This window comes from Ornithodoros turicata, chromosome 6 (genome assembly GCF_037126465.1).
Source record: "Ornithodoros turicata isolate Travis chromosome 6, ASM3712646v1, whole genome shotgun sequence".
NCBI lineage: Eukaryota > Metazoa > Arthropoda > Arachnida > Ixodida > Argasidae > Ornithodoros > Ornithodoros turicata.
The window spans coordinates 15,816,563-15,882,523 of NC_088206.1; the positions used below are offsets into that span (position 1 = coordinate 15,816,563).

Sequence of the window (65,961 nt, forward strand, 5' to 3'; positions counted from 1 at the left end):
CGATCCATCGAACGGATTTTTGTTCTGAAAACGGCTACGATATCAGGTGACCGAAAGGAACAGAGTGTTCTCATTGGGACAACTTCGTAGCTTTTATAATTAAAAAGTTAATTAATGAAAGTTAATTAAGACATTGCCTTTGGACTTTGCTAATGCCCTCCAAAGGAGTGCCCTTCAGCATATGCTATATTGTAATTGATTTCATCTCGGAAAAAGTGTCATACATATTTTCTTAAAATATGTTTGCAGTTAGCTGGGGCACCCTGTTTATATCCATCACCCCTAAGGCTGGTCCATTTTGTATGTAAAACTGCACCCATACTATTATTGTTATTATTATTAGTAGTAGTCGTTGTTGTATCATCAAGGGATATTCCAACGTCTAGACCTGTCCTCAAAGAAATGTTCGTTTGCGCTCAAATATATATTTGAATTGGTTGTCTTTGATAGGACTATGATTCCTTCAAACGATCATGTGTGCTATTGCTCGGCAAATAAAGTCGAACAAAAAAATATCCGCAGCGCCCGACAGTTTCACAGGCGTTGTCCTTCCGGTTTGGAACATTGTCCTTCATAACATAATGCAACCTTTTTATTTCAGTTCTCGACGACTCTAACCGTCAAGGTCATCGGCGACGACGGACAAATCGTATGCTTCACTACGGACGCAACCATATAACCTAATTTTAAAAATATGTACAAATGAGATATTTTAATAAATCGAGGCACGCACTTGAGTCGCATTATTCCCATATACGAAGCTTGTAGAAACCGGCTGTACCACATGGCATTTCGTCGAGACTCACCCCCCCCCCCCTTTTTTTTTTCTTTATCCCACCACATCACGAGGCACAGATGACAACATCGGTTGCCTCCTACCTAAAAGAGGGAGAGAAGATAAGGTCTCTTCGATTTGGCTGCACTCCTTGAACTATACACCTTTTTGTGGCAATTTTCATATATCCAAATTGCCACAAAAAGGCGTACGCCCACCTCTCTCTTCGAATCAGAAGCGATAATTTTATCATTCTTCGCAGTGGTTGGCTCATAGCGTGCTATGCGGTGAAGTTCTGTTTTTAGAGTGTAGTTCAGGCAGCGCAGCACTTCTGTATTCGTTTTGTCAGTACCGGTCGCGCCTTCTGCGCTCACGTATTCGTTTTATAGTGGTGCAGCACTACACTCTTAGAAATGAACTTCACCGCATAGCACGCCCTAAGCAACCATCATCTCGAATGATACCGTTATCTGCAGTGATTTGTTTAAAATGGGAGACGTACGCCTTTTTTGTGACAATTATGAACAGCATGCACAAAAAAAGGCGTAGGCCTCCTGTTTTCAACAAATCAGGGCAGATAACGATATCATTCTAGATTATGGTTGGCTAGGAGTGTGGCATGCGGTGAAGTTCATTTTTAAGAGTGTAGTTGTAAACGAGAATAGAATAAAATAGAATAGAAATAGAAAGAAAAAATAGAAAAGTAAGTCGCACTGGTGCGACCAGCTGTACCGGGACGCTAGGAATTCTGTACGAGTTCACGACTGGCCTGCACTTGTTGGATAGGAAGTGCAGTATCAGTGCATGCGGAGCAGCCGGCACGGGTACGCGTCCGCGGCATGGATGTTGGTACGCTGACGGTTCCTACAAGAGTGGACATGTGTGCGAGGCGGCGGTTCAGTGAAGTTGCATGGTGGCGATAAGGACCTGAGATAATGCGGTTATATTTTGAGACCTAAAACCGCATGGATAACTCGAATTCTCGCCCGCACGGGAAGCATTGTTATAACGTTTGTCTTCACTGCGTCGGTGAATGACGTAAGCTTTGGAGCGGCTGGGAGCATCTTTAAAATGAAAATAGACTCAGTTTGAGCAAAGGAAAGCAGGAAGAACTAGTGTTCGCAGTATCTGTCACAATGTCCTCGTGATAGCCCGGGACCCAACTACGATTTTCCCGTTCTCCTGCATGCACTTATTCCAATGAATAGTAAGGCTAATCAGGCAAAACACACAGATATAGTATACAAGAAAAGGAAAAGCAAGCATAAAGAACATGACAGTGGCTGCGGTGCGCACAGCGGACGACGAGCATGCTCCTGCCACTCGCTTCTTCGTTTTTTGTAGCGACCGTGCAGCGCTATGTGCTGAACCTGCACTTGCACTAAGTCGGCGGCACACGCGCTTTGCATTACATCGGCACACCCCTGAACTAGTGCCGGAGGTGTAGGCCAAATCGAAGAGACCTATAAATGCACGGCCGTGACCGACGCACGCAATTATGCGAATGCGCGCAACACGATATAAATACTTGTGTCAAATATTGATTAACCTGTACACGTATCTCACTGAGAATCGCGAGATGAGCCCGCTATAGCAGTTGTTCTCTCCTCTTCCTTGTTCAGTCCGATAACTGCACAAATAGAGGATCTCCATTTTTTTCTTTTACAAATCAATCAATCAAGGGGAGCTCAATTACGGACGTTGCGATGGTGGCAAGTATTGGGGAAGGTGGTACAAGATGAGACAGAAATTTGCAACTGAATGTGAAATTTTTATTTTTTCGTGTTTTTCAAAAGAACTAGCCACAGGCACGTTCTCAGGGGCCTAGAGCCTCTGACCTGTAAATGCAAAACGGACGTCGCCGGTCTAAAATAAGCGCAGAACAAGAAATTCAAAAAATGATAGTGTTTCATCTTGCCCCAACCCTCGTTGCCCCTCTTGAGTTAAACATAAAGCGAGGTTCACATTTCGGACTCTCCGAGCTGTGAACAAATGAATGCAATGTATCCCTATCGCCAGCCCGGCGAAAAAAGAAAAAAGAAAACAGAAAAGCTTTCGTTTTGGCAAGATCGACCATGATATCGGCGTGAGTGCTAGCAGAAATCAGCTCTACTCCAAAGATGTCACATTATGCAACTGGCCCATTATTTCATTTCCCATTAATTAATGTCTGTGCGAAAGCTGACGTGCCACACATGCTCCTTGACTGCCAGTTGTACGCAGATCACCGGTCGAGTCTCAGGCGCCGTCTCGCTCGCCTAGGCTACCGAGAGCTTCCCCTCACCCTGCTACTTTGCCCTATATACTGAGCATGCTGACGTCACGTCTGCGCTGACACGATTCCTTCGGGAATCTAAACTCTTGTGCACTCTCTGATACGTCTCATATGACTGTCTGCACAACGATTATTGAAGGAGATGTTTTATTTTTCTGTATTTTTTATAATTTTCTTTGTCTCTGCTGCTTTTATCTTTCTTTGCTTGCTTGCTTGCTTTTGGGAATGGCAAGCCTACATCGTGGCTAACCTTTCCCTGCTCTTTTTTTTCTTTTTTTTTTTGCATTAAACATATCCCCCTCCTCCCCCTGTGCGGTCATCACGTACCCTGCTGTTTGGAGTCAACACCTGTGAGAACTGTATGCATTATTAATCGCTATGCGTCAGTAAACCTGATACGTTTTGCGTTTCTCTGTTCTCGCCTGCGGTATTGTGGCCCTGGGGGGATGGTTCGGTCAAGTTTGGTGAGCCAACGGCTTCGGGATGCCCGTTAGGGCTGTTCAGAATACAACGCAAGCGAAGTGAGCGAACTGCAAACGCGTCACGGGTAATCTTGCACTGCTTATTATTCATACCGCCGACGTCATATCTGACGTCAATTATTTACAGTTGTAGTATAGTCCGTGCAACCGACATGGCGTCATGCTGAGGACGCAAGGGCCCATGGGAGTTTAGATATACCTGTTTAGATAAACCTTGGAACGAAGGATATCTATTTTCCCGTACGGCTGCGCATATGAGGCCGGACCAAGCATTTCTTCTTTTTTTTTTATTCCGTGTTAGCGCCGCGAAGCAACTGTGGCTATGAGCGGCGTACACATGGAGAGAGGACAGCTGGAAAGAGTGGGGGACAGGGGGGTTAGTGTGCGTCCTGGGCCGACTTCACGGAGAACTGGGCCGACATTCCTCTCGAAGGTCTTCGAAAAACCCAGGAAAAACCTTAGACGGCACAGTCGGTGGTAGGATTCGAACCCACCATCTCCCAATCTTCAGGATGACCTTGGCTACCACCAACGAGCAGGACGCCGGACAAGACATATCACCGCAGGGACTACGATACTTTACCTCAGTGGTGGGGTGGGAGGGATATAAGTTTGTTATAAAAAAAACAAGAAAAGGAAAGGATAGCCCGCGTTACGGCGACTTGCTATTCCCAGCAAAGACAAAAAGAAAGAAAAAGAGAAAGATAGCAAACGAGGCATTGGTTACAGCTCACCCAGAAGGCCACAGAACCGCAAAAACTGAACATGTGCCTTTGTCACCTCACTAGTTCTGTGCGGCCTAGCAGTGTGCAGCTATGTAAAAGTCCGGGATCCTGAAGCGAGCGATGCGTGACAGCAGGAGAAGACGCTGTTGGTGGCAACGGGTCCAGTGGAGCAGCAGGGGCGGAATGTCTCCTTCGACATGACAGGTGTGGCAGATGGGTGATGAAAGGTTGACTACTTTAAAGAGAGGCAGTGGAGTACGCGCCACATTCATTCGATGCTTGTAGAGCTAGGACTGTTCCTCCATGGGGTGGCGGCCTATACCAGAGTGTGGGTTCTCGTCGGGTCACTCGAGCGCAGAAAAGAGTTCCCCCTGATGCCATCCTGGAAAAAGGCCTGAGATCCATTCGTGCAGTATGGGCGAATGACTAGTCGACAGACAGACGGGGTAAGCAGGACGGAAGTGGCAGACCTGGCTACAGAATCGGCGAGTGCATTCCCCGAGGTACCGACGTGGCCCGGAATCCACTGGAACCACACACTGTGGCCTAGATGCTGCAGCATGGCGTGCAGGCAAAGGATCTTCGTGTAGATGTTGAAGAAGAACCGTGTCTGTTCGAAATACCGGCGGTTCTCGTCCTGAGACACTCCCTTCATACTTCCGTACCGGTTCGCTGGATTTCTACCCGTCCATGTGAGCTAGAATTAATATTAATAATTAGGGGCTTTACGTTTTTTCCCTTCTTTTTTAAATCTCAATTTTGTGTTAAGCACTTCTGCTCAAGCATGGCAACGGTCCTGCTGACGGTCTTCTTGTGCCGTATTCGGCCTTGTGTACGCAGCTGCAGAACAATTCGAATATACTGTCGAAACTCGTTGATATATGACCACGGCCGTTCCCGCAGAGTTTGTTCATAAAGCGAACTGTGATATTAACGAACACCACGTGTTACGAGTAGAAAATTAAAACATAATGAGGCATTTTAAAAAAGACTTTATTTTCTTTTTTTTTAAGTGTGATAAATACATTTGCTATGTGTAATTCTCAAACCGGCGCATATCAGTTTCTTCATTCCGGACATCCCGGAAGGATCCCTCCTCCACTCAGTAGGTCCCACACTGTCCTTCATAATGCCATCTACCCTTCGTCGGACCCTTACGCCTATCGTCCTTTGACTTCGTTTGAACGTCGCATTCACCCTATATTTTCGCCACAAGCTGGGTTGCAGTAACACAATGTGATGCCCTTGCTGTAATACTCCAAGTACCACACTTTAATCTTAGCCTAAAATGAACCCTCGTAATGCGTGCCTATTTCTCGGATTTTTTTTCTTTTCTTGTCAACTCAATTTAATATTCCAAGTACCGTCCAGCACATTCTCATCGGCTGTCAGCAGTAGTCCATCGAGCGACGCATCCTCCAGCGCCAAATTGAAGCCACTGGGACACCCTCACTTGCTCGTCCTCAACTGCTTGGGCCTCCGGCCAATCCTGCGCATCAGCTATGAGCTCTTCAAGCCCTTATCCCCTTCTTAGCAGCAACAGGGCTCCTGCGAAAATTCTGAACATTCATCATCATTCACCATCTTCCCCCCTCAAGCAAGGGGGAGATTGGATAGGGTGTCGCCTCAGCGGCGAAACATCCCACTACATCATAATTACTTATTTGTTGTTGTTGTTTCTTCATTCCGATGGTCAGCTCTGTTCATTTGTGCTTGTTTTCCGTTATGTTGAATGAATGCCGTATGACTGCAGCAGCTTACTCTGACTATATAACAAAGGACATGTCAGACAGGGCATCATGTGTTACCCCGAAAGCGGGCCTGCGTTTCGGCCGATATAGGTCAGGAAAAACGCCGGTTCGGTGACCAACGGTCCTAGTAAAGAGGGTAAATTACACGTGTTCACCCCTAGGTGTTCTGAAAGTACGGGTCATTGTCACATTAACCAGATGTCATATTAACGGAAAAGAGCTCCACGTAGAGGTCATCGGGACTTGGGAGGGAACTGTTCCCGAGGAAAACAGTCATACAGAGGAGATGCTGTGTTACCGAGTGTCATATTAACCAGGCTCGACTGTATTCCGTTTGAAGGAGACGCCGATTCAGTTCCGAAGTCGAACGCACAATCCCGTATCTGATTCATGAAGTCAAAATCGAATATGGAATTATTCGGTTCGACGGTATTCGAGAAGTTCGATTATTCGCCCAGACCATTTTGCGCTTGACATTTTGCAAACGCGCTTTTGAATTTAAATTTCAAGTTCGCAGTGAGCGCCCCGGTGTGTCGGATTATCTTACGTTTACATCATTTGCGTTAGCATTGAATTGTCAATGGCTCTATATCATTTGAGTAGATGAATAGTATTACAGCTCACCCTTACATCCAAATACGGAGATGCGTTTAAGAAAACCGGACTCAGCTGTAGAGGCGAAAGTTATTACTCAGCACGCCACGCAGTGTACCTTATATAAACAGGTGTATGACGAATCCCTGTCCGTTTTCGCGCCTATAAGAAAACCCCGACCGTTCCTTCAAGCTCTAGTATTGTGCCCACAGCACAACACCTCCGCAAGATGCGTTCCTTTCCCTTACTCCTGGTCCTTGTTGGACTCGCTTACGGCGGACATCCCAAACTCAAGGCGTGCGGTAAGCTTGATTATATCTTGAAGTTAGTGTCCGTGTAAAGGGGACTACCTGTATAGATATAGTTGTACTGCTTGATCACAATAGACACACTTCTTTGAAGTAGCCTGAGCACCTGTATGTTATAAATTTTACTTTTCTCTGCAGGAACGGAGTCAAAAGCAGAGATCGTATACGTGAACGTTGGCAACTGCGATTCTGACCCTTGCGAAATCGAGAGAGGGAACTCAACAAATTTTTCGATTGGTGTCATCCCACGTAAGTGACATTTGCATCACGGCAGGTTCTCAATGCACCGATAGTCACTCGCTGCACTGGGTCATCAAATAGAATGGCTCAGTGCTTTTTCCCAATGGTACTACTGCTCAGTACTTTATTAGCGCTTTCTAGTCTGAAATTACTTTGTCAGTTTTCGTCGTTTTCAGTTGCAATCCTTATAAAATGTTTGTTGCAGTTTACGTATGAAGAATAGTATTACTCATCAATTATTATTTCCTTATATATACGTATATATTTGACATATAAAAATATTCATCCTGAAGAATCCACGAAGTAAGCAGGGTCAAATGCAAACCATGCAGTGTATTGTAGGTACTACATTCTTTTTAGCGAAAAAAAAAAGGTGCCGCCATTTGCGCGCGAACTCTTGCACACCTAAAGCGAGTAATTCATGCTGTTACACTTTGGTGGACAAAACGCGCACGTTGCGAACTAACAAGAAGCTAGGGGTCGTCCGCTTGTAGTGCGCCGTGATCCAAGAGACAATGAAGTGCTGACTACAGCACGCTCACGCTTCTGGAGCCCGCGCTCCGAATAATAAAACATTCTCTCTGCTGCCGCACTGGCCAAACCGGTTGTCTCTTTCTCTGGCTCCGGTCGAGCTCCCACGCGCGTATCCCCCTTTCACGCGTACATTTTTCTCACTCACACACATTAATACGACGGTATTGACGGTCCTTTCTATGTGTTCCAGCATCGGAACATCAATTTCTCATGTAATCATGGTTCTTCTCCTTTCAGACGTCAACAGCGAGACGGTAACCTTGGATGCTAGAGTATCTCTCATTTGGGGCGTTACGATGAAGATCCCGGGATTGGAAACGAACCTATGCCGATTTATCAGCTGTCCTGTCGTAGCAGAGAGAAAATACGAAGTCTCTCAGTCCTTCACAATTAGCCAGCTTGTTCCCAGTGTAAGTTCTAAAAATTCACTTTCAGGAAGGGACGTTGACTCGTCCGTACGCATGCCCGCAGCCTTGCATTGCGAAGACAAGGCAAAGCTTGTTTTCATTTCCAATCTTCAGTAAGTGCTGGTTACAGTAATGAGCACGGCATTAATAATATTTAATGATTGGTTCTAGATTTAACCGTATGACTGCTAACCTGTCCCTTCCTTAACGGTTAAATATATCCACCACCCCTAAGGCTAACATCATGCATGCAACACGCTTAACACATCTTGCATGTAAACTGCTCGCCCATATTAATTCATTACTTGTTTCATCGAGGCATATTCCAACATCTGGACCAACCCTCAACGAAATGTTCGTTTGCGCTTAATAATAATTGAATTGGTTATCTTTTATAGGACAATGATTCCGTCAAGCGAGCATACGTGCCATTGGTCGGCAAATGAAGTCGAGAAAAATCAGCAGCGCACGAATTTTTCACGGTTGTGGTCCAGCATATAATAATGCAACATTTTTATTTCAGATGTCGACGACAGTAACCTTCAAGGTGATCGGCGACGTCGGAGAAATAGCATGCTACGCTATCGACATAAAGATCGTATAATATAATTTGAAAAATATGTACAAATGAAAGGTTTTAATAAGCCGAGGCACGCACTTGAGTCACGTTAATAAATATATAAAAATATAAACCATATACGAAGCTTTCATATATACATGTGTAAATGGGTATATTATACTTGAGTATGTACCCATATACAAAGCTTGTCACCTGTACAAACCGGGAAATGACAACATCGATTTCCGGCGACCTATAAGAGGGAAAGAAGAGAAACAAGAAAATGGCCGTGACAGGCATACGCAACTATGCGAATAAGCGAATGTGCGAATAAGCACAACACGATATAAATACCTGTACACGTATCTCATTCAGAATCGCTAGATGAACCCGCTAGCAGTTGTTCTGAATTGAGTTGAAGAAGAAGAAAAAATGGTGAGGGGCATCCATTACGAGACCCGGCAACTCCAGATCACTTAGAAAAACAGAATGGTCAGCAGTTGTTCTTTTTCCCTTATTCAGTGTGACAACTGCTCAAATACCACTACCGTGAGCTTACCTGGTTTGCTACCGCACCCAATCAACAGCGATAAGATTCTGAGTCACGCACGCTGGCTTCGGAAGGTACGTTACCTTGACGGTGATTTATACTCGCAAATAGAAAGTTTTAGCTGACCGTTACCGAGTACCCGCTCCGCTCAGCCGGCGAGCGAGCGAGCACGCAACTGCGCATGCGCGTGACATTTGGCCGTCAGCGGGTGAGCGGAGCGGAGCGAGATGTGAGACGGTCCGCATTACCGGGTGTCAAGATGGCTGCCGCCAGTGGCGAGCACCTGCCGCTGCCCTCGTCGTCTTTTGCTGCTGCTGAGGGCGATGCGTCTCAGCGTTTTCGGATCGGCGAGGATACTATAGGACACTCCGAAAGTCCACAAGTGAACCCCGGACAGACAGCTTCAAGCGCAAATTTATTGTTTACTAGAAGCTCGCACCAAAGTCGACCCAGTCTTGGCTATTAGAAAGCCGACCGATCTTTTTTTTTTTTAAATATTCAGGTTTATTATGAAAGCAACAGTCATGGAATTATTTTCAAATATAATGAAAACTGTAATACTAAACAGTACCGCCTTGCTTTCACTGGAAAAAGCTTAGCAAATAATTCGCATTGGTTCTACTACTTCCCGTGTACAAAGACAGAGAGCGCCGTTAGCGGTGCGGAACGGAAAACGGGATGATCGCTCTGCTAGAACCAATTTTCTCACCCCGCTCCGCTCGCGCTCAGCGGAGCATCGCAAGCGGAGCGGAACGTCAAAACGGTCAGCTAAACCTTTTAGTGCGTCGTGCGGTATCGTACGGTGTGAGGGGGTCGCGAAGCGGCCCACAAATTAAAAAACGAGAAACACCACGCCCTGCCCGCTATTCCGCGTTACTAGAAAGCCCATGGCAGAAGAAGTCCCGGAAGTTTCTCATAAATCACTTGCATGCGGGGTACGCGAGGCTTTCGATGCATCACACAGCCTCACTTTCACTTGTGCACAAGAGCCAATGTCCAACCTATGTCCACTCACTCGTACTAGTAGCCACAGCGTCTGCGTCTATCGCGGCATACATAGACGCATCGCCTTCGCGGTGCACTGCGCACGCGCAGTGACGTCTACTCGAATTAGATCGGACCCCAGAAACCTAAGAAAACCGTTTGGCGTGCGTTGTCGGTGATCGAAGCAGTTGTGCGAGCATGCGGTTGTGCAAGACGTTTTGGCCCAGGGAACTCGCTCTGAATGTAGTTCCAATGACGGTCGTGCTGGAGACCGGGAGGTGGTGAGTTCGAATCCCACCACCGGCAGTGCTGTCTGAGGTTTTCCCTGGGTTTTCCGAAGGCTTTCCAGACGGCACAGTCGGCACAGTTCCCCCTGAAATCGGTCTAGGACGCATACTAACCCCCCTGTACCCCACTCTTTCCTGCTGTCCTCTCTCCACCAGGCGCTCATAGCCACAGTTGCTTCGCGGCGCCACCACGAAATTAAAAAAAAAACATGTTCCAATGAAATGTCAGTGTATCGTTTTAACTGAAGTTCATGCGCTGAGATAAGAAGACGTATCTTATCGTGAAGAGGGCAACCGGCGCGGGAGAGGGGTTCGTCTATATTTTTTTATGGTCCGCGGGACGGCTAAGTCTGGGAACCACTGGCGTACGTAAATGATAGCGGCGAAAGCTAATCTTCAGTACGCAACGTGATAGCAGTGTGCCTTATATGAACACGTATGTAACGAATCCCTGTTCGTTTTCGCGCCTATAAAAAACCGCGACGCTTTCTCCAAGCTCTAGTGACGTGCCCAGAGCACAACGTAGCACAACACCTCCGCAAGATGCGTGCCTTAATCCTAGTCTTTGTTGGACTAGGTTACGGCAAACATCAACTAATCAAAGAGTGCGGTACGCTTGATTATATCTTGAAGTTAGTAGGGGACTACCTGCATGGGTATAGTAGTACTGCTTGATGACAATAGACACGCTTCTTTGAAGTAGCCTGAGTACTTGTACGCTATACATTTTACTTTTCTCTGCAGGAACGGAGTCAAAAGCAAACATCTCACATATGGATATTGACCCGTGCTATTCTGACCCTTGCGAACTCAAGAGAAGGGGATCAATGCATTTTTCGTTTGATTTCATCCCACGTAAGTGACCTTTGCATCGCAAAATTATCCTCGCTCAGGCACGCTCGTTAGCCTCTCGGCAGTTCGCTCGCGCGTCGGTCACGTGATCTTCCCAGTTTTTCGTCCAGCAACGTGGCAGGAAATATGTGCGTGGCTAGGCTATCGTGGCGCGCCTTCAAATGCGAGATCCGCGCTGTGATTCGTTTCCTTCACGCTGAAGGCCGTCGTGCAGCCGAAATCCACAGAAGCATGAGCAAGGTGTATACGGCCGGGATTTCGTGAGTGAGAGTGCGGAAATGGTGTCGACAGTTCAGAGAAGGGCGTGCTGTCATCGGGAGTTCTGCTTCGCCCGTCCTTACACTGCGACCTCTGCTCAGAAACTCACCCAGCAGTTCAACTGGGAGGTGTTCAACCACCCACCGTACAGCCCGGACCTGGCGTCGAGTGATCTCCACCTCTTCGTTCAAATGAAGCAGTGGCTAGGAGGTCAGCGGTTCAGCACCAACGAGGATCTGCAGACCGCCGTAACAAGATGGCTCAGTGGACTGGCGGCGGCCTTCTATCACCAGGGAGTAGGAAATTTGGTGCCACGCTACGACAAATGACTCAACTGCACTCTTAAAAATGAACTTCACCGCATAGTACGCTCATAGCCAACCATCATCTCGAATGATATCGTTATCTGCCCTGATTTGTTGAAAACGGGAGGCGTACGCCATTTTTGTGACGCTTATGCTGTTCATAATTGTCACAAAAAAGGCGTACGCTTCCAGTTTTCAACAAATCATGGCAGATAACGATATCATTCGAGATGATGGTTGGCTAGGAGCGTGCTATGCGGTGAAGTTCATTTTTAAGACTTTCAGACATATGTCGGCACAGTTCCCCTAGAAGTCGGCCCAGGACGCACATTCCCCCAGGGCGTCAGTCGTGACGTTGCCCACATACGTGAGGCCGACAACGGCAAGCCCTTTCAACATCACCACCACCACCACCACCATCATTTTTAAGAGTGTGGAATGGCGATTATGTTAAAAAGTAGCATAAAGGCCTTGAAATCTTTTGCGAATTGCCGCATTGTTTAATTTGCTCCAGGTTCCATTTCGCGGCTGATCGGACATGAAAAAAAAAAAAAAAACCTCGTATTAGTGTTTTCCGCTCTGAAATTACTTTGTCGGTTTGCATCGTCGTTCTGTTGTAATCCTTATAAAATGTTCATTGCAGTTTACAAATGAAGAATAGTATTACTCATCAATTATTATTTACGTTATATAAATAAATATACTTTATATATATATAAATTTGTTATATAAAAATTTTTATTGTTGTTATATTGATGGGGTGTTTCACCGCGGTGGTGCGGTACCCTACCCCATTGCACGTGCAACATTGTGTGAAGATGATGAAGGAAGGATGAAAATACCAGCAAGGATTAAAACGCAAACGATTCAGTGTACTATGGGACCTACACTGTTTTTAGCAAGAAAACAGAAAAAGTTACGCAAAGACCGCATTGCTGCGAAAACTCTGGATCTGGTGTTTTAAGTCTCAATACGAACTCCAACTGTGGAAAAAAAGTTCCGACGGGGCCACGTGACGGAGGGGGGAAAAACGATCCATGAGGAAAAAAGATACAACAGTGGATCTTTTTTTTTTTTTTTCCTGAAACCAACGCGGCGTATAGATGACGCAAATAGCATAACTGTGGTTGCTTGCGATCTGGTACCGTCCAGAGGCCTACGTTTGCTCTTCCACTCATGTTATGACAACAGTCGCTCAAGATAATGGGATGCAGACAGCTGTGACAAACTGTATGATGCTTACACTTTTCTGTTCGATTGGGCTATAGTGTATTTTTCACAAGGGCAGCATCTGTCGTGCACTCCTTACTCCGTCTCCTGCACTTGACGAATCCAAGACCGCTGGCGTCCCCTTGGGAAGTAAAGTCTGTAGTGCGGCTAACACCTTTTCGTTGTGTAATCACACTTCCTTTCCTTTCAGTCGTCGACAGCGAGACGGTAACCCTCGATGTTCGCTACCCACCTTGGTTCTTCTTTGTCCCGCGGGTCCCGGCCTTGGAGACGGACCTCTGCCAATTGATTAGCTGTCCTGTCGTAGCAGGAAAAACCTACCAACTCTCGGAGTACTTAACAATAAGCACGTGGGCTTTCCCCGTAAGTCCTAAATATTTACTTTCACGAGATAGACGTTGACTCGTCCGTGCGCATTCTTGCAGCCTTGCCTTGCATTGCGAAGAGAAGGCAAAGCTTGTTTTGATTGCGAATGATATCTCTTCAGTAAGTGCTGGTTACAGTAATGAGCACGAACATGCATAATGTTTAATGATTTGTTCTAGATTTAACCCTATGACTGCTAACTTGTCCCTTTTTTAACTGTTAAACATATCCACCACCCAGTAGGCTGGTCCGCGCACAGCGGTGACAGCTTGACTGTCTTGCACGTACCCGCATCCTGCCCTCACTTCGAACACCAACGCCAACAGTATTTCACCGCATTCTACAGATACCATGTCCCACACCACCCAGCCCTTCTACTGGGTGACACTCCTCTTGTGCCGTTTGATAATGTCATCCAATTTTTGACCAATGTGTGGATTACATAGTCAGATGTAGATGTTATGTACTGCTCCGCTTTTATCCAATATCACCGAACTCCTCATGTAAACATCTCATCCTGGATCACCTCATCGCTCACACTTGTAGATACTCACTTGTTATCGTCCGCCAAGCACGTTAGCCTGTTCACCCTCCTCTCTTTCTTATCCTGGTCCATCTCATCGCTCATACCTGTAGATAGCTTTTAACTGCCACACGCTCTCACATCATCTCTCCCATAAGCATCTCTCACACACTCACCGTAGTTTTGGCGCTCTATGGCCTTTGTTGCCTTTGTGCCATTAAAACGACAATCTCTCTCTCTCCCCGCCTTACATGTAAAACTGCCCCATTCTATTATTACTACTACTACTACTACTACTACTAGTAGTAGTAGTAGTAGTAGTATCATCAAGGCATATTCCAACGTCTAGACCGATTCTCAAAGAAATGTTCGTTTGCGCGTAATAATAATTGTATTGGTTGTCTATGACAGGACGATGATACCGTCGAGAGAGCATGTGTGCCTTTGCTCGGCAAATGCATAAAAAAAAATCGCAGGGCCCGAAATTTCCCCGGCCTCGGTTCTTCCGGTTCGGTCCATCATATAAAAATGCAACATCTTGATTTCAGGTGGAGACCACGCTAACCTACAGGGTCATCGGCGACGACAGAGAAATTGCATGCTTCACTGCGAATGTAAGGATCGTATAATATAACGTTAAAAGTGTATGCAAATGAAAGGTCCTAATAAATGGAGGCATGTACTTGAGTCACATTAATCCTGCATACAAAACTTGTCCCCGGTACAAACCGAGAGATGACAACATCGATTTCCTCCGACCTAAAAGAGACAAAGAAGAGAAATGCTCGGCCGTGACCGACACAGGCAACTATGCGAATGAGCGCAGCAACACGATATAAATACATGTATTAAATATTGATTAACCCGTACATGTATCTCACTGAGAATCGCGAGATGAGTCCGCTAGCAGTCATTCTCTATTTTTCCTTATGCAGTATGATAGCTACACAAATAGCAGACCTCAATTACAGACGCTGCGATGGTGGTAAGTATATATATAGATGTGCTCATTGCATAGCTTTAATGTTGCGCCATATTAGCGAGTGTTAGTGTATCGGAAGAACTCTATGATAAGGATTCGATAAAGGAAGTTATCAAATCGAAGCTTGACAATGTGGGGGTCACCCATATGTTTTCGGAACTGTTATCGTAAGCATCTTTACATGTACTGAAACTCACTATTTCTGACTGCTGTCTCTCTCAGCGTCGTCGTTTTAGGAGTTCAGCTATAGAGATGCACGAGCTTCGAAGTCACTCGTTTCTTCCCTCACACTCAGACTTGTACGCAACGCGTTACAAGTGATTGCGTTACCTGTAATCAATTACATTTTGAGTAATTTTTCGGGTAATCAATTATATTTTTGAACAAGTAATTTTTCAAGTAATCCGATTACAATTTTGAGTAATCAATTACTTTTGAAGTAAAGTCTGACTCCAAATAACAATGCTCTGTGACACATTTCCACTGCCTTTGTTGGACTATACTACTGTAGTAAGCGGGAAAAAATATTATCGCTACTTCTCACGCGCGAGTCTTTCGCGTTAGTTCTGCTGTCCCAATCATTCGGGAATAGGTCATTTCGAGTCGAGTAATTTTTAACGCTAATCAATTACTTTTGCTAGAAGAGTAACGTTAACGGTAATGAAATACTTTTTTAGAGTAACGGGCACAAGTCTGCTCACACCTTAATTGCTCCCGATATAGGAAGAAACCATTTCACGCCAGATCGAGAATCTGCATGTTCGACGACCTTTGGCATGAAACTTTGTGTTCACTTTCAAAAACTGACAGCGTGACAGGCGTTTACGATGTGTACTTATCCTTCATTTGACAAGTGGTTGACAAGTGGTTCGCCTAAGAGGAATTGCCGTTCTAGGAAACATAGCAGGCCTGCAAGGTGATTTATCCTTCCAACATATAGTAGTCGATTAGTGACAGGGCATGATAAGCAGCGTGGCCTAGTGGACAGAAACATCCACTCCTTATTTGGTGGTGACTCCAAAGTCGTGGTGTACACTGGGACTTGATGGGTTCGGATCCTACCACTGGCTGTGCTGTCTGAGGTTTTTTCCTGAGGTTTTCGGCAGACTTTCCCGACGGATGCCGTCCCAGTTCCCACAGAAGTCTGCCCTGGAGGCATGCTAACCACAAGAATGTAAAATTTCCGGAAAATTTGAGGCCGGAAAAATATTTCGTGTTGTTTCCTGAAAAGCAGAGGGGAAAACAAAATAACGAAGAGGCTGCTATACTACACCTGTAACTTGTTTATTGGCATGCATATACAGGGATTGTACGCATGTATATGATACGTGTATATACATTGAGCCGTCGTGTTGTGTTTACGTGTTTTCCGCCCATCGCTCAGGCTTGCCTATCATGGAGCTTATCCACCAGCTGGCTTCTATTTACACCACCTTGTGTACATACAGGGTGTTACCCAATAATAAATAATAATAATAGACCACCAGCCGCGGTGTACAGTGCTCCTAGTAGTATTGAGCATCGTAGTTGTGCACCGTTATAATGTAAAACGTACGAAGTCAAAGCAATCAAGATGGCGGTGGTGCATATATGGCTGTTGAGACGTTGCTCCCCATATGGTGACGTGTCGCTTTGGCAGTGACGTCTCCGTGTTATTTACCTTCAGTAAGCAGACGATATCTGTTGTCGTTTTCGCTCGCCAATTACGTCCTCGGCAATTTCGTTTCCCGTTTTCTTGTTCATTTCACGAACAAAACGCGACAGTTCCACGAAAGCGTAATGAAAACAACTTCGGAAGGCCTTTTCCATCCGGCTGGCAGCACTTGCACACTGTTCGCCTTTTCCCTGAAGATGGCAATTCGCATGAGCAGAAATACGTTCAAAAGCCGGCGAACCATTTTATAAAAGTGCCGAGAACATTGCGGTCAAATCGGAAGCGATGGCGACCTTTCGCCGCTGCTTATGTAAGTACTTTGTAGGCTGAATGTGAAACCGAAACTCGGGTGCCTCTCAATGTGCCGGCGCACGGAAAACGCCATTTGGAACTTTTGAGCGGCTAAAAAAAACTTTTGTGTGAGTATTTATTTTTTCTCGCTTTTATATCTCGAACCACCTCTGCCCCCCCCCCCTTTTTCCAGCTGCCCTCTCCCCACGTATGTACGCCGCTCATAGTTACAGTTGCTCCGCAGCGCTGACACGGAACCAAGAAAAAAAAATGTTGATCAAACTTTGTACAGGGTTCGCCAAGATAAACTTCGGGGTTTTTAACGGAGATAAAACAAATAGACACAGTTTTGAGGAAGCTAGAATAGATGTTAGATGACGTATTATGCCCCAAAATTCTATTTCGATACTGCCACATAGTCCGTTTCGCTGCGGATAAATCGTGAAAATTAAAAACGCCGCCGCCTATCATTTCCAATCGGCTATATATGCAGGTTGTGTTTCACCTCCTTCCGTCAGATGGCGAAACGGTCGAACGCGGCGCTGCAGACGATATCGGAACCAAGTGAACAGGTGGAACTGAATTCTGAGGACTACTGTGCGAAGTCGTCTGCAATGGCCGTTCGACCGTGTCGCCGTCTGACGGAAGGAGCTGAAACACAGGTATAGCCGATTGGAAATGTTATGCAGCGGCGCGGTTTTTAAATTTTCACGATTTATCCGCAGAGAAACGGACCCAGTGGCAATATCGACATAAAATTTTGGGGCATAATACGTCATCTAACATCTACTTTCGCTTCCAGACTCTCTTTCTAGTTGTTTTCTCTTCGTTACAAACCCCGAAGTTTATCTTGGCGAACCCTGTAGTATAGTATATCTATAGCCGTCCCGAAGCGAGCTTCCGCCTCGGGCATGATTACGCGAACTTATCGGAGCGAATTTTTGTATATCTTCTACATTTTTTCTTTCTTTTTTTTCGAACGGGTATTTCGTATATTTCAATATTACGCCGAGCATAGCCTGAACTCTGGTTCAACAGTGTTACTTTTCTAGCAAACGCTGAAAATTTCTACAAGTCGCAGTCTCACAACGCAACGCAGTGTGAAAGCGCATTTCGTTTAAAAGCTAGGATACTACGACACTGCTTCATTGCCCTCCTCCTCTAGCTTACTACCACCAACCCATGACAACCTTGTGTCTTTGCCCCGCGCCCAACAGGAAAGGGAGCAGAAATCTTGTCTGTCAAGATGGAACCATGCGACTCCAATCCGTGCAGCGTGCGACCAAGACAGACATCAAGGGTTCATTTCACGATGATTCCGCGTAAGTACACACAGATGAGTGACATTTGCTTTGACACCGTACTTGCGCTACGAAACGTTGTATCCAATTCTTCTAGGAGAATCCAGTCAGCACGTGACGCTTGACATTCAAATCCGAATTCTGGGAAGAGACGTCAAGGCTCCGGGCATCAAACCCAACGCCTGTGAACAGGTCCTGCCGTGCCCCATCGTGAGAGGAACGGCGTACAACGGCACGATTACCATCCCCATTCCATGGAGGGCGAGGCTCTTTGTAAGCAATGGGGCTTCCATGGTTTTCTATAGTTGCGTTGTTCCCGTGCCCCCTTTCTTTTTTTTTTTTTTTTTTTTTTTGTGAGCAATATTATCACAAGTCGTGCACCGATGGAAGTTGCTATGCAACGTATTGACAAGCGGCCGTTCAACCTCGCGAAGATCCTCGGACCGTTGTAGAACGCTGCTCACCAGATGCAAGGCCTTCGTCTTCTCGCGGAGTACTTGCGCTCCACTGGTCTGGTGACGGCTCTCTGAAAGTGAGCCTCTCTCTCATCATCATCCCCTCATCCGTTCCCAATGTGCAATAGGGCAGTGTAACGGCTCTGTCTGCCTGTCTGTCTGTCCGTCTGTCCGTCTGTGTATGACGAATGAGCACTCCTTTGTTTACTCTTCAGGATATTTAATATGACCAAGTAAACTTGTGAAGTACAAGTTCGATACAATTTACAATACTTATACAATACAATACTTATATCAGCTTCCCACCAGCCTCCGTGGCATAATGGTTAGGATGACTAGCTACTTCCAACGCCGAGACTGGGAGGTGACGCGAGTTCGGATACCCGCAACGACTGTGTTGTCTGAGGTTTTCTCCGGGTTTTCCGGATGACTTTGCAGACGAATGTTGGCAAGCAGTTCCCCCTAAAGTCGGCCAAGGACGCATACTAACCCCCTGTCCCCTATACTCCTTCCTGCTGCCATCTCTACATTTCGTTCACGTCTATAATAATAATTCGGGAGTTTACATCTGCACGCCGATGATAGCCACAGTTGCTTCGCGGCGCTGACACAGAATTTAAAATAAAAATTATCCGCTTCCCGTAACGCTGACGGCGTGGAGGATTGCCGGAATGACACCTTGTACTACAATAACGTTCCTCTTATTTCTCTCTTTACCGGCCTCGGTGGCTCAGTCGGTAGCGTGTTCGCCTTCTGATCCCGAGATCGCGGGTTCGAACCCGGCCGAGGACGCCAGCAACTTGGTGGCAGGGTACAAGTTGCTTAGGCACGCCGTCTTCCGCGAGGGACGTTAAATACGGGGTGCCGTGTGATGAGCTTTCATCGCACGTTAAAGAACCTTCAGGTGGGCAAAAGCAATCCACAGACCGACCACTGTGGCGTCGCTCATGATCTCAGTTGTCTCGCGACGTAAACACCCAATTATTAAAACAATTATTATTATTTCTCTCTTTCCTGTTAGGGATCAACGGTGGCTACACTGAGGCTAATCGGAGATAACAGCGAGGTTCTCTGCACAGAAGCTGACCTCAGGATACAAAGATAGCAACGAGGACATAAAATAAGAAATAAAGATGTCTTCCTGCAAACCTGGCAGCATGTATTTACATCGATGTCAATATTTGCTATTTTACTTTACTTCGGCCATATCAAAGCAGCGATCCCAATGGCGAACAACAGTTTCTCTCTCTCCCATTTTCTTTATTGTTTTGTTCTTGCATGTTGAGCATCAGGCGATACATTTTTTTATACTTTCACTCACTTTAGCTTTCAATATGTTCTGCATGGCTCCAGTGAAGACTGCTGGTTAGTCCACTGTTAGCTATAGTTATCATCTATGCATCTCATCCCTACAGCAAGTGATCCTGAAGAACGAGATGACACAGATTTTCAACTTCCGTCCGTAGCAAAGTAAATTGTGTAGGATGTGTTTCTTGTGCATTCATATAGGCTGTCTGTCTGTCTTTTCTTTCCCTCTATCTCTCTCTGATTGTGAAGCAAAAGAGCAAGCACCGATTAGCCTATCGAATGTCACAGAACCTAGGGGAGCTAAAGCACAACGAAAATGTCAGTACGATATGAGTAACAACGATACGAACTTATCCACCGCCTATAGGAGGGTCAAGGGCGTATTGTGCAGCCCGTCTGAAGAACATGCGTGTGACCCCTCTCAACACCTAAAGACAACAACAACATGTGTGTGTGGATGCAACAGAGCAGTCGTCGTGCATAAAATATGATGTCCCGTGCAAATAAAGCGCGAAGAAAGTTGTGCAGTTATGTCTGCCCTCGTACACGCTGGGTACACAGCGTTTCTCTAGCTAGTGTCTGATTCAAACTATATGAACAGTCAGGCGACACATTGTCCTAATCTCCGCTGATGACCTCTGCAAGTATATCCGCCAATGTCCTGCGTTGTAGAGGTCTATGAAGCCTCTGGCAACAAGTACCGGTTCCATGCTGATATGCCCAACTGAACAGGCATGTGTGTTCCGGAAAAAAATGGTCCCGGAAAAATGGGTCCCGGAAAAATATGGTCCCTGGTTGCGTTGGAGGAAATAATGGTCCCGCAGGATCCCGCGTGCACAATGATACAGGAGCGTCTATTGTGGCCGATAAAGCCGATGAAATCATAGCCGATCATAGCCGACGCCAGTTGGCTATACGAAAAATTGGTTATTATCCAATTGAAAAGTAAAAAAGAAACAGAAAGCAAAGAAAAACAGAAATTGCAGACTTTTCAAATATGGGCTGAACTGTTTGGTTCGTTAGAATCTCGTTGAGAAAGGGAGAGGTGTAGCTATGGCGGGCTAGTGTAGCATTCTGTGATAATAAGTCTCACTTTGGTAGACTGCGCGCGCCGCCTTTCCCGTTCTCTGTATTGCATCTTAATGTGTTTGATGTTCTTTTTGGGGTACGAAGTGCCTCATTTTGACAATGCTCCTTCGTTTTTCATCATTCCGTTGTTTGTAAGTCGCACAGACAGCAATGACACATTCTGCAAAAACTTGCTACGCAGATACAACTGTCACCTAAGCTGTGTCAATAACGTTGAGCGTAGGGTTTTGTAGCAGACGACGGTGCTACAGGCACATGTGTGTGAACTCATCACATCACCCCGGCTTACTTCGCAGGACAGTCGAGAAGAGCTGCCGTTCATATTTTTCGCCACAGAGATATAACCCCATTTCCGCCAGTCTGACCTACTCCGAGTTGCAAGACTTGTACAAAAAAAAAAACGCGCCCAAGTAATGATGAAGTAGAAGGGCGAGTTAATCTTCTGTACGCCACGTGGTACCAGCACGCCTTATCTAAACTGATGGCCTACACTGACTGATTGCAGAGATAACTTGATAAGTCAAGAAAATTGAATGACAGCAGTTAAAGAAGTGTGAAGCGCCGCGTACAACAGAGCTCCCAGTAGACCAATAATCTCCTTTTGCTTACTTTTATCGCCTAGTCTCTGGCGAATGCCTGACCGTGTTTGCGCCTATATATAACAACCCCAACCGGAGCCAGTAACGTGCCCGCAGCGCAACGTAGCCCAACAGCTCCGCAAGATGCGTTCTTTTGCCTTGCTCCTGGTCTTCGTCGGACTAGTTTACAGCAGACATCCACGAATCAGACAGTGCGGTAAGAGGGACAATTGCGTCTTGGAAGTAGCTCGACTATACTTTCTTTCTGTGAGGTACAAACTTTACGTTTCTCCGCAGGAATTGGAGTGTCGAAAGCGGAGTTCGTATATATCGATATTGACCCGTGCTACTCTGACCCTTGCGTGATCAAGAGGGGACGGCGAACACGTTTTTCGATTTCAGTCATCCCACGTAAGTGACGAGTGTATTGCAATTATATTCTCGATTTGCTAACTGTATCTCGCTGCACTTTATGATCAAGTAGAATCTTATAGTCTATAAAAACAACGTAACGTGGGTTCCTTCTATTGCACGTGACAGAACTAACTAATGGAGTAGAACAAAAAAGAACACTGATAGTCGCACTATTCGTGTTCTTTTTGTGTTATAGTCCGTTATTTCTGTCGCCTGCAACAGACATGTACCAACCTTTCTGTGTGATTCGCTCCCCGTGAGTAGTTTATTTTTTATTTTGTTCTTGTTCTTGTTGCTGTTGCTAGAGGATAGCAAGACGGCGTCCCAATACGACAGTATAGCTCAAAATGATGCGATGCCCTATACAGACGTCTGTGACGAACCATCGGATACATTTCTATTCGATTGTGCCCTATGGCGTACGGACGCTGCATGATATGGCAGCACCTGTCGTGTGCTGCACTTGTACTCTTTTACGCTGCTTCTTACCCCTTTTCACGAATCGGTGACATTGAGGTGAAGTGTAGCTATAAAGATCTTTCATTGTTCAGGTGTCAACAGTGAGACGATAGTCTTGGATGGTCGCTTCAAATTTCTGGGCCTTAACCTGTGGATCCCGGGCTTGGAAACGGACCTCTGCCGATTTATCAGCTGTCCTGTCGTAGCCGGAAGAACCTACGAAACGTCCCTGTATTTCTCAATAAGCAAGTGGGCTCCCCCCGTAAGTCACACCGATTCACTTTCAGGAATAAGGGACGTTGACCCGTTCGTGAACAGGCCTCCAGCCCTAGACGACAGGCGGACAGGCAAATCTTGTTTTGACACTTATGATACAATGACATAGATGATGCCTCATGTTATTATTATTTATGAACATTCCAACATCCATACCATGAGACAATTGATTTTCTGAGGCTGGAACACATAGAAAGGACAAATACATACAAAGCCTCAAGTGCCTAAGAAATGAATGATGAAAGGTGGATGTCACTGGGGGAAAAGGTTAGCCAGCTGTAGGACTCGAACCCACATCTTCTGGATTACCGGTCCAGGGCTCTACCAATTGAGCTAAGCTAACACACCTCCTCAACGACTTCCAAGGATGCGTCATCTGAAGGGACAAACTAACCACTCTCTCTCACTCATCCCCCTTTCACTCTTACATTCTTCTAACACGCTTCTCACACGCATGTCCTTTCTATATGTGTTCCAGCCTCAGAACATCAATTGTCTCATGTTCAACTGCTGCCGCTTGCGTCGATCCCGTCGTATGAATGCCTGTATGAGTGAGAAAAATGGAAGAGTGAAAGGGGGGATGAGAGAGAGAGTGGTTGGTTTGTTCCTTCAGATGACGCATCCTTGGAAGTCGTTGGGGAGGTGTGTTAGATGTGTTAGCTTAGCTAACACCGGTAATCCAGAAGAAGTGGGTTCGAGTCCTACAGCTGGCTAACCTTTTCAGTGACTACCATCTTTCATCTATACCAGCCGCATGGTGTGCAGCATTCATCAATGCTCAAAGAAACGTTTGGATGCGTTGGACATGGAATGAGTCTAGTCTTTGATTGGAGAAAGATTTCGTCAAACGAGCGTGTATGCCATTGTACCTCAACTGCAGTCGAGGTCATCCTAGAATCCGCAGCGCCCGAAATTTTCCCGTTAATGATTCCGTTGGTCAGAAGCATCTGTGGCAGAAACGCGACAAAATTTCCAGAACTCTCCAATAGCAGTATAGCTTGTTGCTTGGTTTCCAACCTCCGCTTCGACCACTTTTCGGGTCAACGCATTTATACGACTGTAATTCTATACTCAATATTACGCGCCACCTTTATAACGTGGGCGTCTTCAAATTTCAGATGCTGACGACTGTGACCTACAAGGTCATCGGCGAAGCCGGAGAGCTTGGATGCATAACTACGGATGTAAGGATTGTATAGTACAATTTTCGGAACATGTACAAAAAGTTTTTCATAAATTAAGACACGTGGCTGAGTGACATTTATCCCGTATACAACACGTGTACTCAGTGCCAACTGTACGTGCTACGAAGCAGAAATGGCAGCGATTTCGTCTGACCTAAAAGAGGGAAAGAAGGCAAAGGCACCGCCATCACGAGCTACTATACATCAATGGGTGCTGAACGATATAAATGCATGTGTCGAAGATTGGTCAACATGTATGCGTGGATCTCACTGGGAGTAGCAAGATGTACCGGCTAACAGCCCCTGTTGTTGGTCTTCCACTTTGGTGCCCCAATACAGCCGCTAACTTACTAATTAACCAACTAACTAACTAACTACGTCCATAACTAACTAACTACGTCGTGCTGCATGACGGCTCCTCGGATAGCAGACCTCGAATACAGATGTTGCGAATGTGGGAAGTACGATATCTGCGATGATTACATAGCTCCGTGCAATTTTGCCACAGTATTTTGTCACCACACGCCAGCGTCTCTCGCCGGCGCCACCGTCGTCTTCAAAGTTCCTCGTCCTCTAGCCGATGTCTAGCCGACTAGAAGCGAGACGAGTGAAAAAAAAAAAAAGAAGAAGAAGAAGAAACGGTATGAGCTTCGACGACATTTTTTTCTCTCCTCCCCTCACACCGTGCTCCCGGTGAAAAAAGAGAAAAGAAAAAAAAAAAACTCGCCTGATCGAAAACCCTTGGAATTAAACTTTCTTGAGGTGTGTGTGTGTGTGTTTATTTTTAAAAGCGGAACTTCAAATGTCAACACACGAAGACAGCGTGACAGACGGCCATAGTACACTAGTGGGAGCACGGATCTTTCATTTGACGAATGGTTGAGAAGTTCACATTGGAAAAATTGCGTTTCAGGTTATATAAAAAAAGAAAAGACTCGCAAGGCTGCTTTTTCTTCAAACATATTGTAATCGATTATTTTGTATTCCGTGTTTCCTTTTTTCTTGTTCAGGCATGTTCAGGTTTTCTTGGTCATCATTTTCATGAGAGTTTTGGCGCACTATAGCCTTAGTTGATTGCGCGCCATAAAACCTCAATCATCATCAGCATCATCATCTCTCTCTTCCGTCTCGGCAGGCAGACCGCCCTCTCTTTCCTTTTATGTTTCTCTATTTCGATAAACCGTACCCCCCCCCCCCGTGTTAGGGCATTGAAGCAACTGTGTGGCGATGAGCGGCATACAGGTGTGGACAGATGGAGAGAGGACAGTAGGAAGGAGTGGGGGACAGGGGGGTGTAATCGATCAGTCACACGATGACCAGTGGCCCGGCCGATTGGACAAAGCGTCCGTTCCTTGGTGGTGATTTCAAAGTAGGGTAGGGAAACGTTTACCGAACTTTCAGCTTGCTTCAAGTCAATGGTCAACAACTCCGAAGAGTAACACGTCACAGGTTCCTTGGGGTCATCGTGGACAGATCTCTGTCCTGGTCAGCCGAAGTTCAACGCATAAAGGAGAAAGCTGTATCCGTCGTTAATGTCATGCGCTACATCGCAGGCAGTCGATGGGGAGCGTCTCCGACGGCTATGCTCGGTCTGCATCATTCGCTAATTCGTCAGATGTTGGCGTACTCCCTGCCACTTCTACAAGGCCTGTGTCCCACCTCAGAATCTATCCTCGAGAGTGTGGTTGCCAGGAGCCTAAAAGTGTGCTTGGGGGTTCATCGGTCAGCTTCTAACCAGCTCACAGTTGCAGAAGCGAAGGAACCTCCGGTACCAGCTCTAAGAGTTCAGGAATCACTTCGTCACTTCATCCGACTGTCAACGCGGCATCGTCGGCACCACCTTGTTGAAGCAATTAATAAGAGAGATAATTCCACTGTTCACCAGGCCATTCTGCCATACCGAGGCATCTCACCATCATATAAACGCATTCCAGCATCGCCTTTGCCATGGTGGGGTGTTGTTCCTCTCAGAGTCAATACAGAAGTTCCAGGCCTTTCGTCTCCTTGCATGCAGCGACAGCTGAGCTTGGAACTGATCCAACGTCTGGATGATCGCACGGCGGTATATGCGGATGGCTCCACAATACCTGCAGGATCCGCCTGTGCCTTCGTTGTACCAGCGTCGAATACGACTATCGCATCGAACTTCATCGACAGCAACAGAGCTACACGCTCTTCTTCTAGCCATAGAGCATATCTCGTGCGTGCCTTCCCAGGGAAAATTGGTTATATTTTTGTGATTCTAAAGCCGCTTTACAGACCCTTATGACACCGGATATACACCACCTCTCAGCTCCTGTACTTAATGACATACTAGTAGCACACCAAAAACTGGCCATGACATGACCTGGCCACTGTGGGATCACCGGACATGATGCGGCCGATCACAACGCCGGGAAAGCAAATGGAAATAGTACATTCCGCAGTGTTTCTTCACGAAGGCGGACGCCAAGAGTGCCTTAAAGTCTCTGAGCCACAAGCTGTCAAAAGATCAATGGTTTTGTGGCGAGGCTGGATCTTCCGTTCTGCACTGGGTTGACCCCGAACTAGCCTTGGTCCTCCCAACATCCATGCCACGGCAGCTTACGTCATTGTTTCACAGGCTCCGGCTCAATGTACCATACAGTACAACAACAACAACAACAACAACAAATAAATCATGACTATGGCCTGGGGTGATTCACCGCTTGAGAGCAGTACACTACCCCATTACAGTGCAAGACTCATCTACAGGCTTGGGAAGGCGGACTCTCCTAATTGTCCAGTCTGTGGCTCTATCGAAGACGTCGAACATAGTTATGTGCCCAAGATACTCTGAGTGTCGTGACACACTTGTAGCCGCGTTAGGCCGGGTTGACAATCGACCCTTCGTAGTGCAGAAGCTGCTGGGCCCATGGCCAACGAGCACTCAACTGCCAGCTTTGCGAGCAGTTACACAGTTTTTAAGGGACACCAAGCTGTTAGACGGGCTATGACCCTGACTGTGGCGTTCGTAGCCGCTTCGCGACATCTCCAGTGGGTGTGGGTGGATGTGTCTGGCATTCCTTTCCTTAGGTGATCTGTGGTAGCCGGCCCTCGTGATGAGGGCTACAATCCCCATTTTTTTCTTTCAATCATCATCCTCATCATCATCATCAAAGTAGGGTTCGGATCCCGGGATTTCGGCATAATTTCATGTCGCGAAATTCCGGAATGACTACCGTGCGGCGATGGTTTCAGCGATGGTTACAGACCGCTGTCACAGATTGTTACAGACTGACATCCTATACAGTGGGTGGCGCATACTCCTAAAGAAATTGAAACAGTCATCGTCATCATCTACTACTTCTTGTTGCTCTTCCAAAAATTAGCCGTGTGATTCGTGAGCTCTCTAGTACTGTTTACGAGTGGGCACTTTTTCTTGGTGGGGGTTTTCCTCAGACGCTTTCAGACATATGTCGGCACAGTTCCCTTAGAAGTCGGCCCAGGACGCACATTCCCCCAGGGCGTGAGTCGTGACGTTGCCCACATACGTGAGGCCGACAACGGCAAGCCCTATCACCACCACCACCACCACCACCACTTTTTCTTCGATTCCTGTAATGCTAACGGGGTGGAATGCCGGAGGAATTCCGGAATTGGCGCTAGGTATTACAATAACACTGCTCTTACTCAAGGGTTGTCGGCTAGCTGGACGTATTACATAACTTCTCTCTTTCCTGGGATCGAGGGTGGCTACACTGAGGCTAACAGGGGATCAGCCAGACTCTCTGCACAGAAGCTGACCTCAGGATGCAAAGATAGCAACGAGGACAGGGAATATGCGAATAAAATTGCCTTCCTTCAAACCAGGCGGCAAATATGTATATCGATCTCAATATTGATCTTGTCCGAAATTCGAAGTTTCTTGGAGAAATAAAAAGTCTGAAAAATGAACGCCGCAAGGAAAGAAGTACAAGAGTGACTGAGACCACACGATATATAGAGCACGGATGTCTTGCTATACCCAGAGCTATTGAAGTACAAACAAGCGCATTTGCGCAAATTGTGAATGGTTCCCAGGCTCAAAATGAGTAGCAGCTGTGAAGAACAACACAACTGCTCTGTGCCAAACTAGCCCAGGGTCCGGGGTCAAGTAGAGTCACCAGGGTCGAGGACGCATAGAACAGATGGTACAAGTGTGTGCATCAGATCCCGATGGTACAAGTGTGTGCAGTGATCCCGAAGAACGAGATGGCATGGATTTTCAACTTTCGACCATCGCCAAGTATAAGTGTGTAGGATACGTTTCTTTTGCATTCATATAACCTGACTGTCTCTCTCTCTCACTGACTCTGAAGAGCAAAGACCGATTAGTTTATCAAACATCACAGAACCTAGACAAGCCGAAACACGGCCCTATAGGATATGTCAGTGTCATATCAGTAGCAGCGATAAGCACTTATCCGTAGTCTTGGAGAGTCTTGGAGTGTACCGTGCAGCCTTCCTGAAGAACACGTATGTAGAGCAGTAATAGAAGTGGTTTGTGCACAAAATACGACGTCCTGTGCACAATAAAGACGGTGCGCGAAGAAAGCGGTGTGCAGTTATGTCCACCCTCATGTACACTGGATACACAGCGTTTCTGTTGCTGGTGACTTCGATTCGAACTATATCAACAGCCCGGCCACACATTGTTCTAATCTTGGCTGATGATCTCGGTAAGTACTGCAACATCCTGCATGGTCAAGGGATATGAAGACCTTGACAACAATGATTCCACGCCGAAAGTTCAAGCTGAACAGGCACGTGATTGCTATACCCTATAGTAAAAGTTTCTGGTTTATAGTTACCATGGTTTCTGAAATATGTCGAATTGTTGGGTGTAACCGAAGGGACATGTTGAATAACGATAAAAAAGGCCACCAATAGACTTTGCTAACCTCCCTTTATCGTCTCATCATGAGAATAGCTTTGATGTACCTGTACGCGGGACCAGAAGCGTTGGACCTATGTGTAGACACAAAGTGCGATAGTCACGAATCGTGGCCAGTTAAGTGATAACATAAGAATTGCCGCACAGCTGTTACCATATACCAATAACCAATAAATAAATAAAATAACGAAGGACTATTCCATGCTCTAGGCTGGAACGACGTATCTTGGCACAATCCTGAGATGAAGACACCCAACCTGGAAGCCTTAGCGAATGAGGGTGTTTTCTTGGATCAGAACTACGTGCAGCCTGTTTGCACACCGTATGTCCTTCCAAACCACGTACACAAATACATGTATAGTAAAGACTATCGTTATATGTCTGACTCTGCAGGACGAGAACAGCGCTGATGACAGGAATGTACCCATACCACCTTGGCCGCCAGGTGTGTCTGTCCACGCACTACCAAATTCCCCATTGAGGAAACATTTATGATTGAAGATTACAAGATTGTGATTTCAGAACCACATCCTGGAGCCCCTTGAACCGACTGGAGTGGCTTTAGGAGTACCCTTCCTTCCTGAAAAGTTACGAGACCTCGGCTATGTCACGCACGCTGTTGGCAAGTGTGTTTCATCAAAGAGTCCGCACGAGCTCCGTCTACGTAGAAAACGCATATCTTTTTGTACTATATAAAACAGGTGGCATCTGGGATACTGCAACTGGGCCTACACACCAACGTTCCGTGGCTTCGATTCTTTCCTCGGTTTCTATCTCGGCTCGCAAGACTATTACGAGCACAAGAAATACATCAAATCGACCCCTCTAATTCCGGGTATCGATCAAAGTAAGTTGTAGGTAACCAGTCGTATAGGTTGACCCGGTACAACTTCATCTGCTGCCTTGTCGGCGCCTGTGTCATTTATTCAGAGCAGTGCGTTGAAGACAGTCTATTAGGACCGTGTGATTTATTGTGCGCTACGATAACCGATATGACTTGACCTTTGGCCGATAGTTATCGCGAAAGCGGTGGGTTTTTCCTTTTTTACCTTTTTTTTTTCTTTTTGAGGAGTGGGGGGTCTGTTTATTGGAGTAGCCGAATTTGTCATGTGACGAATTCAATCAGATCGACCATTACCAAGCTCTTTAGTACTTCCAGATTTTTCTCCTGGACACCTGGGGGGGGGGGGGGGGATACGTTTATTAAACATAGAGAGAGGGGGAAAGGTCAGACAGGCCAAGGCCGACTTGCTATTCCCAACCCAAAAGAGAAAAAAAGAAAAACAGAGAAAGAAAGAGAAAAAAGAAGCAGAAAAGGAAAAGAGAAAGTGGCAGGGGACGATGGGACACCGGTTTCCCTTTCCACCCTATGATGTGCCTGCGTACCTGTGTGTGTGTTCTTTTTGTGTGTGTTGTGTTTTTGCCAAGCGTTCTGTTGATGTGTCACTGACTATCGACCCCTATTCAGCGTCATTCATCGCCTCATTATCAGGACACATCTCATCCTGCCCATTGTGCCTTGGGGTAGTGGGATGCATCTTATGTGGCGAATTTCCCCATTTATCATCATTAATTTATCTGTTGTTGTTGTCTCCTCTTTTTTTTTTTTCGCCGACATCAACATCAACTTCACCTCTTTCCTGACTTCGGTTTCCCAGTGCTGCGTGTCGAAGAAGGATACGACTTCAGGAATAACACCAAAATCGCTTGGGAATATCAGGACCATTACTCTACAGTGAGCAGAGTCCTATATCTTTTCAAGTTTAACTTTCAGCTATGCATAAAAGGCCTGTCCTTCTTCTTGTAGTACATCTTCGCCGACACAGCTCGCAGTATATTGGCGACATCGTCTCCAGAACAGCCCCTCTTCATGTACCTTCCCTTCCAAGCCCCGCATGCACCTCTGCAAGTTCCACAAAAGTACGAGGACCTCTACAGGAACATTCATGATTCGGACCGACGCAAGTACTGTGGCATGTATTCCTATAGTAATGCTACGTACCAAAGGTAGCATCTCCCTTCCTCCCGCAGTCAGCGAACCCGTAAAGCAGAAGCACTATGAACAACACGTCATCCCAGACATCAAAACTAGTGTAGAAATATGCAGAGTCCAACGAACACCGCGGCGTCAGCCGTGCGGGCAATTATTGTAGCGTGAGCGAACTATGGCTGCACAGTGGCTTGCGAGCATCACGCACGCGTTTTGGGAACCCGCAGAGATTCGAAAGGTGTTCCAGCAAATATTATCACAGGCATGCGCTGGTGCGGTTATACCGTACGGATATCCAGGTGACATCCTCGATTCCGGATATAAGTATAATGTTTTGAAATCCACGCGGATTAAATGTGGACAAAACCGTGGGGTCCCCGCGGTTACCCCTGGAGTACCTAACCGTCCTTTAGGGTTACGAAGAAACGTAAGAGATCATGCGCAAAGAAGACAGCAGCCTTGCTCACCAACCTGCCGGTCTGTGTAGCCCGTAGTGCGTGGTCGGTGAAGCCCCGGCTAGTGAAGCCCGCAAACGTTGAGTGGCAGGTATCTTGGCCTCCAATGGTGGTCACTTCCCAGTCTTTCTCTTGTACATATGTCGCTTTTAAACACACAAACATTGTCATTATAGTGAGTTTTTAGTGCATCGTGCGCTGTCGCCTTTACGTACGTAAGGAATAGCGTCGGTGGTTCTGCGCGCGCACGAAACATAGAGAGAGCTTCGCGCAGTGCGCAGAAACACCGCGCTACCCCTTACGTACACGAAGGCGATTGCGTGCGACGCACTAAAACTCACCATTATCTGCCACGTTATCGAACTTTGCTACTGGAACGTCGTGCCTTTCATTGAAGGAATACAGAGGTTAAGAATTCCGAGACAATTAGGCAATATTCCTCGTTTTGGCTCCCAGCGAGGACGATAAGAACGACGCTGCGCTCCTTATCGCATTCGTCGTACAAACACGCCACGCACTGTAGATGTGATCAGCGTCAGGTGCACGTGACGCGATTTATCCTAGGTTGAGTTGGAACCATAGGTCGGCGCAATCATGATCGCAATGCCTGATCAAAGCCTGATGATCGCGATCATGAGTGCGATCACGAAGCACTGGCAAGGCTGCCATGATCATGATCGCGCCGACCTATGGTTGGAACAGAAGGGAAAAAGAAAAATTCACACCTTTTCGCGGTCACATGCGAAGAAGTGACAGCGACAGTTGTATTATGGTGGGCTGCAGTGATTTATCCAGACCCTCCCTACACCCCCCTAACACCCCCCAAATGCTCGGTGACATCCCCCTAACTTCTTCGCCAGTGTAGCCCCTACAACGGGTGCCCTTGAGATATCAGCTTTAGACACAAGTCGGTAATGATATGTTAAGCTGCAATGACGTAACTATAATAATGACCCCCCCACACACACACATTTTTTCCAACACCCCTCCGTGCTTGGGATTCTGGATAAACCACTGGTGGGCTCTGTATCTATCGGTACCAAAGCTGTATCTATATCGTCCACGCGCAATAAATGAATGTGATTCACGGTCCTGTTCGGCAGACAACTTTCGGGTCTTCCCGGCTTCGTCTCATCGCGGCCGCTTTGCATTCCCTTACTGCTGGGTCATGTTGTCGTCGTGCAGCCAATGCGCGTCTGGTTGCGTGTCCTCTCGATGTGCTATACTGTTCGCGTTCTGCAGCGGCTCACCGAGGTACTCCCTATCTGCAGACGCCGTACGGCCCCTCGTAACCGCCCCATAGCGTGTGACAGAGTCTGACGACAAACGTCGTATGCATCCCGCATGGCTGACTCTCTCTCTCTCGCCCTCTCTTCTTCTTTATTTTTTTCATTCCTTTTTTTTTCTTTTTTTACAGCGTCAGCTGTATAGTGGAGACTTTCTCGGGATCGCATCGGCATCGTCGGTATTCGCGTGTCAGCACAAAACACCTATCGCATGTGCGCTCAGCGCTGGGAGTAACGAGGAGAATCCCGCCAGTTAACAACCGCTATCGATGGAGATATGAATGGAGATTGAAGTGAGATAAAAACTGAAGCGCGCTTCAAGTGCTGCTGCGGGGCGCGTCGCAGTGGCAAGGGCAATCGAGCGTCCGGAGTTGCTATTTACCTGCGTGCCGGAGTACCTTTCCTGAAGATGACGTCGGAGAAATTTGTGCCGTGCAGCTTCCCACAGGGCTCGTGGTGGCTATGTCCTACTTCTCGCTTCGCGCCGCGCCGGAACGCATCCGCGACTTTATCGTGTACGTACTCGCGCCTTACCGGACGCACAAGCTTCTCATCGTCGGAGACTGCAACGTGGACGTATCACTGGCAAAGAACAGCACTTTCCTAAGTGGTATGTCCGAACAACTGGACCTTACGCTGTGCACCGACATCCGCCAACCCACAACTAAACATGGCTCATGCATAGACTTGGTGTTCCAGAACAGCCCACTCGTTCTGGACACCGCTCACCTCGCCAACCATTTCAGCGGCCACAAATCAATACTCATCAGGCTTAAATCAATTTGTCTACACACTTTCATCCGGCCTCATTTCACCACACGCACAGCTGACGCTGAATTTTTGCGTTGCATGAGTCGTAAGCGTCCTGTAATTTTTTTATGAGGTGGTGGTCTTGGTGGATGGCGGTGAAAGTGTTTGCCGTTGTCGGCCTCACAGGGGTGAGCAACGTCACGACTAACACCCTGGGGAATGTGCGTCCTGGGCCGACTTCTAAGGGAACTGTGGCAGACATACGTGTGAAAGCTGCTGAGGAAAACCCAAGATTGCTCTCAGATTTACTGCTTCGCCAACCAATGGCGTGCGAATAAGACGTCAGGGGCCACTCCGACCTTGACAAGAGGTTCCCTTATTTACAGCTATCGCTGTAAGGAAGAAAAAAAAATGCTTCTTTCCAGCATTGCGTCAAAGCGCGTTTTGCAAAGCCATCGTGGGTGATAAATTTTCGGTCACGCGGTCACTGCCCCCCCCTCCGCCCCCACGTGGTTCTATAAAGTTACGGACCCCCACTGCTTCGCCGTGGTTGCTTCTTCTCTTTGCTATCTTCGCACTCTACTTCGCCTCATCTTTGCTCATCGACCCATCTCCATAGGCAATGATGCTCCCCGGTCATAAGCATTCAAATAAAGCAGATGTTGTTGCTACCCTCGCATATTCTCCGATTCGGCGTTTCCATGCCGCATGTGCAGGCGCATTATGGAACTGATTGAACGTATACATTCGTAACAGGCTCAAAACACTGAGGAAGCGCTGCGGCATATACACTCGAGTATCACGCCACCAGTTTGTCAGGCCAGATTACACCAGATGCAAATCAGTATAAGCTTCCAAGTCCTATAGACTCAGCAGTAGACGAGAATTTCGAACGTTCTACGACTAAACCGCACGTCAATTAACTACCGTTAATTAATTAATTACTGTTGTAGGCATGGTAACAGCCTTGGATGACGCTGTTGGCGCAATCGTAGATGCCCTGAAGAACTACGGCTACTGGAACAACACGCTACTCGTCTTTCTCAGTGATGTATGCATGCGATCAGCGACTCAAGGGAAACATTCCGATATATACATATACTATGAAAGCTTTTCTGTAGAATGGTGGCCAGATCTTAAACGGAGGCAACAACTGGCCATTGCGTGGCAACAAGGGAACTCTCTGGGAAGGAGGGACAAGAGTTCCAGCTTTCGTATCTGGGCCACTGCTTAAAAAACGGGGATACACGAACCACAAGTAAGTTGTCTGCGCTGTCGAAAGTGTTAACGAATGACACGGCGGTGCAGGACAGTGATCGTGATGTTCGTTTGCTGGCAGGTTGATTCACGCTGTCGATTGGTTCCCAACGCTTGTGAAACTTGCCGGCGGAGACGTAGGTAACAGCAGTGGTTTATCTGATGTTATAGTGCTGTTCCTTTTTCTTTTACGTGCATGCCTGATCATGCGTATTTCGATTTTGAAATTATGTTCTTTTCTTTATTGTGGGAGTATACCTAATTGCTTCCGAGTTGGGGCAGCGAAGAAATTGACTGCTCCCCTTTGTCGCGTAATTGTCTCGTTTCCAGAAGCTATGCAGTAAACCCAGTCAGGTATACCGCATCTTTTTCAGGCGGGCTTACTATTCAAAAGCCTCGATGACGCGATCATGGCAAAATACATGTATGTTGTTCAGCAAGCGGTCTGTTTAGCCCCATGGCGCATTAGAAGCCCGGATAGAAGTCACAGAACGTCAATAACACTCGTTCTGATACGACATTGGCGATGAAATTTCGAACTGAGGCACCTGTCCTCTAGGAAACTCTAGAAATGCCACAAAGGCTTGCACTCTACATCCTCCGCAGACCGCTCCGCATATTGCACATGGAGATTCCTATCAACGCTAACGTCAATCTGTATTGTATTTTGCCACGTCTCTGCTTACGTCACGTATACGTCGTTCTTGTTGTTGTTTAGGTGGCCGAACAGACGGCGTGGACCAGTGGCGTGTAATCAGCCATGACGGCCCCGCAGCGAGGAATGAGTTCGTGTATAATCTCTACGACCATCACTACGTTTCCGGTGCACTGAGGTATACCAACAGCTATGTACCGTCTATACCCTACCCAATTTTCACGTAGCACGGTGCTTTAAATGACCGATGACACTGTGCGCCGCTTTTTCAGAGTAGGCGATTACAAGCTCATCCGGGGATTTGGGGGTTATCCCGACGGTTGGTACCCACCTCCCAAGTCGAATGGTACCGGCCGTAGATGCTACGAGACACCAAAGAATCGTTTGGCTCTCTACAATGTCAGAGGCAAGTCAGTTTACACAGAAGGAGCCTAAGCAAGTGTGCGAGCAAGTCTCATCCACTAGCGTAACTCAGAGTACCCGGCACCAACGTAGCCGCTACGCGCGTACCATAGTTGGTCGTATTTATTTTCGCGCAACAAATCTGATAATGAACGAAGAAGGAAGGAAGTCACTGAAAGGGTTAGCCAGCTGCAGGACTCGAACCAACATCTTCTGGATTACCGGTCCAGGGCTCTACCAAGTCCTGCTGCTGACTAACGGCTTCAGTGACTTCCTTCTTTCTTCGTTCATTGTCCTTAGGCACTTGAGGCTTTGTGTGTTTATCCTCTCTTCTGTGTTCCAGCCTCAGAACATCGATTTTCATCGAAATCTAATAAGTCGCAAATAATGTAAACATTAGTGCATGGATATTGATACGGTGTAGAAAACGCTTACAAGAGACTTTCATTGGCAACCAGGCAGACCGCAGCACACAAATGCAAAATGCAGTGAAGTATAATAGGCCGCAGTTGAAATGAAAATTACTGAAGGTTGTGAAACATGCTGAGTAATGTGTCGTACGGCTTCTGCAGTTGATCCAGAAGAGCGACATGACTTGGCTGCGGAACTTCCGGACATCGTGCAAAAACTACAGCACCAGCTGTTAGCCCACGCGCGAACTATGGTTCCCGCGGATGACCCACCTCAAGACCCAAGTGGAGATCCAGACTTATGGGGTGGGGTGTTTTCTCCCGGATGGTGCCATGCGCACTGACTTGGCATGTTAAACGACTGTGTTCACTAAACGTGCACCATCATTACATGTACGCTGCTGCTAGCACTCCAGAGACGCATTTAATTTTGTCAATCGACGCAATACATACCATTCTGAGCATATAAATAAGAACAGTGACTTTACAAGCCTTTAATAAATCCGGATACATTCCTAAATATCCAAAAATCTGTACAGCTTGCTCGTTGTAAGTATGTACAAGAAAGACATAGCCGAAATCCGAACCGTTTCTGCCGTCTTGACCGGTCTTGAAAGTGTCTTTTGACGATGCATCCAGTGCAGCAAGTCACGCCAATATACAGGGTGTATGCTATAAAAGGTCAGTGACATTTTCGCGGGTGACACTATATCTATTTGAGAGACGGACTTGTGCTGCCATACAGTGAATCACTTATGCCAGAGAAACCTACGAAAAAATTGTGGTTACCATTCACTGCGTAAGAAAGTAAACACGGCCACGGAAACTTTCGTCTTCATGTGTTTCCTATGCGCAATACCGATGGATGGAGGTGAAAGTTTGCATGGTCATATTTATTTTGTTACACAATGCTAGGTAACCACAATCGTTTCGTAGGTTCCTCTAGCATAAATGATTCACTTTGAGGCAGAGAAAGTCTTTTCGTGATAGAGGTATAGCATCAAGGAGGTATCACTTTTTGCACGAAAATGTGACTGACCTTTTATAGCATACACCCTGTATATTACTAGCGTGGACGGATCAAACTTGGAAGGAGTTCAGGAATCACTCGTGAACTTCCTCTTTATGACTTCGATAAGCTTTAGTAGATGGAACTTGATAGGAAGGTCATGGGGCAGCTTGGCTCCTACTATTTCTGGCGTTAGGAAATACCTAGCAAAGAAAAGAAGGATTCTTTTGTGTACCGTGTCAAATCAATCTTGCGTTCTGTCAGTCCCGTTTTCATTCTGCGTCTTCCCGCCGACTTCACGAAAACTGAAACCATACACGCCGCGCATATACAACGATGCTTGAATGCAGCTTGCTGCCTGACGCTTTTACGTTACAAGTCTTCCGGAGGGGCGATAAGTTAATTGATAACACGCGCGTGACAAGCTTAAACGTGTTTGAGCTACTAGCTATGGCTGTACTAATGGAGGTAGTGATGAAACCACTTGCCATAGTCGGCAACGACCAGGCGGGCGCAAGCTATGCCACAGCTACTACAGGGTAGCGACACACCATACAAACTGCAACACCAAACAAACAACAATAACAAATAAGTGATAATGATGTAGTGGGATGTTTCGCGGCTGGGTTTCGATGTTGAAGCGGCACCCTATCCCATTGTTTGCGGGGGAGGAGGTTGTGAATGATGATGAATGTTCAGAGTTCACGCAGGAGCCCTGTTGCTGCTAAAAAGATGATGAGGGCTTGAAGAGCTCGTAGCTGATGCGCTGGGTTGGCCGGAGGCCCAAGCAGCTGAGGAAGGGCAAGTGACGCAATGCGTGGCAACGATATCCTGCTGTACGCCCAGCACTGTCCTCCATAACGGCACCCCACTACGTCCAAAGATGATGTAACCGCTAAGACGGAAGTCAGGTTGCACATATGCTTCACTGATAGTCAAAAATTGGATGCTTGAGTAGAAACGATTTGAGGTCCACTAACTTAGATCGTAGCCCCATTGCGTTCTACTGAAGAAGAGTAGCGCGCCTATAAAGCTGCTCCATGACTGAAGGGAACCAATTTTTCTGCTGACAGTTCCCAGACCTCCTGCGGTGCAGCAACACCGTGGTAAATCGACAAAATGGCCTTCAAGGCAGCGAAAAAAAGAGGAAGGAGCGCACTTGTGGCATCATTCTTATGGATTTCAGTCACACCCGGCCGTTCAGACCAAACAAATACCTTTGTGTTTGTATGGTGTGTCTGATGCAGTGCCTACGTTCGTTTTGCTGCAACTTCTGTTACACAATGCTCCTTCTGTATTGAGTAATTGCTGAGGATATCAAGTCCTTGGGTGTCAAAACCAAGTGCACAAGAAGCGAGAGTGCCCCCAGGCTTGACAGTCACAAAAACGAAATTGAGAAATAGAATGAGCATTGATCCTTTGCGTTCAAGCTTGTAACTCAAGTTTGGTCTTTCGCGTTAGGTGTTTGTCCTTTCATTGTGCCGGAGTCCCTTTCAACATAAAAAGTTGAGCTGCTGGCTCCTTGATAGAAACGGTTCAGACAAAATCCTTATGGTCTACTATGAATTGTTTCCTTTGTAGTCAATGTGACTACTCAGTGCATGGTAGGTGGATGTTCCTACATTACCCGCTTAGCCACAATTCTTTATTAATGGTTCGCGAAGTTTGCTGTATTATTTGTTTGTACCTATCATTTTTACTTTTTCATATATCGTGCAGCGTATCTGAAATAAAAATTACATTTGCGGGATGATGGCTACTCCGGTGGCCACTATCTGTAATGTACGCCTACTTTTGGCTATACTTTCATGCATCCAGCGGGCTATTTAGCGTCAGCAATCTGGCAACCATGATTGCCACGCAGGACAAAGCGGGCCTATGTGGGCAAGGGGGCGAATTGGACCAAGCTAAGGAAAACGGAAGCTGGGAATCAAATAATCGCTCCATTTGATAGGATTACCACCGGAAAGGCCGATGGGCTAGCTAGGTTATAGTACACAATGCTACGCGCTTGCTGTAATACTCCAAGTACTGTCCGGCACATTCTCATCGACTGTCAGAAGTATTTCACTGAGCGACGCGTCCTCCAGCGCCAACTTGAAGCCACTGGGACACCCTCACTTGCTCTTCCTCAACTGCTTGGGCCTTCGGTCAATCCTGCGCATCAGCTACGAGCTCTTCAAGCCCTCATCTCCTTCTTAGCAGCAACAGGGCTCTTGCGTGAACTCTGAACATTCATCTTCATACACCCCTCACCATCTTCTCCCCTTCAAGCAATGGGATAGGGTGCTGCCTCAGCGGCGAAATATCTCACTACATCATCATTACTTATTTGTTGTTGTTGTTGCTCCTCTTGTCAAATTGGCGATCGTACTCTCCTTTGATGATAGATGATAGAGCTGAGAGAGAAAAAAATTGAGACATCATAAATCTTAAATTCATACTTGAATTCCTCCGCGAAGGGAGTTTGTTCTTCGCTGTTTGCGTCGCTCGTGGTGGGCATGACAGCTTCGACGACCCTGAGGTAGTGGTACAGAGACACACACTGCGACGGTTCGAGCTGCGAGTCAGATGTCAATCGCACGGCGCGAGCTACGTAGAGGGACGCCAGAGTTTTCTGCGTGCCAGAAGGTCAGTAGAGAAGTCTCTGCTAAAACGAATTACGTACACACGTTTCATAAATATTTTTTTCTTACCGTATTGGTGTCCCTGGTGAGCTCTTTAATGATCCAAGATTGGCCGTTTGCATGCGACGATGTAACGATTACCTGCAATCATTGGTGGATGAAATTGATGACGCAAAAATTGGCATCTTCTCACCTGATCAGCCAAACCAATGAGACAGCTTAGAAAAGCAGCGTTGGATACGAGGTAGGAACAGAGAGCTCTGGCCACCTTATACCAGAAGAAAAAAAAAAAAGATGGAAGTAGTTAGCCTAGAAGTATGTTGATAGAAGCCTTCGCGTTGCGTGCGCGTGACATACCGGTGCTTCAGGAAGGGATTCCCAGTCTTTCGGCGGCGATGAGACGTTTAGGACATCCAGGACAACTGTCCGTATGCGACGAGGGATCCACGGAAGGGACGTCAGAGTAGATGTTACGCCTCTTGCACTGAACGTGAAAGCCGTGAAAGTTGTAACTCCTTTCTGACGTGTTCCTTTTATACTTTTATTGTGTTTTCACTGTCCTCTCTTCGCGTGTGGTCGAGCAGATTTTTGCAGAAATTTGGAACATTTTATTATTCCCTATCTTTTCGTTCCTGCTAATACCCGTTGTTGAACATGCGTAGGAGCAGCAATTAGTATCCCAATCCATTTTTTGTAATTCTATACTGAATAAAAAAGAAAGCTTTTTTTCTTTGTACTGTGTATACCCCACTGGCTTTGCGCGCTTTCAGTTCGTGAGGCTATCACCCTCACGGGAGTACATCACGTTCTACGTGACCTTCTGACGCCATCCATTCAAACGTTGCATCTGCGCACTGCTGACGATGAACCAATCAGGTCGAAACAGCCGTCTGGTGCTTCTATGGCGACGTTTAAGTTGTACACGTATTGTAATTTTCTTTCTCAGTCAGAGCCAATCTTAAAAATCGCGCTTTGCCTCGAAAGAATATGCAAGAAATTACACTAGTGTTTTCTTCGACACCTGCCCTACACATTACCAAACAGCTGAAATGAGGACAGATTTGTGCGTCTGTTTAATCAACGAGAAGTGCTTATATGCAACACTTGCAAATATTATTTCCTCAAGAGATAAATCCCGTCAAGCATATAACTTACTCTTCTTGGTTAAAGGGATGTACAAGAACTCGGGCACGCAGTAAACTTGCGAGGATGTCAACCAAGACAGCGCCCATTCTGAAATACGATACTTCGCTTAAAATATTGCGCCCTAACAGCCAAACCAAGCAAAATCTGTAGTGTAAGTCATATCCATACAAATGGCATCATACGTTATCCTGTCGGTTGCGGCTTGAACTGTGCAGTGGCGCTTGCGTCCGTCCGCTGGTTTCGTGCAGAGACCTCGAACCTTTTCCAAGACACTGTCGAAGATGTCAGGGTCCTGAATGGAGTACCCAGCGTTTGTAGCTACTTTCGTACGTGCATGAACCAAACACAGTCAAAATACACTATACTCTGGAAAGATGTAAAAAAAAAAAGATTTTTCTACAGAGTGAATTCAGCAAAGGTTACACATTTCGATCGAGTCGTAGACATATAAGATAACGTCTCTGGCGCTTCAAACTTTGCAGATTGATAGTCAATCACAATAAGTTCTACCCTTATTTTTATTTATTTATTTATTTATTTGTTTTTGTTTTTTTAATGCTATCATTTCGTAGAAAAAAAGTTTGAACCAAAGCAAATTCTCACCCCATGCATTTCCGATGGCCTATACCACACGCAAACCGCCATTTTTTCCTCTGTCTGCTTCACGTTCAAAGCACTGCCTAGAGACGAAGCAAAATAAGAACCAAAGTACAACCAACAACTAGATGCAGGGTTTCGAGGCAGCGCCACCTATACGTGGTGATGTGAACGTGAAACAGAGAGAGGAAGACATGGCGGTTTTCGGGCGGTGTAGGGTATAAGAAATGTATGGGGTGGGAATTTGCTTGGTTCTTGGAGACTGGGAGGTACCCGGGTTCGAATCCCGGTGCCGGCTGTGCTGTCTGGGGTTTTTCCTGGGTTTTCCTCAGACGCTTTCAGACATATGTCGGCACAGTTCCCTTAGAAGTCGGCCCAGGACGCACATTCCCCCTGGGCGTCAGTCGTGACGTTGCCCACATACGTGAGGCCGACAACGGCAAGCCCTTTCAGCACCACCACCACCACCACCACCACCACTTAACTTTTTTTCTACAAAATGCTAATGTTTGAAAAAAAAAGTATTGATAAAACTTGAGACAAATGACTATAAGTGTGCAAAGTTTGACGCGAAAGAGACGTCACCTTCTACTTTTACGACGCGATCAAAATATGTAACCTTTCTGCTAAATTCACCCTGTAGTTCCGGTTCACATAGAATGCTAATTCTTCAAAGTCACTCTCGGTTACAACCACGAATATCCCATTAAAGGAGCAGTGAAGGCTTCCTGAACATTTTTTTCGTTTTTGGCTGCGGCGTGCTGTCCAACAAATAACGTGTGTTCTTGTGCAAGAGCGATAATCCTAGGTTGGAGCACTCAGCTCTAAGCGCCACGCAGTATATGGAATCGCCATCTCCATATTTTTCTTCGCATATCCGTCCATCCTAGCTGATCTGCTGCGAGCGAGTGCGCGGTTAGATGTGTACAGCTTCTAAAAAGCTCTCAATCCCTTTAGAGAGCCCGTGTAGTGCTGACGTCACTCAGTGACGTGGGGAGTCCCCCGTAAGTATCATCGAGTAGTATCATCAAGTAAAGTATCGCCCCTGGCGATGAAACTCGCCATTCATCATCTCACATTGCGCATGGTGGCTCATTATAGATTAACTAGTTGATGAATGAAGCGGGGCTTCGAGCGATGCTAACTATCATTTCCTTGTTCCTTTAAACATCGTCCTGAAAACGACACCTGTCAGTGTAATGAAAATTGTGGCTATACCTCATCAACAGTGCTTCCGATACGATTGACGGCTCGTTCTCGATGAATTCCCAATAGTAGACGTTTGATTGATTAAGTACACATAATAGATGACGCTCCAAATTTTACCTATATCATTTCTTTCCCCTGTCAAAGTTTGATGTGCCGACAAGGATGTACGTACCTCGTAGACGGCGCTCATGATCTCAGGCGACGAGGCTAATTCACCCGGGGTGAGGTTATACCGCGTCAGTTCAGCCACGGATTGGTTCTTGTCTTTTAACTTGCTTAAGATCTCTTTGGTGCATTCCCTGATAACAGATGAAAGATGATACAAAAGGTAATTCCATTCCTCCTGCTACAAGGCACGCTAAAGAAATCATGGAAACGTTCTCTTATGGCTGCTCTTTACTTGCGTACTTTGTGTATGAGCGGCGCCGTCTGGTGTCGTGGTCCATGCGAACACTGAGGTCCTAAAGCACACAGGGAGGAAATTCTCGTTCACTTAATACGTTCCCTTCAAGACGTGTATAACGATACCCATGTTCAACCTAAGAACGGCAGGAAATGTAGTCTCCACGAAAGATGCTCTACTGCAGCGCCACTTAGACCGTTGCGGCTGAGCGCTTCGAGCCAATAGGAACATGCGGAGGGCGAAGCTTAAACGTGCCGTTCTTAGGTTTAACAAGCTTGTTTTATGTAGCTTTATCCCTGCGTTGGTTGACTTCAAGCGTTCTATTTGCGTTTGTGCCACTTAATAAGCTTTGGTTCACAATGTCTCGACTGAGATAACTGGAAGAGCGATAGGCGCCATTTTGAGTACTTGTCAACTTGTACGGTCATACCTATACCAGTGCGTCTATGCCTATACCAGTCTATATTTCTAAGAAGGTTTCAAATCATTACTACTATAGTTCATTAATTGCGCAGATTTGTAGTGAAACAAAAAAAAAAAAAAAGAAGAAGGGGTGATGAATATACTGCAATCTTGTGCTGACATCTTTAAAAGAACTTCGCGTGTAACATTTCGCGTTGCTTTCTTGAGTGATTCAATATGCATGTAGATACATGTTTACCAGAAGATGTTGAGTCCAAAGAGCCCGTAGAGCGCTGAAAATTGATGACCCACCACGTAGCAGGTAGAGATGTAAGTGTTGATGCTTGCTCTTGCTTGGCACACTGCACGGTATGCGTCGAACAATTGAAGATAAGTAGCATCGAGAAGGTCGTTGATCTATAGTGTCTCTTCCCATATACCTTTTGACTTCTGGCACGCTTCGCAGGCTCCAGAGGCTCGCCCTTTTGGATCGCTCTGCGAAGTTTTCCCAGGACGGTTCCGTCGACCTGTAGATAGAAAGGCAACATTACAGTGTATTTTGGTACATTAAATATACTGCACTTAAAGGCAACATATAATTGCGGTGTACATCATTAGGCTCTCTACCAGTAAATTTTGAAGTGCCAATAGCGGCTGAAAAATGATATTTGTTCTATTTCATATTATCGATTGGACTGGATTGGATTGGATTTCTAGGAAAAAACGATATGGAGATTGCGTTTTATGAATCAACCTCGCTCAACTTATAGCACGCATAATATAAACGCCGTCAGTGAACACTGCGAATTTTCGAGAAAAACCGCAAAACTTCATAGTTTCGAAATCTTCCAAGGTAGGTGACGTCACCGGGGGGGGGGGGGGGGGCTCTGGTCTTCTAGCAACAGCGCGTGCTCTTTCCGGTCTTCGGTCTCCGCCCCACGTTGGACGACGGCCACCAGCAGCTGTGGTAAGGAGACGGAAAACGAGCTTCGAGGAGCAATGTTGCCAGACGCATGACGTATTGCGCTTCCCGTAACGTCATACTTCTCAAAACTAGATATTATAATGTTATGATAATTCCGCGTCCAACCAATATTTTCGGAGAAGACAATGTCAGGCACTCTCAATATTTTTTATTTCTTTTTCAATCAGTCAATCAATGTCAGGACAAGCGTACTGCAATGGCACGAGTTCGGTAGGATTCTGGAGATAGTAGATAGGTTTAGTCCGTACGGTAGCGTTGCAGACGACTTACATGGTAGATACTTGAGAGTCCCTCCTATCGACTGCTGCTTTGGATTCGGATTTAGAGTTGGCAGCTACCACGGAGTCCTGTCGACGTAAACTTGGTCGGCGAAAGCTTTGCGACAGAAAACGTCGAAGAAGGCTCGGGCGCCGTCTGCAAAACAGAAGGCATCCATCTTACGACACCTGCGAGCTCAAGTTCAAGTTTTATTAGTTGCAATGTTCATGCTTTTGTTACAGTGGACATGAAATTGTACAGAGATATATTACATTTGTTACGTTATATTATATTACATTTATCCAAGCCGCCCTCGGTGGCTCAGTCGATAGCGTGTTCGCTTGCTGATCCCAAGATCGCGGGTTCGAACCCGGCCGAGGACGTTGGCAACTTAGTGGCAGGGTACAAGTTGCTCAGACACGCCGTCTTCCGCGAGGGACGTTAAATGTGGTGTGTTGAGATTTCGGCACACGTCAAAGAACCCTCAGGTAGGCAAAATTAATCCACAGGTCCACTGTGGCGTCGCTCATGATCAGAGTTGTCTCGCGACGGAAAGCCACGAATTATTATTAACATTTGTCCAACGGCGCAGGGAAATACGAGGGATGATTACGATATGGGACTCGTCGAAGGACACGCGGATGTATACTCACATTACAACCGCTAGAAAAGGCACAAACACAGTGAAGACAAGTACGCGTCTGTCTTGCCTTCACTGCGTTTATGTCCTTTCTTAGCACTTTTAGTATGAAGACAATGATGTGGGAATGTTGTCCTATTTATCGTGGCTGACCTTTCCGCTATTGCCCCCTGAAGGATTTGTGAGATGACTATGAGTAGATTACGTTGTTAGATTGTAGTTCCGTCCCGAGGCCGGTCGACATCATAAAGCTCCAGAAATGGTGGCGACTCAGCAGCTGATATACGTTGCGAGGGACCGTGACCATGGCCCTGCCTGGCCATGGAATTCGAAAGCTCTGCTCGTAAAACAGCGGTCGAGACATGTGATTATTATTCGACGGGATGGTTTCCATATGACTGCACGTCACTGACTTGTTTCGAAAATTTTGAGGATTATACAGAAGGCGTGGACTACACTACATAGAAGTCCCGCTCTGCAAGGAATTAGTTCCGATTATTTTCCACGAATGAATTCATTACTATATCACGCTTCCCTCGTACGATACAGTACCCTAAAGGTGCTGTTGTGGCTTCACCGGTTGACTGAATGCAGGCATCGGACTGCGTGCTGGCATGACTTAGCGCTGGACTGGAGACGACCGAAGAAGTCTGCAGTGGTGCGGGTTCCCCCAACAAGTGGCTGCCCTCTTGTTCCTTGTGGTTCTCACTGTACGATATGTAGATATGTTGCACGTCTCGCCTGTCACCAGCAGACAGGAACTGAGCTACATCGGACACCTGTAACGAGAACGTCACACCCAGCGTCTTTTAGTGTCAGCAAGCTATGTATTAGGCGGTTGCATAGATAGCATTACACGCACGTTTTTAAAACGATGCCGTTATAGGGGCTGACGTCACTTCCATGGATTCCTCTAATGTCCTTATCGAGCTAACCAAAATATATATAAAAAAAGACTACAGCTAGTATACAACTATACAGGGTGATGTTTCACCTAACGTGATAAAAAAAAGTCTAACTGGGGACGTACTCGATGGAGGATTGTGGGACCTTTGGCATTTACCTTCTGGAAACTTTTGCCACTAGTGAGGAAGACTTTGGACAATTTTTAATTGCGGGAAATTTATTTTCGTCAATTGAACTTTGAAGATTGCCAGGCGGGCCTCACTTTTTTTTTTACAGAAATATGAAGTTCCTCCACAGATAACCGCAGACCCAACAAAAGCTATGCACAGTATCGCAAGAGAAATAGTCGAAACAATTAGGGAAAATTACGCTTTAGCCCCGCCTGCTTGATTTTCGCGAAGAAGCGCGCACGAAATGTGCGTCTAAAGGAGGAGGAAGTGTCCCTGCCTTGGCAGTGCCTTCATTTGTTTCGACTAGAGTCACTAAATAAGCTAGCTATGCGTAGCTTATTTAGTGACTCTAGTTTCGGCCACCACCACCCTTAGAATGAAAGGTGAAACATTTCCTCCTCTCTCCGCATCTTCCGTGCGCTCTTCTTTGCGACGATCAAGCAGGCGAGGCTAAAGCGGAAATTTTACTCTTTTTTTTTCAACTATCTCTGTTGCGATACTGTGCATAGTCTTTGTTGGGTCTGTGGTTATCCGTGGACGACATCATATTTCTGTAAAAAAAAAGTGAGCTTCGCCTGGCAATTTTCAAAGTTCAATTGAAAAAAAAGTAATTTTCCGCAATTAAAAATTGTCCAAAGCCTCCCTCAATGGTGCCAAAAGTTTCCAGAAGGTATTTACCGGAAGTCCCAAAATCATCCGGTGAGTACGTCGCCAGTTAGAGTTTTTATCACGTTAGGTGAAACACCCTGTATAGAACTCAGCCCCGCCTCATCATCGTCTCTTTATGGGTGTATATATATATATATATATATATATATATATATATATATATATATATAACTCTAATATCAAAATCGCCAACGTGACATTGTGGGGCTGCATGTCGCTACCGAACGTTTCTCAAACGATGGCAGCAGAGCACACGAAATTGCGTTGATTACGTACATTGGGACAAAATACCTCCAGCCTGAAAGTCACGCCATGATATGGTACACAACAGAAAGCACACTACGCTCGTTCACTGCACTCGTATCGACTGCAAACATGACCATCTCATTTTCACACAACACCCTCTATCGTAACTAACAAACAGGTGTCACCCCGTTTAATGACGTGAAAGGAGCACAACAGCCATTTTCCGCATCGACTATGGAGCAAAAAATAAAAAAAAAAAAATCGTTAAGTTCAAGGTCGTCCCTATCATCCGCACGTACACAACCTCCTCCGATTGGAGCATATAAAAAACAAAACTATGATGATGCCACAATACAGATGCTGCACAGGCTTAGTCAGAGACCATACCGTGACGCGGCACTATTGACCAGTGTCTATGGGATTGAGGCGTGCATGTTCATGATCATTAGCTTTGTTTGAAAGGGGGAGGTTTTATGTGATGAAGGATAAAGGGGCACGACATGAAAGATGACGTTCTCTTTCTTTCTTTTTTTTTTTCTTTTTCATTCCACTGATTTCGTAGCTGTGTCCTTACATTTTGAAGTGCGCGCGTTTACAAAGCTGCAGTTTTTGAGAAGTATTTTCGAACCCTGCAGATTTTGCACAGAATCTCTCTATTTAAATGCAACTAAGGTGACGGACAAGTAACGGGGTTGAAAAATGAAAAAAAAAAAGACTGTAACGGATAAAAATGAACACCCTGTACAGACGTTATTTTTATATATCCTTTACAGATTTTTTTACAAACAAAAATCTATGAAAGATGCATAGATGTCGTTTTTGTAGTTGAGTTATTCGGCCAAGCGGACATCCTCTCGAAGAGAGTATGTAACTACAAGATGAGTTCATTAATTAACTGTAAATCTACTCCCAATTATTCATTATTATTCATAATTAACTCTGTATTTAGGGGACTTTTTGGCACAAGCGAGATAGCAGAATGGCAGACAATCATCGTTGAAAGCCATTCCATTTTTTTTCTTTTTTTCCTGAAATGCGCACGAGCGGTGAATATCTATAACCGAAGCCGTGCCGATCGGGAGCGCAGGAAAGCCCGGTTGACCGGTTCACACTATTGCGTTCCAATGCGTGCGTGCGATTGCGTTGACGTTCTTTTTCTTCTTCTTCTACCAGGAGCGCGGCCTATGAGGACCAGCTCTCACTTGGTGACGCCCGGCGCGATGTCGTGAGCGGGCGGCGGAAATAGACACGCATTTCCGGCGTTGGGACAAGAGAGACGTCGAACCAAAAAAATTATCATGCCGAACTTAAGTTTCAAGTTTTTTTTTGTTTTTTTTAAGCATAGAATGGCTTTCAACGAGGGATATCTCCCGTTCTGTTAACTCGGTTTTGCGCGAAATCCCCTAATTAAACAGCTAATTAATGAATTTTAGGTAATTAGTGATCTTGTAGTTACATACTCTCTTCGAGAGAATGTTCGCCTGGCCATATAACTCAACTGCAAAAATGGCATCTATTTTGCTCTGCTAGTTTTTTTATATAAAAATTCTATAACAAGTTTAAAAAAGGCACTCCCTGTATATTAATCTGCATTCCCACCTATCACACCTTCTAGGCTACTTTTTTCAGAATGAAATGTCGTCCGATAAGGATATGGACATCACACAGTCGCTCCAAATGGCAATGAAAAGATGGCTAAGAAGCAAGCGCGCTCGTGAAGTCGATGCATAATGTAAAACCCCGTGTTCGTGTTGTGTCTGTTCCTTCGTGCTCCCATAGTCTCGGGGTGTTACATTATGCATCGTCTCCAAATGGTTTCGCTGTTATTACGTAAGTCATAACCGCAATCTCGGTGACAAAAATCGTACACTACTGCACCAGAAGAATGCGGCACCCCGTTTTGCTTTTTGGCCACAGGTAAGCCTATATTTCCTTCGAAAAAAAAAAAAAGAAATCGGTTCACGAAAACTCCTAGCGGGTTCTCCGCGTCTCGAAATCGAGCACCGCGTTGTACCATTTCTGCTCCCAAAAATACTTTCTAACTTTGACTGTTGTCGGGGGTCTAGTTCCGACATGCGTGACTTTGTTGTGCCCATCTGACCCCCGTTCAACGCTATCGTTCACCGATCAAGCAGCTACTAATATATCCTCGGTATCGATCGCCCGAACGCGGCCACGGAAAAGACACGCTTGTTTGGCTAGGAAAGTGAACTTTCTTCTGCGGTTCGATATTGTTTCTACGAAGCGGAGTGTGCGTAGCTTGGATACCTCGACAGAAACGAGGCCAACGGTTAAGATTAGACTAGCCATTACCCACTATTACTCCCGTTGGCGCTGGCGATCTGGGTCGCTTTGAAAGCTCACGTGGAATGCCGAAATGGTGCGTGGACGTCGACGCTGGGCGGGACACGTGTCTTTCCTTCATGCGCCGTCAATCCGCTGCTGCCGCAAATGTGTTTTTAAAAGTCATTCAAGCACGTCCGGCAATGGACGTATATCGTCACATGAGTTCTTATCCAGGAAGTAAAGCAGGCTATAGGTACTCTCCCCTCCCAAGTCCTTCCATTGCATTTCATTTATTTATTGCGCTTCTTCGTTCATAGGTGATTTGTTCGCAACGAAAAGTACAGTTTCGTCTCCATAAGTTTTTTTTTTTATTCCGTGTTATCGCCGCGAAGCAACTGTGGCTACGAGCGGCGTACAGATGTGGACAGATGGAGAGAGGACAGCAGGAAGTCTCCATAACTGCTCGCTTGTTGTACCTATTTGTATTTATTTGCGCTTGTTGTATATACTTTTCTAACATCTTTTTTTGCCCTCGTTTACGACCGCGCATGACCTGCGGGGTTCCCGCACCCAGGGCCGGCGAGAGAAGTTACGGGCCCCGAGGACGATTCCGGATGAGTCCTGCCCGGGCCCCCCTTCTCACGTTTCCTGGTGCTAGCAACCGTCAGGAGGGCCCCTGGAGAGGCACGGGCCCCGGGGTTCTATCCCCGGCTGCCCCCCCCCCCCCCCCCCCGCTCTCTCTCTCATCGGCCCTGCCCGCACCAACTGGGACTTTCTGCGACAACTGGCCCCTCGAGCGAACTGTAACCGTAGTCTAACCATAATCATCTTAGCACTTCTTCCGACAGCAATTATACGGAGGACAGCCTTGAAGGCAGACAGCAGCCCGACATCATCATCATCTTTTGCCTCTGTGTGTGTGCGTGTTGCGTCCAATATGGTTTAAGTAAGATCGCTCTTGTATAGTTACGACTAGAAGATGATTCAGCAAACACTGACCACTGGAAGTTACCTATAGCGCACACAAAGTTATGAATTGAGTTAGATTACGGCTAGCGTGCCTCTCTCGGTGTTGTTTTGTCCTCAGTGCGTGTTAGCGCTCAGTTGTCAATGGTTCACGCCTCTTGAGATACGCTTGTTTTCCTGATAGGAGAAGAGCTTCGATTGGAAGCCGGATAGCTCTTGAAGTCGAGTACGCCTCCAAGCAGATATCTGGGGTTTCGACAGATAAGAAAGCTTTCTGGCACACTGCCTTTTTTGTAAATAAAAAATATTAAATTCGCAATTTCATAAATTTGCGTAAATTCGGTCGCCATGTGAAACTTGCCCCCCTTCACGTTGGAAGCTAATCTAGAACTCTGGACCTAGCCTGCCAAAAAGTTCTAAAATGCCGTTCCACAACCAGCGAGCTGTCAAAAACGCTCCTACTCAAGATGTTCACTCGCAAGTGACCAATCACCACAACCGCTTCGCAAAGGTGTACATAAGATAGTATCGTAGCTCTCACAAGGCCCTATGTATCCGAGAGATCTCGAGAGATCTCGTGGTGCGGCACGGAGACCATGTGTAGATAAGTTATCCATCGTAACAAATTATACCCTCACCGTGCAGGGGGGGTTACATCGTTGTTTTTCCTCTTCTTCCTGTTCCCTTACCTAAATTAGCAGGAAAGAAGGTTTCCTGCACCCCTTGGAATTTGCCCGAAACTCAACGGGAAAAGAGGACGGCTTGGTAACATACACGATTCATCATTGGTTCGGGGCAACGGCTTGCTTTAGCATCTGCCTCGTGTACATGCGTGTAAGACTCAGAAGCATTGTCCATGCATATGAACTAACGGAGGAGGAACTATGGCCGCACCTGTACAATGTCTCACCGTTTCCGGTCCAGCAGCACGCAAGTGATTATCAAAGACACGTGCCCAGAGCCCCAGACGTGTGTCACGAAAGTACCCAAGAAGCCCCCTTGTTCGGTCCGAGTTACGCCGTCAAGTAAGCAATGATACGGCGCACGCAATCACTAATGTTCTTTGCTTGATCAGTGCTGATTCCCAGGTAAGGTTGCTTCTGACGCGGTCACTCACAGAGCATTCGAAGCATGTTTATTTCAGACATAGCCAAAGGAGGGCTTTGAAAGAATCCAGGGGATGAAAAAGGTAGCGAGGTATAAAAGAACGCTGTAGGCGACCGCATAGGTGCGAATGCCGCATCCTCGCTGATGGCCCTAGTACGTCGATAAAAGGCATCGTGTTTTATCCATTTCGTCACTATTTAGTCACAGGTGCCCGAAGTTGCCTTGCCACACATGGTACCATTTGTCTAGAGTGTTTTTTATTTATTTATTTTTTATTTTTTGCGTCAATATAAGTCTCGGATGTACAGCACTACAAAGCTGCATAATTCACAGAAGAACTCGGTTGAACTATGGTGATCACAGTTGAACGATTTTTTTTTTTTCGACTTTCTCGAAGCACGTCCAGTACGCTCAGGGGCGCCGGAACAGGGAGAGCAGGGGGAGCGACGGCTCCCCCTCATTTACAGATGAGGGAGCACGGCTCCCCCAGATATGTAAATTATGTTTGTAATTATATTAAGATTATCTTCTCACTGACATATTCATACACATTACTTCAGCAATGTTAGTTTAGGTCTGCTGTACAAGTATGCGCATGTCGTAATTTGCCTGGAGCACGTTTTCAATTTGTGTACCACCCCTGTATTGCCTGCATGAGCCCTCAAGGAAAATAAATGATGATGATGATGATGATGATGGTAGCATTTTTTTCCGCTCCCCCGGTGGAAAAATAGTTCCGACGCCACTGAGTACGCTTACAGTTCTGATGCACACAACTAATGCATTTTTCTATGGTACCTTAAAGGGAAAGCCACCTAAAGGATCGCGATATTTCATAAAAGTACATGCACAGCTTTCGAATGCAGAAACAGCACACAAACAATCTCTGCAAAGGTTTCCTATGGTGCAGGAAACGTGCGTTCCAATATAAAATCGCCTTGGTGCGCTACACTCTTAAAAAAAGGGTGTATACTTTAACTCCTTTCTTTGCCACATATATAACACCATTTTGGAGAGTACAATTACTCTCAAAAAGGGAATCTCCTCACTCCCTCAAGGGAGTAGCATAACACCTTTCTCCCTACTGGACAGTAATATTACTCTCCGGCAGGGAGAAGGTGTTATGCTACTCCCTTGAGGAGTAGCTCCGATCCCACTTGAGAAACTGGATGCGGATCGAATTCAATCAGCATTAAAAGTGTCGCGTGACAGGGTAGTCCCCCTATCGAGCGTAGCTGGACAAATAAGTATTGAGGACGCGCGACTACCTTAAAACAACGACCAACCACACCACGCGTACCTCCAACTACGCGTTTTCAAACGCCCTCACTTTCAGTTAGACAAATCGACCGCGGCGCCCTTGACGCGTCTTTGAAACAAAAATCCCAGCAGCTAATAATCACAAAACGGTGTTGCGCACGCTCGTCCGCCCCAATCAACGCTACCACGCAGACGGCTGCCGCTTCAAATATAGTAACCTTGGTCACACGAAGCGTAGCACGCTTCTCTGTACCTGGTCCAGTCGTCGGGCTCGCGAATCGACCATCCGTGGTTTTAAGAGGCGTGGCACGTCGTCAATTGGGCGCGTAGCTGACTACACTTTCACGGGTATGTGTCCAGTACGCGTTTCATGAGAATAATAATAGATGGAAAGTGTGTCAGGGCCTGTGTCAAGTTTGTTGCCCACTCTCTGAAAAAGGCCTCCAGACAGCGACTCATGAGAGGATAATACGTAGATGCCCAGGTCCGTGTGCGTTGCTAATCACCCCCCCCCCCCACCAACACCACCACCATTTCACATATAATAATAATAAACATATATTCCCCTCTTCGTGTGTATTTTGTGAAGCATATATGGTATTTCATTGTTCAGAATACCTTTTTTTTTTCTGCACTTTTGTTTATACAATACTTTCCATCGATTTGTTTTGTCAACTCTTTCAACTTTACGTACGTCATATGTTTCTTGTTTTGTATTAGATTTGCTACATGTCACTGTACTACTTATTTGTGTAATATTTTGTGTTATCTGTGTATTACTTATACGTGTTTCAAATAATACCATGTACTTGCCGCACATATAATTGTGTTATGTTGTTGTGATAAGTGTCTTGTTATTGTATGATGCGTCTCCCCTCTATAATGCCTTCTTGGCCCTGAGGAAATAAATACCACTTTTTGTAATACGGACAACGCCATGAATAAAATGTCATGAATTGTTAGGCTAACAGGGCTGTTTATAATCTCGTCTCCCAGTACTGTATGAGGTGTGCTTCACCTTTCATGCAATGAAGTACGTACTGAGGTATCCCTTACACTACAGCATATCACGTAAAGTTTCTTTCACCTTGTGCACACCAAGTATGCAGTAAAGTGTTCTTTACAGTGAATTATTTTGCGTATAGTTTGCTTCACCTTGTAAACCTATACCTTGCAGTGAAGTGTTCTTTACAGTGAGCTAGCCTACGGTAAGCAGGCTTCACCATGCGTACATATAGTGTGCAGTGAAGCGGTTTTGCGAGTTGTATTCCATGTGAAGTTTGGTTCGCCGTGATGTGTAGATACAATGTGCAAAAGTACCTTCGCAGTGAATTATGTTACGATGGCAGACGTGAGTACAAAGCCAGAGATGGCTGTATAACACTAAAAAAATGTTCTCACTCGCCCAAAATTTTCACACACTCAGAAAGCTTTAGTGTCATTCTTTGAGTGAATTATGCTCCAGTGGGAAGCGAAGAAAACACTCAGCGTCCAAAACAGAGATGATATGCAGGAAGTCCAACAGTGAAGCCTTCTTTAATATTCACAAGCTTTCATGTAGTAGTCTACATTTCTTCAGGTGCAAAACGTTTGTACAAGTTGCACAAACATATACAAGGAAGGTCCCACGTGAACAGTATGAGAAATCTATTGTTCATGACAATAGATTTCTCGTACCTCACGTACCTTCCTCAGGTACCTCGTACCTGAGGAAGCGTGGACCTCCACGCGAAAGCTTGTACAAATTAAACTTAAACAAAAATCTTCAGTGTCGGCTTCTGTATTTTGTCTACAGAGTTATAGTTATACCATCGGGCCCAGCTGTGGCCGGAGGTCAAAAGTTGCGAGAGGCCCAAGCACGGCCCCTGTCAATATTGCTGTTGTTGAGAATTGCTAAAATATAAAGCACAACGTTTTCGTGGAATGTGCTGCTCTGATGCTTTATAGGGCAAGTTACATGCTGTTGACAAAAACGTCACTTGAGCGCTATAGCAATAAAATTGAGTTATGATTGCTTTGACTGGCGAACATTATTGAAATATTTTGCTTGGCGGTTTGAGGCAGCATGAGGAATCTTTCAAAGGCAGCATTTATTATTGATTAGGCTCATACTTCTGCACTAGATAATTCACCCTAATCTCAGGACTGAGACATTCGGCTTCAATTTCCTATATTAGCCGTACGAAGTGGGACCGGCGCACAGGTCTGATTGCAGGTACGTAAAGGACCAATATAATGTAATTAGACTCCACCTCTGTGATATATATCGGTATATGTCAGGCAGCTGCACCAAAGGTGGGCGTGACGACCTCTTTCGTAATGGCGTGCAAACAAGTGCAGAAGCAGCGTTGGCGACTATTAGCGCATGCAGGCTCTGCTAACCCACCTATAATGACTGCTGCGCTGCACTATTCGGTCAGGCGTTCGACGTGTAGGGAATATATCGGGCAGGAGGACTGCGAGCACAGCGTACGACACGTCATATTTCAGCACGTACATATATAATAACATCTCGCCATTTGGCTACCTTACTTTAATAAAAGTCTCGTGGGGCCCCGAACACTTGTTTACCGATAGGCGCCCCATATTCCCGTACGGGGCACGGTGTGACGCAGAAGAAAAAAATATAATGTATTAGGTCGCTCTGCTGGTAACGTACTGGCACCTATGCTCAGCCAACATGTCATTAGTGATCCGCAGAAACAGGAGAATGTGGCGTGTAAATTATACGCCACATTCTCCTGCTTTAGATTTAGACTTTAGGAATGCTGCATTATACGGTATAACGCAGCATTCCTAAAATCTCTAAAATCTCCGTGTTATAGGTTCCACTTTGGAGTTTTTGTTTAGATCGATAGCTACTGAAGTCATCATGGACCATAACAGGTCCTCAAGATCGCGGGTTCGATCCCGGTCGAGGACGGTATAGCAATGTGAGGGAGGGAAACGTTGCTTCCAGCACCGTGTGTCGGAGATTTTCGGCGGACGTCGAAAGAACCCCGGGTGGTAGAAAGTTTCTGCAGTCCTACTCTATACCGGGCACGTGCAGCATCTCGCCGCACAAAGAGGTGTAAATCTACTCCCAATTATTATTACCTATAGACATATTCCGATATTCTAACACGTTTCTCGAGAAGTCAGTGCCATTATTGCTTCTTTTGTTTCTATATTGTTCTAAGCTATTCAGAATATATTGATTCCCATTCCTTCTATCCTGATTCGATTGGCTTGTACCCCACCTGTCCCTTCACTCTTTCCTGTTGTCCTCTCTCCATCTGTACACATCTGTACGCAGCTCATAGCCACAGTTGCTTCGCGGCGCTATAACACGGAATCAAAACTGCTTGCATAAAAAAACAAAGAGAGAGATATATAACTTGAGCTCGTCATCCGACGAACTGTGCTAATCTACCATGTACTATCTTGGTTTTGCATCTTAGTGTGCTGTTTGACGACGCAAAAAAACGCCACAGGACTTACAGATTACGCTATGCAGGATAACTAACGTCTTACAAAGATCATTAGTGAAATCAGAGGAAAAGATACGTTGGAACATTGATCTTTTTTTATTATTATTATTATCGTTATTTCTTTATTTCTTTATTTTCTTTTTTTTTTTTTGCGGAATAGCAAGTCGACGTCCCGTTTGGCTGACCTTTCCTCCTTTTTTCCCTTTGTTCTAATAAATATATCCCCCCCCCTTAACATACGACAACAGCGACCAGCAACTCCCCAAGCAGCACAGTGTACTGAAAGTCGAGTGCAATAGGGGTGGACGGGTAGGTGGAAGGCCTTGAACAGACTCGTGAAACTAAAGAACATTGATAAGACACATACCGCCCACCCCTATTGCACTCGACTTTCAGTACATTGTGCTGCCTGGGTCGATGCTCTTTTTAGTTAGCTTTGAGCACGCGCATCCAAACCACCTGTACGCACAAGATAGCGGCCGGAACAGGCGCTGCGTAGATCTACGCAGCACAATGTACTTAAAGTTCAAGTACATAGGGGTGGCTGGCAGATGTCTTATCAGTGCGGTGCTTGATTTCACGGGGCTGCTCATGAAGACAAACAACCTCGGTCTCCCCTATGCACTTGAACTTTCAGAACATTGTGCCGCTTGGGCGACAATCGCGGGCATCTGATATCAATTGATACGCCCGTCTGCTTTCTCATCTACTCTCCGTTATCTATGCTATCTATTCTCCGACCTCTTCAGTGCCGCCTGCGGGAGCTGAAACACCCCAATCATCATCATCAAAGTAAAGTTGTTGCAGTTGCTGTACCTGCTCTCTGGAAGAACCGATTAATCCACTTCGGCGGAATATGCCGTTGAATATTAACGCAGGGTACAATGAACTTCCCGTTCAATTCGGGTCAGATGCCTAAATAAGTCGTAAAAATTTCGTCTTTACGTCGCCCACCCTCGAATGGGTGACAGTTTGGGGTCGGCCATAACGGGGAGGCGTGGACTGGAGGGTGCGCTAGCTCACGTGGAATGAATAACGTAATTAAATAAGGGTTCCTGCCTCGATGAAAAGGAAATATTGTTTTAGATAAATTAGATTCCGTGCACATTGATGAGGAAAGGAGAACCTTAAATTGAACTATAAAAGATAAACGAACAAAAATCTCCTTTGTTGGACCTTACTGTCGCCCAATGGGGTAGACAAATACTATTACCGCAGACCGTGGCTATTGGGGACAATTTTTCCTTTATTGCGCTCGGAGTCATTACCCGTTTTGTGGCTCCATTTTCTTTGCTACTTATATGGCTTCCAATGTCGTTTAGCACCCCAGAAGCCTCTGTACTAGCACTCCGACACATTTTTCCTGATACTAAACAGCAGAATGACCGGTACACCAAGGTTAACGTATCCATTTGCAACTATTCCTCCTTACTATATCGAAATTTTCTTCATAAGGTATACTCCCTAATAAGGAATGGTATAGGATTTTCAGCGATGGCGTTTGAAGTGCCAGGACAACGAGACTCGAATAAAAGAGAAGGTAACATACAAATTGAAATACCGGAATAGTTTTTGCGTAAGTTTCGATGCCGCTACGCACACTGTCTTCGCTTAAGACTTGTACTTACTTAAACATAGTGTTAGTGCTAACGCCTAGTGCGAAATGCTTAAGTGCTAACTTGAAGGCTTTACTAATTTACTCCATGTCAATTACTTTGAGAAGTAACTTGGTATCCCAAAAATACTTTTAAAACTGAGTATTTATAGTCGTATTCAACTTAAGGAGGAAAAGAAACATGGGCCGTCAGCTACATGCGCCCTTTGGAGAAAAGGAGGCGCAATAGCGTGCCAGTAGAAATATTTATAGCGCCACCACGTGTCATCAGTATAGGTGAGCGCACTTCCTGTCGCAGCGTAGTGTCATGCGGCCAGTCCTAGCAGCCAATACGGAAGCAGAGTGAGCATGATGAATTACATTATCTCGCGCAGGAGGGAGCGTGACCTCTCGGTGTCTAACCGTCCTGTAAGCGGCGCAGTAATATTGTGAGAGCTGACGTACTAGATTTCTTTTCCGTCTTAAGTTGAACACGACCCTAGTACTCTAGTTAAATACTTGTTGGAAGTTGAACTTCTACTCATCTCGTAAGCTACCCCTAAAGATACTTTCTTTTATTCATTTTTTATTTTTTTCGGGAGATGAGTAGTTTGTAGAAGCTGGTGAATGCTCGGAGTCTGTATATAGAACCCAGAGAGAGTACCTGTCTCTCATATAGGGTCATCGCGAGCGAGGACGGGTACAGATGGTAATAGTTGAAAGGAATCGCTGACTTGAACAATATGATTTTCTCGCACACGTTTGTACAACTTGTGATGCTAAAGCGTCGGATTGTCTATCAGACTGTGGTATTAGTCGTTCAGGTCTCCAAATGTAGAGAAGATAGGTGTCCCTCTACATGTATCCTGTTCGTTGGAATGATCAGGAGGGCCGGATGTGCTCGCGAGGACCTCAACTCGGTGTTCTGACATGGGCATCGATAGAACTGAACAGTCTCTGTGAGCCGACGCGCGGCGGCGACCCGCTGTCGTCGTCCACGGGACGCTATACACGCTCATTTTATTTATTTGTTTGTTCACGATACCCTCAGGTCTTATTAGCATGAGCGTTTTTCTTCTGCTGCTGCTCACAGCATCGAGAATCCACACAAACAACGTTATCGGGCGAGATAACCCCGGAAGAGAGTGAGAAGGAGAGCATCCGCCAAGATAAGATATCGCGGGAAAACAAGAGTATCTGGACGGTGCTTTTATCTCCATTTTGTATTTATTCGTTTGACATTCAATTTCACATATCGCAACTCGATGATATATTGAAAGCAAAGAGTTACTTCTGTGAGTATAATTAGTATTTTGCTCAGTTGCTTATTTTTCTGGTGCTCAGTAACTTCACATAAATACCTGCTTGAGTACGTTGTAAGCTCCTGCTTCACTCGCAATAAATCCATAGCGATCACTAATAGAATGTGAAGACATCTTTAAACAAAAATATACGTGCTTATCACAACAAGAGATAAAAGGATGCGTCCAACCTTGTTTTTGTGATATCTTTACGGACGACGTGCACATCGCTATAGCAGTTCTTCAGCATCCCGCAAAGAGCATGCAACAAGGGATGTTCGTGACAATGCCACGACTACCGTAGAAATTAACGCCAGAGTTACTGAATTTTTCAATTTCATTGCATGCGAAGATGCATGCCACAACATAACTCAACTTTATATGCTGACAAACATAACGGCTATACAATCTGTGGACAATTGAGTGGGATTCATATGTGAGAAAACAGTGTTCGAACTCACCGTACGAACTTGCCTTATGCGTGCCATGTCAACTACTAGTCGGATAGCCCGCGGAGGGTGATCAACAAGTAGCACAGAGTCCTTAGTTAGGACGACGAATCTGTAAGTCGGTCGCCTGTCGTCGGCGCACACGCAGACGCAGGGAGAGTACACGAGAGGCCCGGTCTGAGGTCCCAAGGCTCGTCGCAGAAACCGTTCCAGACGACCATGGCGCCACACACGCGGTTCAGTCATCGTCTGCTAACTGGTTATACCCTTTCGAGTTAATTTCTAGTAGATTCTATCAACTATTCATCACAAGAAACGCGGAGATTGATGCAAAGCGTAACGTCGTCTGCTATTCGTCTGGTGTCTGCTTCGACTGACGTCTGCTAGTATTCGTCTGGTGTCAGCTTCGACTGTCGTCTGCCCGCAATTAGATCCCTTTTTGCGCGGACACGGCTAGAGTTTTCGCGCTAAGCAAAGCACCGCAAGTTGATGCGTGTCACGTCTGCATGAAAACGAAGCGTCCCACAAACACGGAACTGTCGGGAAAGAAAGTAGGGAGCGAAAGGAGGAAAGGGGAAAGAGAGCGCATGATGATTGGTGCGGGAGTTGAGCCATGTGATATACTGTTGGAGAAAATCGAAACTAAGCGCCGGGAAGGTGGGGAAGGCCCTCAAATGCTACCGAAAACGTTCTTTTCTGTTGTCGCACTGCAGCGACGAACTCAGTAAACCGAGGGGCAGTAAAACCACTTGTACGCACGGGAGAAAATCGGTAAAGTGCGTCCCGTTCAGAACAATGTAAACCAAGTGCGTCAGTACTTTGCGTGGAACATAAGGCGCACAGGCATCACAAAGTACGTACTAACCATGAATCGTAAAGGCATTCTCTGCCTGGTGCATTCAGTGCCCGGATATGTCACCCCCAATCTGATGGGAGGGGTAGATGGGGGTTGATGGGGTATCTATCCATGCTCCTCGCGGGGTGTTGATATTCCAAGGAATATTTGTCAGTAGCGTCACTTCTCTGTGCGCAGTGCCATTCGACATAGACACAGAGAATAAATACAATGCATATAGGAACGCACGCCATGCGAGGAACATAAATAAACAACACAAATCAACACAAGGGAGGGGACAAAAAAACTACGGTATCGTCTCCAGAGCATCATGAAAATGTTCAATACATTCGAAAGAGATTATCTCTTTCGAAAGGTGGTTCCATTCTATTGTAGTCCGCGTGGAAAGAAGGAGCTCGCAAATGCTGGTGTTTTACGACAGAAGCGTTAAGCCTTGTCTTAATGGTCTCAATACGTGCAGAGATTGAATGGGCTGGCACGACTCACGAGTCGGCAGGAAAGTGGAATATAGCTTAGGAGAAAGAGAATGTCCGGAAATGGTCCTTCGGTTTGACAAAAGAAGCAACTCTGTGTACAGTTTCAAGACGGAAAGGCTGGGAGAGGGGAATAGCTATTTGCAATAAAGTGGCTGGCACACTTCTGTACCTTCTCGTTGTCGTCTTTCAAGTATGCAAAGCAGTAATCGAGGTTAAATATCATTTTAACGGAGCTCTTTTTACACCATTGATCCGCAAGGTATTGGGATAGTCAGACCCGTGATAATTACTTTTCAGAAATAACTGAATTACAAATATACCTATACGATCAAAAAAGATAGTCAAATTAAAGTTACAATTGGGAAATCATAATTGTAACTTGAGGTTACGGTTACTCTACTGTGAAAAGTAGTTGAATAACACCGTGAACAGGCTTATTTCAATGTAGAACCCCCCCCCCCCCCCCCCCCCCCATCGATATCTTTATTCCCCTTCCCTGAGGAACGCAGCAGAAATATAGATACATATTCATCGAAAGGACAGATGAAATGAGAATCGTACCTGCTATGAACAGGAATACCGACTCTGAAATCACTGCACACGTCTCTGCCAACATTACCGTATTTTCCGGTGTATAACGCGCGCGTCATACACGGAAATATTTTCCTGCAGAGTTCCTTTTCAGGTTGGTGATGTACAAATTCTAGCCTCTTCCAGAGTGTGCTGTGGCAGTTATTTATCCAACCCCCCCCCCCTTACACCACCCCCCCCAATTGTTCAGTGACACCCCCTCACCTGTGTACCCCCTACAGGGGGTGCCCTTGCGATTTCAGCTTTAGACATTTGTCGGTAATGATATGTTAAGCTGTAATGACGTAACTATAATAATCCCCTCCCCTTAATTTTTTCAGACACCCCTCCATGTTTTGGATTCTGGATAAACCACTGTGCTGTGGTTTCTGACATGTCTCGTTGAGAAAACCGGCGAAAGGGCACTGAACCTCATAAAAGGTTAATGATGCTGCTTAAGAATGCTATTCAGCAGTCAATAATCTTGATTTCATTTCAGAAGAATGACATGATTGAGAAGGGACGCGAAACGGAAAGCAGAGAGGAGACTGGAGTATACTATGACAGCGACGCTGTTGCATCGGAGTTTAACGGATTTGACTAAATGTGTTTCAAATATAGCATATGCATATATGATACACCGCTTTGGTTCATTATGTATACTGGTGGCAGTACAGAATTAAGCTTGTAGCATCATTGCGGTGCGCGTTATACATAGAACATTTTTCAAATTCGGTCCGTTTTTAGGGGTGCGCGTTATACACCGGAAAATACGGTATAGTCCAAGTAGAGAACAAAGGCTTTGCTAGATCTCTGCTAGGTAGCGCAATGTTATATTTTATGGCTGATCGAGGAATCAGAAGCACGATTTGACGAAAATGTATACCTCTTAAGTTCATTTTCTCGTGATACGCGCTTCTTCTTTTGCCGCGCTTACCTGAAGAAAAAAAAATGAAAAAAAGGCAAGAAAGAAATTATCCTCATTAGACGATACTATCGCTGTACACAACATTTAGATCTAGCCGCCCTCATGAATGTTTCAAATAACGCAAATGCAGGCATAACGATGTTAATTTTAATTGTTATGCTCGAGCATTGAAGCCGCCTTCACGTTTTTGCCAGAATCCCGTCATTCACTTGAGATGGAAATAATAAAAATAAATAAATAATTCCCTTCAGAAGTCTCTATGCTACTGCACGTCCGCGCAGAGAGAGCACGGAGCCTCATTTTTTATTTCGAAGCCACACACTGTGTATTCACACGAGCGACATCCTCGCGGAATTTTCTAGTGGAAGAAAGAGCGAAAACGCTGCTCACAGAGACGAAGTTCCGTCTCGTGTTATGTTGAGCAATTCATACGCTGCAGAATATCAGCAGTGGCGCACAGCGCAATTAGCAGATTAGCAGACGACACCGTCAGCGTCTTTCCTGTCGTCTGCTACGGAATATCTTGTGGCTGTGTCGCAGGATATTCCTCACGGCTAGCAGTGTACGTGAACACTGAATGTTGAGCGCTCGCTCTCAGAAAGCTACGATGTTTTACGCGTCTTCCGCATCTGCGGGGAATGTCGCTCGTGTGAATACACGGACAGTCTCCAGCGCACTTTTGTTACAGAGAGAAATCGTTTTGACAGTTCTCCGAGAGCATGATACATAAATCGCATAAATCTCGACCATAAATGGCCACCATGAAGGAAGAGAAAGCTTTCTGTTAATCTGCGTTACGCAATGCGTTCTATGTTTTCTTCTTCTTCGCAGAAGGGAAGACGTATTCCAAACGGGTGCGCGAATATCGTCGAGCGGCAAGCTCTCCCTTCTGCAACCCCCGGCCCTCCTTCTGCTGCTTTGACCACTGCTGCTTAACTAGCCACTGCTTTCGCTGCGCAGAATTCACCTCGTTGCCTCACTCTAACGTAAGTGATACAAAAAAGCAAGAAAGAAAGCGCACCATTTGGTAACATCCTGTCGCGCCACCTACAGCAACGCGCCCTCAGTCAGCCCTGATCCTGACTCACACTTTTCTGTAAGGCGCCATTGCGTTTTGTTTGCGTAGACGACGGGCATTGCAAAGTTGATAAGGTAGCGTCGTATTTGTAACCTTCCTTATTTCCTATGGGGTTGTGAGTGCTCACCATGAACCGCGCACTATTTGTGACTGCATTGTGTTGCTGCTGGATCAAGTAGAGTTAATAAACGCAGCCGATTTTGTCAAGGACTTCTAGGTTTAGCGCCTTCGCTAGAAAACAATATGGCGACTATGGGCAGTGAAGTTAACTTTTGTCCTTCGCTCTGATTGGCTGTCGAAAGCGAAAACAACAATGGTCGAATATGAAGGCGCGTGTTTCACTTGTAACCCTGCGAGACCATGCGGGAATTGGATTGTCTCATCGTGCTGTCGATGGCTCTGTAAAATTTAGGTGTTTTGCACGAATATTAATCTTACGATCTGTTCAGTTCATCAGTAAAAGACTTCACAGACTGCCAGAATGTTGTACTTGGAAGATTACCTGGAGAGTGAGTATTTTTTTTTCCCTAATAAAGTGCTTCTGTTCCTTTTCTTTGACAAGGTGAATTCATTGTGGGCTCGTTTTTGTGCAGTGATCGAACATCTTCCACAAGAACTTCGTGACCGATTTACAGAGATGAGAGAAATGGATCTACAAGTTCAAAGTGAGCTTTCAGATCTGTGTGCTGGGGATATTTTATTCTTACTGTTCCCTTTCACAAATGTGTTGTTCTGGGTTGTTTTCCACGACAGATGCTATGGACAGCCTGGACGAACGTGTCAAACAGTTCTTTGCCAACGTCAAGAAAATGAAACCCGAACAGAGGGAGCAAGATTTTGACAAGATAAGACAGGTCTGTTACCATTATTCCAGAGACATTACATCCATCTCCAGTGACATGGTATGATATAAGCAGGCTCCCCATAGATCCCATAGTTTGAGATAATTCACACAACACTGGGCACACGACCAATGAAATTGCGACGTGGATATTATGCACAACCAGTCGCCCAATCAGGAGCCTCCATGTCTGGCTGGCTTTTCGGTCGGTCCTGGCTACCATCGACTTCTACTGGATTTCAGGCCTGCCACCATTACTCGGTATTCAAAATAACTAAAGCGATTTTGGGGCAAATTGTAGCAAACCGAAAAGTGCTTGTGTGGCACGTAATCGTCTCTTTGTTGACAGTCCTCGAAATCCAACGGCGGCCGAACTTGTTCTTCACGCTCCAACTCATGAAGCATTCCAGTACCGCAGTTGACAAATTGTTTGTGGGATAATAGTTGTGTCCAGGAACAGCACAACACGCGTAGACTCACAATAACGCATGAATAAATCTGCGAACATATTTCTGCAAACTGTTCTGTCGATTGACACCACCGAACACAGCCATGCCATGCTATTTCGAAACTATGCTGAAACGGCCGAGACGCTGTACGCACATGCGCGCGTACAAAATGCGATTTCAAAACCTTCTCGACCAATCGGAGCGCGCGCACAGTCTAGGCCAATGGGCTTGCAACATGGTGTATGGGCGCAGTGGTACATACTCTACAGCCGCGTATTCTTTCAGAGGATTCAGCGTTTCTGGTCTTTTATTTGTTACAACTGAGTTAATATCGGAAATTCTGAGAAAAAGCGATGGCTGGTAAGCGACATGCTCATTGAAAGAATGAGAAGCTGCCTTGCAAAAACTTAACCGTTGTGCTATAGAACTTGCAGATGACGACATTATATTGCGATCATCTGGCAACGTGAACGTCTCCAACTCTGGATGTTCTTTGACAGTGAGTCACAAGGCAGCTTTCGCTTGCTTCCCTCTCACTGTCTGCGTTGCAACAACTAGCCGCGCTATCAAGAGGACAATTTGTGTGTCATCTGCGTACCCTTTGCACTCTTCTCCACTCTGAGGAGAGGGGAAAGCATGATTCAGAGAAAATGTGAAAGGAAAACTCTGGACGTTAGTAAACCTGGGAAATGACTTCAGACTACCCCTATGTCAAGAACGGTTCACAGTGCGAGGCATTGTGGACATAAAGGAGACAAACCCTCGTCAACCAGCCATGGCTTTTGTTGCCAAGCTCTGGAGTGCTAGAAAAGCTAGAAGCAGGGTTTTTCTTAACTGCAGGAGTTAGTGCACCCTTTTTATTGTGGTTGATTTATTGTCATTCAGGAACTGCATGTTTTTTCTGTTTTTTTCTTCAGGACTACTACAAGGCGCTAGAAGATGCGGACGAAAAAGTACAAATAGCCAAC

At 45.9% G+C, this 65,961-nt stretch overlaps 6 protein-coding genes across 9 annotated transcripts in view; 5 read left to right on the forward strand and 1 right to left on the reverse strand.

Annotated features, from left to right (window-relative positions):
- Positions 1–6,802: 6,802 nt before the first annotated feature.
- LOC135397659 (mite group 2 allergen-like Ixo r 2) lies at positions 6,803–8,777 on the forward strand. Its single transcript, XM_064629268.1, has 4 exons — positions 6,803–6,904; positions 7,049–7,159; positions 7,922–8,094; positions 8,615–8,777. The coding sequence occupies exons 1-4, from the start codon at positions 6,832–6,834 to the stop codon at positions 8,693–8,695; spliced, it is 438 nt and encodes a 145-aa protein (XP_064485338.1). The 5' UTR covers positions 6,803–6,831; the 3' UTR covers positions 8,696–8,777.
- A 9,366-nt stretch (positions 8,778–18,143) lies between these two features.
- On the forward strand, positions 18,144–19,814 carry LOC135397660 (mite group 2 allergen-like Ixo r 2). Its single transcript, XM_064629269.1, has 3 exons — positions 18,144–18,254; positions 18,331–18,506; positions 19,710–19,814. The coding sequence occupies exons 1-3, from the start codon at positions 18,179–18,181 to the stop codon at positions 19,791–19,793; spliced, it is 336 nt and encodes a 111-aa protein (XP_064485339.1). The 5' UTR covers positions 18,144–18,178; the 3' UTR covers positions 19,794–19,814.
- A 1,828-nt stretch (positions 19,815–21,642) lies between these two features.
- LOC135397661 (mite group 2 allergen-like Ixo r 2) lies at positions 21,643–24,061 on the forward strand. Its single transcript, XM_064629270.1, has 4 exons — positions 21,643–21,880; positions 21,961–22,074; positions 22,629–22,798; positions 23,931–24,061. Exons 1-4 carry the CDS (start codon positions 21,808–21,810, stop codon positions 24,009–24,011), a joined length of 438 nt encoding a protein of 145 aa, XP_064485340.1. The 5' UTR covers positions 21,643–21,807; the 3' UTR covers positions 24,012–24,061.
- A 4,384-nt stretch (positions 24,062–28,445) lies between these two features.
- On the forward strand, positions 28,446–36,615 carry LOC135399248 (arylsulfatase B-like). Its single transcript, XM_064631072.1, has 13 exons — positions 28,446–28,675; positions 29,101–29,212; positions 29,284–29,335; positions 29,413–29,516; positions 29,592–29,737; positions 30,549–30,625; positions 30,698–30,863; positions 34,325–34,422; positions 34,493–34,629; positions 34,711–34,769; positions 35,347–35,461; positions 35,556–35,689; positions 36,258–36,615. The coding sequence occupies exons 1-13, from the start codon at positions 28,564–28,566 to the stop codon at positions 36,437–36,439; spliced, it is 1,494 nt and encodes a 497-aa protein (XP_064487142.1). The 5' UTR covers positions 28,446–28,563; the 3' UTR covers positions 36,440–36,615.
- Positions 36,616–36,644: 29 nt separating this feature from the next.
- On the reverse strand, positions 36,645–60,314 carry LOC135399247 (uncharacterized protein C12orf56-like). Its single transcript, XM_064631071.1, has 14 exons — positions 59,808–60,314; positions 45,924–46,150; positions 44,744–44,887; positions 43,929–44,015; positions 43,748–43,850; positions 43,092–43,144; positions 42,856–42,982; positions 41,060–41,169; positions 40,887–40,964; positions 40,089–40,215; positions 39,925–39,999; positions 39,801–39,872; positions 39,549–39,721; positions 36,645–37,307 (listed from the first exon to the last, which is right to left on the reverse strand). The coding sequence occupies exons 1-14, from the start codon at positions 60,039–60,041 to the stop codon at positions 37,193–37,195; spliced, it is 1,725 nt and encodes a 574-aa protein (XP_064487141.1). The 5' UTR covers positions 60,042–60,314; the 3' UTR covers positions 36,645–37,192.
- A 3,162-nt stretch (positions 60,315–63,476) lies between these two features.
- Positions 63,477–65,961, forward strand: part of LOC135399250 (inhibitor of growth protein 3-like) — a 7,027-nt gene continuing 4,542 nt past the window's right edge. For 2 of the 4 annotated variants that reach the window (XM_064631073.1, XM_064631076.1), the window contains exons 1-5: positions 63,687–63,777; positions 64,153–64,212; positions 64,297–64,368; positions 64,457–64,557; positions 65,911–65,961. The exon at positions 65,911–65,961 is cut by the window's right edge and continues 15 nt beyond it. In XM_064631073.1, coding sequence (XP_064487143.1) covers positions 64,185–64,212; positions 64,297–64,368; positions 64,457–64,557; positions 65,911–65,961 — 252 coding nt within the window. In that variant the 5' untranslated portion in view covers positions 63,687–63,777; positions 64,153–64,184. Of the gene's footprint in view, positions 63,612–63,686; positions 63,778–63,977; positions 64,213–64,296; positions 64,369–64,456; positions 64,558–65,910 lie in introns of those variants that run through there. The other 2 variants (XM_064631075.1, XM_064631074.1) reach the window with 2 other exon arrangements.

Bases quoted from the DNA above. Each gene is read 5' to 3' on its own strand.
- LOC135397659 (XM_064629268.1), top strand. From the start codon at position 6,832: ATGCGTTCCTTTCCCTTACTCCTGGTCCTTGTTGGACTCGCTTACGGC. The intron at 7,160-7,921 runs GTAAGTGACATT...TTCTCCTTTCAG, and splicing joins TTCGATTGGTGTCATCCCAC to ACGTCAACAGCGAGACGGTA. The intron at 8,095-8,614 runs GTAAGTTCTAAA...TTTTTATTTCAG, and splicing joins TTAGCCAGCTTGTTCCCAGT to ATGTCGACGACAGTAACCTT.
- LOC135399248 (XM_064631072.1), top strand. From the start codon at position 28,564: ATGTCCACCCTCATGTACACTGGATACACAGCGTTTCTGTTGCTGGTG. The intron at 29,738-30,548 runs GTAAGTTGTAGG...TCGGTTTCCCAG, and splicing joins AATTCCGGGTATCGATCAAA to TGCTGCGTGTCGAAGAAGGA. The intron at 35,462-35,555 runs GTATACCAACAG...CCGCTTTTTCAG, and splicing joins TACGTTTCCGGTGCACTGAG to AGTAGGCGATTACAAGCTCA.
- LOC135397660 (XM_064629269.1), top strand. From the start codon at position 18,179: ATGGAACCATGCGACTCCAATCCGTGCAGCGTGCGACCAAGACAGACA. The intron at 18,255-18,330 runs GTAAGTACACAC...CAATTCTTCTAG, and splicing joins TCATTTCACGATGATTCCGC to GAGAATCCAGTCAGCACGTG. The intron at 18,507-19,709 runs GTAAGCAATGGG...CTTTCCTGTTAG, and splicing joins CATGGAGGGCGAGGCTCTTT to GGATCAACGGTGGCTACACT.
- LOC135399247 (XM_064631071.1), bottom strand. From the start codon at position 60,041: ATGACTGAACCGCGTGTGTGGCGCCATGGTCGTCTGGAACGGTTTCTG. The intron at 44,888-45,923 runs GTACTGTATCGT...TCTGTTTTGCAG, and splicing joins GCCACAACAGCACCTTTAGG to ACGGCGCCCGAGCCTTCTTC. The intron at 37,308-39,548 runs GTATGAATTTAA...TTTCTTTGCTAG, and splicing joins CCCTTCGCGGAGGAATTCAA to GTATTTCCTAACGCCAGAAA.
- LOC135397661 (XM_064629270.1), top strand. From the start codon at position 21,808: ATGCGTTCTTTTGCCTTGCTCCTGGTCTTCGTCGGACTAGTTTACAGC. The intron at 21,881-21,960 runs GTAAGAGGGACA...GTTTCTCCGCAG, and splicing joins TCCACGAATCAGACAGTGCG to GAATTGGAGTGTCGAAAGCG. The intron at 22,075-22,628 runs GTAAGTGACGAG...TTCATTGTTCAG, and splicing joins TTCGATTTCAGTCATCCCAC to GTGTCAACAGTGAGACGATA.